The sequence below is a fragment of the Camellia sinensis genome, chromosome 1 (genome assembly GCF_055761805.1).
Source record: "Camellia sinensis isolate YWXY chromosome 1, ASM5576180v1, whole genome shotgun sequence".
Classification (NCBI taxonomy): Eukaryota; Viridiplantae; Streptophyta; class Magnoliopsida; order Ericales; family Theaceae; genus Camellia; species Camellia sinensis.
Genome location: NC_138961.1, coordinates 226,907,045 through 226,967,992, shown reverse-complemented (window position 1 = coordinate 226,967,992; position 60,948 = coordinate 226,907,045). Strand labels below are relative to the sequence as shown.

Genomic DNA, 60,948 nt, shown 5'->3' with positions numbered 1-60,948 from the left:
AAAACCATGAGGAACAGTGGCTTACCAGAAAGAGGGAAGCCGGAATGAGAATTGCCAAAATCCGACGACGGATGCGAAAATGACAGAATGACGTAAGCTTCACCGGAGGAGAGGAACGAAAACAGTTGTAGAGTTTGAAAGCTTGGAACAATGACGGATTTAAGCAAAAGATCTAGAAAGAGAAAAAACCAGAGGATTGAATAAAAAAAAAGAGAAAAATCAGAGTCAAGAAGACGACAAAGTTCAAGAATAAAGCCAAGTGCACAGGCACTAAGTAAGTATGTGAAGAACAAGAAAGTAATGACCCAGACACGATGCTAGCAACAGAAAGTGGATATGGCAAGAACAGTGCCAGGCGTTCAAACAATTCAAAACTTGAAAACAGACGAAAATAGAAGACAACATAGGGCAAGTAAACGGATTCAGAAGATTTATGAAAGATTGAGCTTAATAAAAGAGTTTATGAACCTACCAAGAGAAATGAACGCCGATATGAAGATCGCCAGAGTCAAATAGATGACTGGAAGTCGGGAACCCACCGAAGAATGTGAGTGGAGCAGTTACAAAGCTCTTGGAGTTTACGAATTAATGGAACAAGAACCTCGGCTAGGAGGTGTGATCTCGAGTAGCTTGGAAAGCATAAAGCTTGATACTTGACAGAAGTGGACAGTAAAATCCAGGGAACTTTGAGGTCGGCGAGTTTGATCTCGGACAGAGGGGCACAAATGAACGAACAGTGTAGGTTCCATCACCTCAGAATGCCGAGGTAATAGAACCTCAGGGGCAGTTGTAGGGATATATTTTCTGAGTACCAACACGTGGCCAAGGTGATGCCGACGTGTCAGCCGAGGTGCCACGTGTCCTGGTTGTTATGCCGAGGTCATCTCGGATAGGCTGAGGTTACCTCCGAAGATATCGGAATCTGAGATAAGCGGATGAGGGACAAGAGTCCTAGAATGAGAGAAGACTTCAGTTTGTATTAAGATAAGACTTTTAGAGAGTTTATCCTAATCTTACTTGGAGTCTAAGATTAACAGTAATCCTAAGTCCATAGAAGTTAGGCTTCTATTGGGACTAGGTTTATGTTGTCTATAAAAGAGAGGCACCCCCATGGGTCTAAGGTATGCTTTTGATACTCAAACTTGTGAGTATAACACTTGATTTATCTTTGAGAGATATACTGACTTGATCGTCAGAGTGCCCCTGAGTAGACGAACCACCGCCGGAATCTTCTCTTTCTGTTGCAGGTCAGCCAGGTGCCATCTATTATGCCGGTGCTCTCCAACTGGTTACTAAGCGGACAGTGTGGTCAGAAAATCACTCACACAATCATCAAAATTAAAAATTAAGCCTAATTTTTTATGTTAAATAGAAATGTTCGACAGTTAATTAATGCATTGCGATACATGCATAATACAGTGAGTTTAACGCCCGAGAGAGAGTTCGATAAACAATATAGTTCGTTACTCACAGCTCGCGGGAGAAAGGAAAGACAGAGAGAGAGAGAGAGAGATGGGGACGAGAGAGAAGGATAGAGATCTAGAACGTCTGATACCTGTTGGAGGACTTGGGATCCTTGAGAATGGAGGCTCTAAATCATCATCATCTTCCTCCGCATCCCCTTTGCCCTCCTCTTCTCATCACTCCGGCAAAGAGGTCTCTTCACGCTTTTTCTCTCTCTCTCTCTCTCTCTCTCTCTCTCTCTCTCTTGCATACACACACATTATCGCATGTATCTTCACTCAATTTTATATCAATTCCTTTTCTTTATTTTTTATTTTATTAATCCGTTTCGTAATGTATGCATTTCTCATAATGTGGATGTCATTGTTCGTGATTCTAGTTGATGGATCAGTTATCAAGCTTTCGTCAGTTTTGATTCATCGATATTTATTGAAAGAGGTTATTGAATAGTTGATTTTATCAGGGCTTTAATTTATTTCCTACAGAGAGAAATATTGGGCATTTTCACTAAAAATATATTTTTTGATTAAGAAAAAGAAATGCTCCATGTAGTTGAACTCATTAGAATTCTTTACTGTTACATTAGTGTTAGTTCTCATTGCTTGTATAAGCAATGTCAAGTCTTTCGCGGGTTGAAAAACCAGCAGGTATTGAGAACTTTGCCATGTTCTCTGATTTCGCTATGCTGTCATAATTTGATGAAATTTTATGCAGTGATCAAAATATCCAAGTTATGCACATAGAATAAATTTGAATAGCTGAAATAAGTGATTCACAATAGCTGAAATCTTATTGAGAGTTGAGACTAGGTTTTGTCAGAAGAATGGTTCACAGGGATTCTTTTGTACATGGGCATATCCTCACAAGTGCTTAAAAATCTGAGTACTATGATTGAAAGGACTTTTTCTCTTATTTTCTTGTGCAGGCATTTTACAAAGTATTTCGTAGCTGGGCTTCAAAAAAGTTTATGTCAGGATGGTTAGTTCTCTGTTGCCTAAAATTCCATTTGATCTAATCATTTCATTCAAGTTATCTTATAATTTTCAATTTTATGACCGAAATGATACTTTATTCTGCTTACAACTCTCCTCTTTTAAACTCCTCATTGGCTTGTTCTGCTATTGTTAGTGCTCTTTGTGATCATAATTTTGACAGGGAAATTTTATACTGGATTTTTTACTATTCTGTATGTTGAGACCAATATGAGTGATTTATGTGCGCCTACTCTCTTAAAAAGCAATAATTATATTGATATATTAGCTTGTCAAATCATATTGTTGTATTAGAGTGTCAATTTTTCTTAATCAGTGCAGAGCCCGGAACTGCTTCATTAGTTCAAGTAGTTAGGACTTGAGTTGCAAATGCTTCCGACAATTTTGAAAGCCTATCCAACTAAATTCTTTCCATACACGTCTTTCCTTGCAAAGGACAATGTTGCCCAAGCCATGTATATAGGATAGGTCCATTCTTTTGTACTGCTTGATAAATATCCTGATCTAAGAGATATGCTCGCATGGGCTTCGATTACATAAATAGCGTAACTGAGCTCAACTCAAGAAGCCTCAATACCAATCTTGGGGAGGTATTAAAAAGGTATATTCCTTGAGAAAAATATGGTTACCATCTTGACCCTGTTTATCCAATGTAATCTCCTCCATCCTTTCAATTTGCATTATCAAATTGAAATGCGTTTGTTAACTGGAAAAGTGTTGAATATTGTGCAAGTAATATTCTGTCGGGAAAGGAACCATTACATTTCCCTACAAGAAGGAATAGAAAATGAATGTAGCATGAACCACAAGTTCAGAACAATGGAGAAGCTAATTAGACTTCAATGAAAAAGATAGAAAAAGAAAAAGGAAAGCAGCCAAGCAGATGGTATCGAGTAATTTGTTAAACTTATCCCATTTTTGGAATCTAAGGCCTTGAATATCTATAACATCCTTAGGCCCTATTACTATTATTTCTTGAAGAAAGTATAAGCAACTTTCAAGAAGGAATACAGGGGAGAAGTCACAGCGCATTGATGTGAAAATATAAGTAATTGTATAACTGTTGCAGGTTCAAAATGATCTTCCATGTTTTGCAAGTTGTAACTTGGCCAATATTTGTGATAGGTGTTATGATAATTCCTAACCATATTGAAAAAATCACAATTGTGCATTTGTAACTTGGTATATGAGCTCTGCATGGTATACAAATTCAGGAGTCATTTTGAGCGATGCTGAGGGAACTAGAAGCCATCGTGTCTTTACTGCATTAATTGTAGACGTAATCTAAAGACCAGTCATATTTGCTTTGTATTTTTGTTTCCAATTTATTGTCATACATTCATCATAATCTTTCATATGAGTGTATTCTATCTAATATATTGCACCTAAACATCCTCTAAACATGATAAATTGAAATTTTTGGTGCATGATGAGTTTGACATTGTTTTGCAGTGTCATTTTACTTCCTATAGCAATCACGTTCTACACCACTTGGTGGTTCTTTCATTTTGTGGATGGGTTCTTCTCCCCAGTGTATGCTCATCTGGGTATCAATGTATTTGGTTAGTATAATGAACTTTTGAATTTTACAGTATCATACATTTGAACACTTGTAGTACTTATTGGTATTGAGGTTTGATTCAGTGACAAAGGCATTATCTAAATATGAAAATAAAGGTAACCAGAAAAAAAAGCCAATTAAAATGCAAAAAGTCAAGGATGATAATTTGTTGGCCATTAAATTAATGGCCAATATATAGTTGTTGATGTTTGCCAAGTCAAAATGGAGAAATGGCCATGCAACCTTCCTTAAAAACTATTGGTTTTGCTGTGTTAGTTTTTGTGAAAAGGAGTTATAAATTTTTTAATGGAAAAATGAACTTATTTTCTACAATTAGTCAATGATGGTAATTAATGGTTCTTTCTTGTTGCTCCGAGGTTTGAGCTACTTAATGAATGTCATACTCTAATTTCTATACTAATTAGCAGGTCTTGGGTTTGTTACCTCTATCACTTTTATCTTCTTGGTTGGTGTCTTCATGTCTTCATGGTTGGGAGCTTCTGTTCTTGGTTTGGGAGAATGGTTTATCAAGAAAATGCCCCTCATGAGCTATATATATACTGCATCAAAACAAATTAGTGCAGCAATATCACCAGGTGAACATTTTTCAATCCAAATTCTAGTGTCAGCATATCTGATCCTAAATCGACAATGTAAATCCCTCTTTCAGATCAGGGTTCCCATGCTTTCAAGGAAGTGGCCATCATAAGGCATCCACGTATTGGGGAATATGCATTCGGATTTATCACATCTACCGTTATTCTGCGTAAGAGCTCAGGAGCAGAAGAGCTCTGCTGCGTTTACGTCCCGTCCAATCACCTTTATCTTGGAGACATTTTTCTAATCAATTCAAAGGATATTATGAGACCTAATCTCTCTGTTCGAGAAGGGATCGGTAAGAATTCAATACCTAAATATAAACATGTGCAGATCTGCTGGAAATTTAAAATTCAAGTAGTGTAGTTTTTTATATTTTGTATGGTGCAGAGATTGTCATCTCTGGAGGCTTGTCCATACCACAGATATTGACTACAACAGATGCGCAGACCATTCTTTCGCCAAGAGTTGGGAAATTTGCCATCCCACAAGTTTAATGGTGGTTTCTAAATGGTGAAAACTTTGTTTTATATTCTTGAGAAAACATAAAATGTATACGGATATGAGGCAGTTTAACAATCACTAACATGAACTAGTCCAGAATCCTAGATTATTAAAGAGAGTTTTGAGAAAGTTCAGACTTCTATATATGCTAGGAATCCTCAGACTGTTGATTTTGATGTTCAGAAAGAGTTCATGTCTTAGGGTTTTTCTTGACTTTCTTTTTATGGTGATTGTAAACAAAGGTTGATATGCTTTACATGTTGTTTGCGACTGTAAATTGGCTGGCCAAGACATCTCCAGTGAAGGGTAGTAATTATATTTAGTGTTTCTTCTCTTTGCTGTGGTTTACTGGAACATGAAGGCATTGTCATCTGAATAAATTAACCATGTGTTTTACATTTCTGCTACTGTGTTCTCATTCTGACTCACATTCAGCTACAAAACTGAATTTTTTTCCCCCGGTTTTTCATGGTTCATTTTGGTTGCTCCATGTTGTGTTGATGACGCACTGACTTGGCCCAAAATTGATAGGAAAATAGACTGAGATTATAGAATGCACTCTTTCTACCATTTTTCCTTTTCCTCTTTTTTTTTTTTTTTTTTTTTTTTTTTTTTTTTGTTTTTTGTTTTTTTTGTTTTTGTGTGTGCGTGCGTGTATGTGTAGGATCATACCGTATCATGTCATCCTGCCCAAATAACTGTTATGCTTGAGAGATGTTGAATGGGAAAGAAACCCTACTCTGCATGATTTTTTAATGTGTATTATTTTTCAATCGGTAGAATGATAATGAGAGAGGAAGCCGCATCACACTAGGCTAACCCCTTAGTTTGCATGATTTTACTTGTATGTTATTCTCTGAATTTTTGTTATCAACATGAAAAATGAAGTTGTTGCACCAAACAAGGTAGCCCAAGCACGCACAAATGTAAGGTTACATTTGGATATGGATTTCAAATGGATGGATCTAACACGACTCGTTCAAGGAGTACAATCTTTTAATTCAATGAATAATTTTAAATGTAAAATCTAGATATCAATAATGGTTCGAGAGCTTTATATTTATATATAAGAAACAAATTCGTTAATATAATTATTTTACTTATACAAGAATCTCAACAAAATAAAATTTTCTTGTATCTATTGAATTTCATACTCTAAAACTATCAAATTTCCTCCAATACTTTTCTTAAAATTTTATGAAATTTATGCTGTGTTTGGTTGGGATATTTCGGAAGGGATTTGGAAAAGGAAAGGGAAAAGGTGTATGAAACTATGTGAAATTTAGATATATTTTATTCACATTTCACCTATCATTTCTATTTTCTTTTCCAAATTCCTCATCAAATCCTCTAACCAAACATAGCATTAATGTCTCATTTAATTTCGGATTCACACATTGAAATAAATTCTTAGATGAATTTACCAAAAAGTAAATATTAATAAATGTTCTTATAACATTGTTTAATATTAAAAATTATGTTAAATTTTTTTTGAAAATTGAAATATGTGAGTCCCCCTTCCCCATTATTTTAAAAGAGGATGAATCATAAAGTATGAAACAGGAGAGAGTGACATGATTTGTTGGTGTTTAAGATTTAACTTTATAATTCACACCAAAGAATCAACATCCGTTGTCGTCCAGCGGTTAGGATATCTGGCTTTCACCCAGGAGACCCGGGTTCGATTCCCGGCAACGGAATTCGTTTTTGACTTTTTATTTATTTATTTATTGTTTTTTACTTTGATAAATCACACTTTACCCTAAGCATTTTTGTATTTATATTTGGCTAAGAATTTTTTAATTTATGCTAAAAGTTAACTTATATATAAAATTAAATAAAAAATGGCATAATAATAATCATGTTGTATAAAAATATTTTATTATATATAATTTATATTTTTAATATAAATTCATATTTTAATATAATAATATATTTTTTATGTCATGTTATTATAGATAATGTGACAATTTTTATTTAATTTCAAACAGAAACTAATCATAAGAATAAATTGAGAAAATTTTAAAGCAAAAATGGATAAAATTAAATTTAAAAGAAAAAAAAAATGATCATAGATAGAGGGCAAAGTGTAATTTACCAAATTTGTTCCATAGAAAGGATCTCCTAACCGTGCCTACTCTTCTGTATCACGTCCACCGATTACCAACACAAACCGAAGCTCCACTATTTAGACTGTATTTATCGTAACTCTTTCATGATCGTTTTCATGAAAAAATTTTTATGATCCCTAACTTTTCATATATATATATATAAAGCTTAACTGAAAATTTGTTTGATTGGTTAACTTCAAAGAACTTTTTTTTTTTTGGTTATGGAAAATTGAAAAAACAGAAATTGACACAGAAAACTTGTTTGATCTATTGATTTTGGGACTTGCATTTTGGAAACACCATAATTCTTAGCCAACACTTTTAAATTGTTTTTCAGAATTTTCTGAAGGAAATCCACAGTAGATTTCCTTCATTTTAATAGAATTTGTAAGTTGTTAGCGAGTATCGTAGGTGGCGGCTAAGCCCATCCTTATGATTAGCAATGCCATTTTGAATGCTTGTTGTCTCAAGTTCATCATCTAAAATGATCCAATGCCACGAGGGTTTAAGACAAGTTTGCAATTCTCTCTTTACAATTGTGTATTTATTTATTTATATTATGGCCAAGTTTGGGTACTTCCAAAAAAGCTAAAAAGTCAAAAAATTACTTAAAAAGTTAAAAAGTTAACACTATTCACCAAAAGTCAACAATTACGGCTGAACAACTCCCAATTCAAATTTTTCCCTACAAATCAATTTTTATAATTTTTTATTACACATTTTTCAATAAAAAGTCAAAAAGTTAACCCAAACATCCATATTTTCAACCTCAATTTTTTAGTCCAAAAAGACAAAAAGTGCACTTTTTTTAGTCTTCCCAAACTTGGCCTATATGACTAACTTATCAGCTAATGTATTGGGAATAGGATTCTCTACCATACTTGAATGGCTGTGTTTTGAGCTTAAACCATCTACTTAAACCATAGTTGATTGTGTTTTAGGTTTAAACGACCTACTTAAACCAGTATTGCCGAGAATCTGATTTAAGCACGATGACATGCTTTGTGATGATTAGGCATAACCTAAGTATTAAAAGAAGAACCACAAAAGAAATGTAAAACCTTGGTATTTTCTACTTATATTGCACCAAATGATTGTTTTACAGAACTCTTAGAACAAAACTGATTGCCAATTTTCTCACATAACTAATGAGACTCACCAAAACACGATAGACCCTGCTATTGAGGTTTTAGCAGACACTGGTAAAATGAATTTTGCATCTATAAACATAAATAAGTTACAATCTTTGCTTGAAAACCAATGGACAAATACTTGACTGACTATGTAAAGAGAAATGTAGTGTGCATGAAGTTACTCTGAATGAGAAATTCCACAACCATAGAAATGCAAATCATATTTAAGACTGGTTACATAGATTGTCAAACCCCATGTACTCTTGATTCTCCAGCTTCTCCACCATATTTGCTATTCCCACACCGCCTGTAATTAAGAATTAAAAAGTGATCATCAGCACCTTACTTGTTTGCAAAAATATTGAGCACCTTCGTTTAATTAACATAACCTGCATACCTAAACTTATCGCGCTCACAAAGATTGTCAGAGCCAGTATGAAGATGATTATGGATGCCCTTCCAAGTAGTCCTATGACTCTTCTCACTACATGCTGACCAGTAAAAGCAGCAATTGTAGCTACTAAAACAAAATAAGCAGCTGCCACAGATAGTAATATAGAAAGTATGAGGTTACCTTCAGGAAGTAACACAATATCATTTAATCTTATCTGTTGATGCCACCTACCATATGGGACTGGGAAACGTTTCAGAAGGTAATATTGTACAACTGACATGGAAGACGAGAAGACCATTGCAAAGGTTGATGTTGCACTTGCCACCTGCTAAACGAAACAACTTTGTCAAAAAATTTACTGTATTTGTTAACTGTGATGAGAACATATCATTTGGGATTGTCAGATTGGATGCCTGAGTATCATTAATACTAATGGCAGTCAAATTTTCAATTACTTGACTAGGCAATTTAATTCTGTTTGGCTGCTGATTTGAGTTGCAGTTAGGATATCCATTAGTATCAGTGATTAATGAATTACTAGGTTGAGAAGGTGCCGATAATCTCATTTGCCTTTTCTGCATAGCATTAATTTTGGTTGGACACTTGCTCTGCAAATTGGGAATTCAATTTCTTCCCTTAAACTCAACCTATTTACTCCTCCATTGATGACATATGAGTCTAACAATGTTTACAACAATTCTGATGAAAATGGTAGACTGATTACTGGTTGTATCTGTACAATTTCATTTACAATCTGTATTGTTCAGTATTTGGGCCACGCTCTAACAGTTTCTCTTGTGTCCCCATGCTTTTTGGAAATGCTTTGCAGTAGCAGATGCAAGAGTGAGTATTAATTAAACATACCTGAGGAGGAATTCCCAATTCTAGGAAAAGGGGTCCCAAGATGAAGCCTCCTCCTAGCCCAAGCAATCCGCCCACCATGCCAGCTACTATTCCGCAACAACAGTAAAGAAAAAGCATGTGTGCCTTCCAGTTTGTGATTTCTTTACCCTTGGAAGCAATCACCCTGGTGCCTTTGTATAAGCATACGGCTTCATAAAGCGTAACAGAGACAGCAATTGGTACCTATATAGTATGAAACTATTAGTTTGAACTGATTTAACACATTGCTTGTATATTTATATCAAAAACTGATTTAGCAAAAATGTGCAACATGTTATCTGTTGCACATTTAAAACATTTTCTTCACATAGGCTTGTATAGAACTGTCATTTATACAAGATTCGAAGATTTTAGAGAGGAGCAGCCAATAGAGCTAATTCCTTGCCAATAAAGGTAAGATGTCATTCTGGTCCTAGCTTGTCACTACCAAATTACTCTAATCTACAAAATCCATTTCTTCCTTGAGAGCATCTACTTGGGAATTGTACGGGAAAGAAATAAACCTTCTTGTATAATCCTGTTGATCAAGTCTGCGCTCCTCCGTACGTCGTCGCTTTATCACCTGAAAACACAAACGTGAGCTAGCCGGCGGGTGTGTGCTGGAAACCTCTCCGATGCCTAAGTCAGTAAGCTTGACAAATAGACAAAGCTCTGTGTATTCAGAAAGCAAAATTGTGTGTTACCTCTCCAAAGGTGATGTTTGTGAGCTTTTATAGGTTTCATGTGGCATAATCCTAGTAGGACTTCTACTCCTCCATGCAGAGTCCTCCTAGGATTCATACCCCTGAAAGATAATGCTTATCCTCCAACACCCCCATCACTGCTTAAACCAAGTGAGATGGTTATTACCATGGCCGAACTCCCACATGACCGAAGTAATCATGGCTATGCTGAGCCACAGAGTAAGCCGTACTATCCTTAGTTCGGTTCTTCCTTCTCCTCTTTATCTCGGTTCTCTTATGTACAAACCATGGTATGTTTAGACCGAGCTACCGAGTAGCAAGGTTCTGATCGTTCTAACCACAATACGCCATGACCGGACTAACTTTGAGACCGGCCTAACTCCTAGTTGCTTCCGGACCGGAGTAACTTTACATTCCTCGGCCGGAGTAATTTTGTACCTCTCTCAGGCCGGAGTAACTTTTACGGCCTTTTTACTCAGCCCTTCGTATTGTGGGCCATAATGACATCTCCCAGCTCGGCCCAATTTTTACAAAAATTACCCTCTCAATTGCCCCTTAATTCCATCTGCGCAGCATGATAGGGATTACCTGTCTATCAACCGGGCTGAAGTTTTTTAAGCCTTTCCAGCCGAGCTAAAACTTCTTAAGCCTTCCAGCCGAGCTAATTTTACACCGGGCTCTGCTTGTCCGGTCAAAACGTCTCCTCAATCACAGTAACTGAATCGTCTCTCATTCCTGGGACACGTGGCACGCACTGATTGATTGAGGACGGCTGTCACGCCGTCTTCGTACTTCGTGAAATTTGAACAGTCCCGCCTTTTTTTCCTTTACCTAAAACGAGTCTCATTATTTCAACACACTTTATAACTTCTCTCTCTCTGAGCCTCCATTGCTTTTTCATTTTTTGAGCTCGTGTTTTGCTGCCTTTCGCTTCCATCTTTAGTTTCTTGCTTCTTCTTCTGGTTAGTATTGCACCTTTACTTTGTTTTTATATGTTGCTTTCTGTGTTCTGTTTTCTGTGTTTTTCCAAAACATTTTCTTCCATTTTGCTTTGCTCTGTACTCTTATGAAAAAAAACTTAACCATAGAACATATGACTATATGAAATATCCTGTAGAAAACTGGTTTTTGATCCAAAATCATGATGCAACCGAACTAGGATACTGTTTTAAGCTAGGTAAAAGTCTAGTCAGCGTACAACCGGACTAACACTTCACGTTTACACCAGTAGCTTTGAATAAGTCAAAACTTCTTGATAGTCCTTAGCCGAGGTAACCAACCGAACTAGGTTTGCACTTAGCCTACCGAGATACCTGAACTCCAACCGATCTAGGCCTTTGGGGCTAAACCAGTTTTCTTAATTTTTTAGATGGAACTCAGAAAGCTGCCCCTAGGCGATCAACCGGTCAAACAGAACCGTTTCCTCAACCGAGATATCTAGACGTTTGCCGAGCCCGAACTAGCAAAGCCTTGCTCAAACCGAGCTACAAATCACCTTGCAGAAACCGAGATAGATCCTGTAGAATCCACATAGCCGAAGTAGGGCTCCTATATTTTACCTTGCTTTTAATTTGTAGCACCACCCAATGATCTGTGCTTAACACCTTTGTTCTTTACTTTGCAGACTTAGGTTGCCCAGGCACTCCTCTGCGTGCTCAACCGAGCTACTGAGCGCAATTTTTGTACCGAACTAATTTATTCATAAATTATACAATAAATGGGAAAGTATAGGTATCTAGTAGACACTCCGGGCGGCCTAGCCGAATTCAGAAAAGACTACAATATACCCGATGACGTCCACCTGATTTTAGCCAAAAAAAATGTCATTCCTTGGGGCAATGAAAGCTTTGTCCCCTTCATCCTCTTATCCATAATTGAAACCGGACTACGATTTCCAGTCCAACCTTTAATTTGCGAGTTTCTTAGGCAAACTAGACTGTGCCCTACCCAACTATCCACCAATTCATACCGCATAATAATGGGAATAGCCGAACTAAACCGGCAAGCCGGTCTCAACCTTGGTCTGGCCGAAATCTTTCACCAATACTCCATTGGTTCGAAGGAAGACGGCTGGGTATACTATCTCAGAATACGCCGCCGTCGTGAGAAAATAATAAAAAACACACCGGATAAGGACTTGAATGACGACGATTTTTTCTGGGTGTCTGGGAACTTTGAGGATCACCGAGCCCAGATTCCTGGCCGAAGGATCAATTGGAAAAAAGGAGAACCCGGTATAATTACTTCGGTTTTCTTGCGTTCTTTTTTATATTTCGGTTTTTTAATCTTTCAACCGAACTAACAGTAGTCTTTTTTCGCAGATTCTGCGCACCTCCATTCTTTATACAGCTACCCAAATCTAGCGACTTTGCACGCCGCACTACGGTATCCAGAACGTAGTTGGGCTAAGCTATTAAAGTTCGAGCCGACCTACAGATACAGCGGCCGCTGAAAAGTGAGAGTGACCGACTTTCTGCTTGAGGAGGCCCCAGAACCGGACCCAACCTTGCCAGAAATCAGACTAATCCCACTAACTGCTGAAAAGGAAATGGCTAAAAGGAACAGAGTAAGGCGCTTCTAACCGAAACTAACAGACCCGAAGTACTGCCACCAAGCCAAACGCAGCCTGCCATTGTGGCCCTCCCTTCTCAACAGCCTTCTTCATCACGCCCCTCTAAGCGCGCCTGATCTACCCCGATCGAACAACAACTTGTGGATGAGGACGAATCCATCCCTCCACTAAGTCCTCAACCCATCCTTCAACCGGAGCAATCTGACCGAGCTGACTCCTCCAAATGGGCTCCAATTCTCACCTTTCAAGACCGAAATATCCAAGAGACTGATTCGGTCGTTGCTGAGAAGGATCACTTGATGGCTTTCAATCTAGCCAAGAGTGTTTGCCTTTCGAAAGATATGGAGCACCACAACAAGCAACTAAACACCGAGCTGAAGGCCATCCGGTCTTCAACAAAATCAATGATCCTGGTAAGTGGCTCTCCCTTTTCTTTGTCTAACTTCTCCCAACTGTCAGTCCGGCTAAAGAGAGTTACTACCCTTGCAGGCCATTCAGAAGAACAACATTGCACATAGGAAAGTGCTGGAGCTCCGGAAAACAACGAGACAAGCAATGGCGGAAGCCAAGGCAAAGACAGCCGAGCTTGAGAAAGCCAAGAAGCAGATAGCCGAGCTACAGTTCGAGAACGGTCGCTTGACCGGACTTGTTAGCTTGGCTGAAGCTGAAAAGCAAAAAATTGCAGCAATGGTGAAAGATAAATATTTGCGCGAGTTGGCCAAACTCGAAGGCAAAAAAGACGTCGAGGTAGCTGATCTGAAGAAGAAGGCCGGTGATGCCAACGCTCAAGGTTTCAAGGAGGCGGAGGGCCTCTACATTCCGCAGTGCGTGGGGGCGAAGGACTTATTCTTTAAGTGTGGCTGGAGGAGTGCTGTGGAACAGCTCGGCTGTGGGCCTGAAACCGAGGTCTACAATGCTCCACAGTACTTCATTCCAGCCTCACTAGCGGAATATGCTGCTTCGGTCCAAGAACAATTTTTGCAGGATTCAGATGATGAAGACGATGAACACGAACAAACTGTTACTCCGGTAGTCAACGAGCAAGTCAACGATCAATCAGCTCGGTTGGAGGCAACGGTTGAAGACCTGACTGTTGAGCCATCGACTGATATCGTTTTGCCAGTTGCTACTGAGACTGATCTTCCATCTGCAACCGGTGTTCAAGTTGACATTGACGCCGAAATTGAAGACCTTTTCACTTGATTTTGTACTTTTCTTTTTTGTTACTTCTTTACTCTTGTAACCGGGCTTATGGCCCCTCCTTTGTATTTGCTTTTTGATGAATGACAATTATCTTGAACTCTTACTTCGGTTGATCTGTATGTTTGTACTTGTAATGATTTTTCCATGATCTTTTTACCTGTTATCTCGGTTTTAGCTGGCCAATCTAACTAAGCTTACTAGCCAACCACTCTTCAGCCGACATAATTACTTCGGCTGAAGAGTACAAAGAGTTGGTTTAATCCAGCCAACCACTCTTCAGCCATATCCTTACTCCGGCTGAAGAGTACAAAGTGTTGGTTTAATCCAGCCAACCACTCTTCAGCCATACCCTTACTTCGGCTGAAGAGTACAAGAGTTGGTTTAATCCAGCCAACCACTCTTCAGCCATACCCTTACTTCGGCTGAAGAGTACAAAGGGTTGGTTTAATCCAGCCAACCACTCTTCAGCCATACCCTTATTTCGGCTGAAGAGTATAAAGAGTTGGTTTAATCCATCCAACCTATAAGTTAGTTTTTCCAACCAACTTAGAATAATGTTTGGTTATTCCGACCAAACGTCCTGCAGCCTGGATCCTTATCCTGGGCTTAGGAAGGGTGTTGGTTTAATCCAGCCAACCTCTAAGTTAGTTTTTCCAGCCAACTTAGAATAATGTTTGGTTATTCCGACCAAACATCCTGCAGCTTGGATCCTTATCCTGGGCTTAGGAAGGGTGTTGGTTTAATCCAGCCAACCTCTAAGTTAGTTTTTTCAGCCAACTTAGAATAATGTTTGCAATATTCCTAACTTCACTAAAGCTATCTTTTACAGAGAACAACTTATGCTGAAAAGAACCGATTTGTTTTATTGAGGAAAAAAAAAACTACACGTGTTTGAAAGCTAAAAATAAAATAACTTGAGATTGGCGGTGTTCCATGGTCTAAGGATTGCTTTGCCGTCCTTGTCTTCTAGGTGGTATGCCCCTTTGCCTGCTAACCCAACCACTTTGTAAGGACCTTCCCAATTAGGCCCTAGCTTGCCATCTCCTGGTATTAAGGTGTTTCCTATCACTTTGCGTAGTACCCAATCTCCGATCTTGAATTGTCTTGGATGTACCGTTTTGTTGTATTTCCTGGATAACTCTTGTTGGTATGAGGCAATGTGAACCAGTGCTCTTTCTCTTCTTTCTTCCGCAAGGTCAAGCTCCAATATTATGGCTTCTCCATTCAAGTCGGGATCAAAATTTTCGCTTCGAATTGTGGAGAGGCCAACTTCCAGTGGGATCACTGCTTCCATTCCGTAGGCTAAGGAGAATGGTGTTTCTCCTGTTGATCGTCGAGGTGTGGTGCGGTAAGCCCATAAAACATGAGGAAGTTCTTCCGCCCACTTGCCTTTTGCCTTCTCTAACCTTTTCTTCAGTCCATCCAAGACTACTTTGTTTGAGGCTTCTGCCTGTCTATTTGCTTGGGGATATGCCGGTGTAAAATTATAGAACTCTATTTTGTATTCTTCACAAAAGCCTCTGAAGATTCTGCCGTCGAACTGAGTGCCATTGTCTGAGATAAGGGTTTTTGGTATGCCAAACCGAGTGATGATATTTTGCTAGACGAATTTCTTCACGTCTCTTTCCTTGATCGATGCCAATGCTTCTGCTTCCACCCACTTTGTGAAGTAGTCTGTTGCTGCGAGAAAGAACTTTCTGTTGCCGGGTGCTGTTAGAAGTGGTCCTACTATGTCCAAGCCCCACATTGCGAAAGGCCATGGGCTAGTTAATGGTAGGAGTTATCTTGCTGGTTGATGTATTTGGTGTGCGAATTTTTGGCATTTCTCACACTTTTTCACATATTTCTCTGAGTCTGCCTGCATGTATGGCCACCAGTATCCTTGTGAAATGGCCCTGTAAGCTAGCGATCTTCCTCCTTGATGGCTTCCACACACCCCTTCGTGTATCTCGTACAAGAATGCTTCCACTTTGCTGGGGTGGACACACTTTAGATAGGGTCCTGAGAATGACTTTTTGTATAATGCCAAAGATGGGAAGAGCCAAAATCGCTGTGACTTTGCTCTAATTTTGTTGGCTTCTTTCTTTTCTTCTGGTAGGATGCCATCTTTCAAGAATAGTATGATAGGATCCATCCACGAGGGGCCTAGTTCTGTGCAACATACCTCTTCTGCTTCGGGGTCCTCAATGCTTGGTCTAGGTAGGTAGTCGATCAGTAGTGGATGAGGGATGGAGGTGTCTGCCATTGAGGCGAAGCCTGCTAGTTCGTCTGCTCTGCTGTTCTCCTCCCTGCCTACCTGTTCTATCCTAACTACTTCGAATTTCTTGATCTCTATTCTGACCAATTCTTGGTACTTGGCCATCCTATCATCCTTTGCTTCATAGTCACCAGAAATTTGGTTTACCACCAACTGTGAGTCGCTGTAGACCATTAATTCGGTGGCCTTCATGTGGTATGCTGATCTGAGTCCTGCTAGAAGTGCTTCATATTCCGCTTCGTTGTTTGATGCTGGGAAGCCAAGGTTGATTGCTTGCTCCACAACCAGGCCGTCTGGTGAGATGAGGACTATGCCAAGTCCTGCACCATGCCGGTTGGATGCTCCATCCACAAAGAGCTTCCACATCTCACCAACGAACAACTTCCAGCAAGTGGAGGGGTCGGATGATGTCGTGGGGTCAAGAATGTTGCTGGTGTTTTCTTCAAGGTCTATGCTTGCTGTTTGCCCCTCGCTATCTGATTGAACCAAGTCTTTATTTGTTGGTGAGTCTTGGTTTGTTGAAGCTTGGTTTGTTTTTTCCTTGCTGTCTTTAGTCCGGTCTGCCTTGGAGTCTAACTGAGTACCTTCTACTAGGGATTTCACTATTCCGGCGTCATCTTTCATCCCTAGTTCGGTTGTGTCAGTTAGGTCGACTGGGCAGATATGATGACTTTTAGGAGTAAACTCTGCGACGAAGTCTGCCAAAGATTGGGCCTTTACTGTGGTCCTGGGTTGGAACTTGATGTCGAATTGTCCCAACTCTACTGCCCACTTTAAGATTCGCCCAGAAAAGTTCGCCCTCTCAAACAAAGCTTTTAGTGGGAAAGCTGTGAGGACAACTATGGTGTGGGCGTGAAAGTAGTGTGCCAATTTCCTGGAGGCCATCATTAAGGCCAATGCGAGTTTTTCCAATGGCAAGTACCTTGTTTCGGCTCCCAGCAATGTCTTGCTGACATAATAGATGGGCAGATGTTGAATTCCTTCCGCACGGACCAACACTGCGCTAATTGCGTGCTGAGAGACTGCAAGGTATAGGAAGAGTTCTTCTCCTGGTATTGGAGTGACCAGCAATGGTGGAGAGGACATGTATTGTTTCAGGCTTTCCAGTGCTTGGTCGTATTCTTCGTCCCATTCGAACTTGGCTTTTAAAGCTTGAAAGAATGGTCGTAGTCTGTCTGACGATCGGCTTATGAACCGATTGAGTGCAGCCGCCATGCCGATGAGATGCTGTACTTCTTTTACTGAGTTTGGTCTCTCCAAATCCTGAATTGCTTTGATCTGGGAGGGGTTCGCTTCTATACCCCGGTTGGTCACAAGGAAGCCCAAGAATTTGCCAGATCCTACACTGAATGCACACTTAGATGCGTTGAGGCGCAACTTGTGCTTCTTCAAGATTTCAAACATCTCTCCTAGGTCCTTGAGATGGTCATTTTCATCCTTGCTTTTGACCACCATGTCGTTGATGTAAGCCTCCATCGTTCTTCCTAACAATGGTTCAAACATCTTGGTGACCATTCGTTGGAATGTTGCCCCTGCGTTTTTCAGGCCAAAGGGCATGACCTTGTAACAGTATTGTCCTCTTGGAGTTGTAAAGGATGTGACCTCCTGGTCTGGTTCATGCATGGCGATTTGGTGGTAGCCTCTGTATGCATCCAGAAAGCTAAGTCGGTTGTGTCCCGCCGTTAGGTCTACCAGTTGATCTATCCATGGTAGAGGAAAGCTATCTTTTGGGCATGCCTTGTTGACTGTTTTGTAGTTGACGCAGACACGCCATTTGCCATTCTTTTTTGGCACTACGACCGTGTTGGAGATCCATTTTGGGTAGTGCACCTCTCTAATTGCTCCTGCCTCCAGCAGGTTACCTACTTCTTCTGCCACTATTTCGGCATGGTGAAGTGCCGATCTGCGAGTGCACTGAATGACTGGTCTGGCGGATGGGTGGACATTGAGTTGGTGACAGATGAAGTTTGGATCAATGCCTGGCATGTCGTAAGGTGTCCAGGCGAACACTTCGATGTTAGAGGTTAAGAATTCCAAGACCTCTAATCTCTTAGTGCTGGACAACGACGAACCGAGCAAAAAGAACTTATCCGGGTTTTTTTCATCTATTTTTACCTCTACCAAGTCCTCCACTGCTTTCTGATCCGCCGCTTTGCCGACATCTGCGAGTAGCTCATTACTCTCAAGTTCTTCTACCGAATGAATGTATCCTTTGGCAGCGCGGCTGCCATTCACCGTGACGAAGCATTGTTTCGACATGATCTGATCTCCATAGACTTCTTCAATTACTCCGGTGTCGTTGGGAAACCGCATTACTTGATGGTAGGATGACGCCACCGATCGCATGGCATGTAGCCATGTTCTGCCCAAGATGGTGTTGTAAGTGGAAGGGACCTTCAATACCCAGAACTCCACTTGTTTCGTCACGCTTCCTGCTCTAACTGGAAGAATTATTTTGCCGACGGGCCATTCTAGCATAGAGTTGAATCCAATTAGGGGTGATACAGCAGGCGCCAAGTCTTTGTCCTGTAGCTTCAGTTGTTTAAATGTTTCGTAGTACATGATTTCACATGAACTACCCTGGTCAATCAGAATCCGCTTGACGTCAAAATCCTTGACTCGGAGGGTGACGACCAAGGCATCATTGCGAGGGTAATATATCCGTTCTAAGTCTTTATCCGAAAAAGACATGACGTTTGTTGCCTCTGTCTTCCCCTTCTTGGGGGCAGGTTGGGCACTTAGTACCTCTCTTAAGTGTTCAGCCTTTTTGATTGATCCTCTGAGCTCGTATACACGCTCAGGTTCAAAGACCCCATGTATCACATTGATAACGCCTTGAGGCGGGGCGTCGACTGGCATCCCGTTGGGGTTATTGTGATCCTGGGGGGCTGGTTGCGTCCCTCCTTCAATATACTTATCTAGGTGTCCTGCTGCCACCAACTCCTCCAGGTGTTGTCTTAATGGTGTGCAATTCTCAGTGCGGTGTCCCTTTTCTTTATGGAAGGTGCACCGTGATCTTTCGTCATAGTCCTTCTACGCTTCCCCTAGTTTGGCTGGCCACTTGACGAAAGGCTCATCTCTTATTTCGCTCAGAATCCGATATATCGGTTTCTTGAACACCGTGGTTATGGCAGTGCGGATTCTTAACCATATTTTATCCAGGTCTTCTCCGTTATCTCGTCTGCCACGTCCGTTTCTGTTACTTCGATCTACCGTGTTGACCTTTGCTGAGATCTTCTTTTCTGGTACTGTGGTTGCCCCAGATTTTGCTTTGGCACGTGCGCCATCCTCTTCTACCTTGATGTGCTGGTGCACTCTTTCCATCAAGGCTTCCATGGTGAGGGGCGGCGTCATGGTGATTGAGTCCCTTAGTCTGTTCCCGACTGGAAGGCCTTGTTTATACTGTGCAATAGCGAGATTGGTGGGGCAGTCCCCAATCTGATTGAATGTCTCCCAGTAGCGACTATTGTAGGATCTAAGGGTCTCTTTATCACCTATGTCGATGGAGAGTAGCTGGTCGATTTCCACCGGGGTTTTAGTGTTTGTTCGGAACCTTGTTACGAACGCCTCTGCCAATTGCGCCCAAGAGGCTATGCTGCCTTCTGGAAGTTTCTCGAACCAAGTTAAGCCTAGGTCGCCAAGGCTAGATGGGAAGAGTATGCACATTAAGGCCTCGTTTCGCCTGTATATAGCCATGACCTGGCGAAAGTGGCTTAAGTGTGAGTAGGGGTCCGTCTTCCCTTCATATGTAGTGAATTTGGGCTGAAGGAAGCCTGATGGTAGGGGCGCGTTTTCAATTGCCAGAACAAACGGCGAAGTCTGCAGCCTTGCTAATGCTTTGTCCGTTGGTTCGTAGGCAGGGCGCGGTATTGGCATTCCAACCTCGACGCTTCCATGCGTCCGAGGAGCCAACCGCTGTAAGGCAGAAAGCCTGTGTGGATCCCGTGCCCTGGCGTCCTCCTTGCATCGTGCTTTTTCTTCGAGCACGGTTCGTAAGTCGGATGATCTTGGTAACTCCGTCTGTCTAGATCTGGTTTGGTGCGTATGTGAGGGCCAATACGTGCTTCTTTCAGTGTAAGATCTTTCAGATCTCGTCCTCTCAGACCTGGAGTGACGAGTTCTGGAAGACCTGGATCGAGTATCGCCTGTCCTGAGGCTTCTACTCTCTCCTTGCGAGGGTGTGGTATTCCTACTACGATTTTCTGAGTGGCGAGGGGGCGTCTTGTTTTTGCGCCCCTCTCCTGTCGCCACTTCTTTTTTCTTCATCTGGTGCTTCAAGGCTTCCATGTCGGCCGCCATCTTCCTTATTAATTCATCTTGCTTCTTCACGCGGTCCTCCAGAACTTGAGGATCAATCCTCCGTCTTTGCCTGTCGGGAATTTGTGAACGAGAGTGACGGGGGCTGCGAGTCCGTCTTCCCCTAGTATCTCTCCTGGGGTTATGTCGCTGGGACTCCAAGTCCGCCATGGGAGGGACAAAAGGTAATCCTTCACGCCTTGTGCCCCCATCTGGAGTTTGCCCGTCGATGGTGGAATGTGGCAATTCTTCAATGTGCGCCATTGTAAAGAGGAGAGGCTTAATCAAGAGGTTTTGTCCTGTCTGGCTTTCCTACAGACGGCGCCAATTGTACGGGAAAGAAATAAACCTTCTCGTATAATCCTGTTGATCAAGTCTGCTTTCCTCCGTACGTCGTCGCTTTATCACCTGAAAACACAAATGTGAGCTAGCCGGCGGGTGTGTGCTGGAAACCTCTCCGATGCCTAAGTCAGTAAGCTTGACAAATAGACAAAGCTCTGTGTATTCAAAAAGCAAAATTGTGTGTTACCTCTCCAAAGGTGATGTTTGTGAGCTTTTATAGGTTTTGTGTGGCATAATCCTAGTAGGATTTCTACTCCTCCATGCAGAGTCCTCCTAGGATTCATACCCCTGAAAGATAATGCTTATCCTCCAACACCCCCTCACTGCTTAAACCAAGTGAGATGGTTATTACCATGGCCGAACTCCCACATGACCGAAGTAATCATGGCTATGCTGAGCCACAGAGTAAGCCGTACTATCTTTAGTTCGGTTCTTCCTTCTCCTCTTTATCTCGGTTCTCTTATGTACAAACCATGGTATGTTTAGACCGAGCTACCGAGTAGCAAGGTTCTGACCGTTCTAACCACAATACGCCATGACTGGACTAACTTTGAGACCGGCCTAACTCTTAGTTGCTTCCGGACCGGAGTAACTTTACATTCCTCGGCCGGAGTAATTTTGTACCTCTCTCGGGCCGGAGTAACTTTTACGCCCTTTTTACTCAGCCCTTCGTATTGTGGGCCATAATGACATCTCCCAGCTCGGTCCAATTTTTACAAAAATTACCCTCTCAAGAATGTTGTGTCAATCCCTTTCCTTGTGCAGGGTATCATACACATAAATCTAAGAAAGGAATGTGGTTGGTAATTATTGCAATTCACGCACACCTGGTTTGGAGTATGACTTCGATTCTTTAATTATAGGTAGTCTATTTATTAGTCATAGGTTCCTTAAGTGCCAATTTATTTGAGGTATAAAATATAACAACTTCAAAGTCTTAAATCTGTTTATATATGTTGGTACAAACATGTGTGCACACATAACTCATAAGTGTGTGCATGTTGCTGATTCCTTGAAAGAAGTGCAACTTATTCACATAGGAGAGTTTACCTGCAAGAAGTTCAAAATCCAGTATTTGACAGAGCAGGTTACTGTATATGTCTGCACAGATTCAAATAAATATTGTGTTTAGTTAAGAGATCAAGTTACTCAAGATAACTAAGCCTGCCAAAAGAAATGAAGGAAAAAAAAAAAAAAAAAAATAGAACTCATGATATGAAAAAGAACAGATGAAAACCTAAAAAGCTTTGGAAAGCTAATGGCACAAGTTACGTTTTTGAGTGGCACTAACTATGGGGTAAAAGTGGCTTACCATCATGACCTGAACTGCGAGGAAAGCCACCCAAACAAACACTAGTAGTCCTAACTCTTTCCAGTAAATGTTGTATTGCAGGGGAACCTGAGGGGACCGGGAGGTGAAAAAATTGAAATAAAGATTCTTGGAAGAGGTTTACTGCAAAGACTGTTGAGACATCCATGGACTCACCTCCTCATTAGCTGAAGCACCTGGACCACTGGGAAGTGGTTTGTATTCCTCTCCTGAGCCATCTGCAGTTCAGAAGATTAGCATAATCCTTTTCAATTGTCAAATTTCATGTAGGAAAGGGGAGTGTTTCTTTTGCTATTTTGCCTAGCTGTGATATCTTTTCTATCATGAGGATTTTGGTCTTGTTAGCGAAGCCATGTTACGTAGCTATACTTTTGACGATTTTGCGGCATCAACTAATTTACATCTTATGTGATTTTCTCAACATGAAGCAATTATAATTTAACGAACAGAGCAGAAGATTAGGGAAGTAGCTGACCCAAAATTTCATATGTTGAACTTGAAAATTTTAACATTTATTTATTTATTTTTGGATTGAATTTCTCCATTGGGGGGAGTTTGCAAGCAGGTTTCTCTGTGCTGTGTTTCTCAAACTGAGAGTGCACATATTTCTGATCACAGTTCGCAGCAATTTTGTTTGTGGTAATGAAAAGACATAGGGGTTTCTAGTAGCTTGAGTATGCTTTTACTGGGATAATATGAGATCTAGAGGATTTAAAACCTGAAATGACAAGTGCTATCCAAAAACTAAAATAGAATTTAATTTTTTTTTTCTCTATTTTCCCTTTCTTCCCACCCCAAAAATCTAATATCCAAACAGTCTTAAAATTGTTTGAAAGGCCAGAAAATATTTGTCATTAAGAATTTATATAGGGTAGCATAAATACAAAATCTTTGGAAATTCTGTTATTTTTATTAGTTCTGCCAGTCTAATCACTGGTAAATGTCTATTTAGTTAGTTTCAATTATTTACAAGTTTTGACAGGAGGGGACCATCAAACACTCACCAAGTGCTTTGGATTCCGATTCCAACTGCTTGGCTGCTTCCTGAAAGTGAAGTTCAATCTCAAAATAATCCAGTCATGAAGGAAATAAATCCATTGAGAGCTCACATACATGCAACTAAAAAATCTTACCTTTTTCATCATTGTCTCTTTCTTCCATGTTTCTATGGCTTTGAATAATGCTTTACTTGATGTACCTACCATGATTAAATACACAATTAAAATAAAATAGTTTTAACCAGCCCCAACTTGGGGAATCGAACATGACCTTTGACTTTGAAGGAGAAGAATGACACATTTAGAGCTGCAAAAATACATAAATATTATGATTTTACTTTCATCTAGTTTAATTAGTCATTGGACAGTGTACAGAGATTGGCGGTTTCATATATTCTAACTTCTGTATCTAAGAAAAGGACGATGAGTAGAACAGTAAGTGAGTATGCCCTCTGGCTCCAGTGAGCAAATATTATTACCTAAGAAAAGGATGATGAGAAGAACGGTGACCATCCAATCAGCAAACATAACGTTGAAGGTGACTCCAATGCTGATACCAAGCATGAGCATAGGCTGAAATAGCAATGCTAGGTCATAATCTATCAAGGGCATGTCTAGTGTTGGGTGTCTTAGTCTTAGATTGTAGTACACTGTCGAGCCTGCTGCACCCATTATCATGCCTGTAGTGTTCCAAAAGCATTCACGGTGGTTCACAATCAAGTAAACTATAGAAATGGAATGAGGTTCTTTTAAAAAGCATAAATATATATATATATATATATATATATATTAGATGCCTCAAGAGAAATAAATATGTGCATTATATGTTGGAGGCAATGACAGTTGTATATACCCCCGAAAATTTTAAAAATTTAGAAAAGTAATTACAATTTGAATAGCTTTTTAGATATTTTTTTCTATGTACCTAATATTACTGATGTTCTCATGCATAATGATTGCTTGCTATAGCCTTTTCCAAGAAAATATGAATAATATCTACATGCATGCATGAGTAACTATATGAATGGATATGTAATGTATTCATGATATATCAGAGTTATGAGGTTGTTGAAACCCGCAAAAGAGTTACACATATACAAAGGCCATTCAAGTTGTAAAATTATAATTGTTATATCTGGAAAGAAAGCAAATTTCAAAAAAAATTAGACTAGGTATAGCAGTACAGACATTTGGAAATGGCAGTAGAAGACTTAGGATCAAAACCAATGATCAAAGTAAGCATTGGAACAAAAATTCCACCGCCACCAACCCCTCCAACACTCCCTAAAGCTGCACCAAAGAATCCGATCACTGATCCCAGCACGATTCTCCACCCCAACTCCATCTCCTGCTCAACCAAAGAATTCATATGTCAATATATTAGATACAAACAATTCCAAGGGAAAATAGAGAGAAAGAACAAAAGATTGATCAATACATATTAGAAAAAACGTAAAATAAGATGTATTAGCAAAACAGAAATTTTATATTCGTAGAAAAAAATTATATAAAAGACTCACTGGCCAAACAGGTTGATAAGAAGATTTTCCAGTCTGCCAGAAGAAATGAAGCAGTCTGACAACAAACCCATGTCTCATTTCTTTCTCAACGAAATAACCTGGCTCGGTCGCTCTCAGAAGTCTTTCTGCGCTGCCGACATCAATGACGGTGAAGAGTCCCCAACAAACCACCCACGCAGCCGTAGTTGCAACAGCCTTGGCTCTCTGGTTCAGCTCCTTTGTTAGAGCCATTTAGATCATGGACTAGAGATTGTTGGGAGGAGAGACGGATGGGTGTTCTCTGAGTTTCTGTGAATTTAGCGACCGAGCTCTAACCATATGTCTATATGTATTGTAGTTGTCCTTTCTCTTTTATAGTATCCTTATTTTCTTTCACAAGCATGCATGCAATAAGTAGAGGAAAGAGAGGATTTTTGAGGATGGAAAGGAAAATGAGGATTCCACTCAATACACCATGTTGCTGTCAACATTTATAAATCTCTCTCTCTCTCTCTCTCTCTCTCTCTCTCTCTCTCTCTCTCTCTTTATTTGTATTTTGTAAAATGCTATATTTGTTAATAATTTTTTTTTCTTATTCAAAGGGACCTACTAACATAATATGATAAAAACAAGTGGGTAAATTTTTTTGGGTCAAGTTTATTAACTTCGTATAACATTACTCTGAAATTTTTTATGGATCATCTCAACTTGAATGGTGACAAAAAAATAATATACAAATAAAATATTTCATGAAAATTATGTTGCAACTTAATCTTTGTTTGATAGTGAAAGTGAGTTTTTTTATTCATTATGTTAATGTACACTAAACCTAACCCACTAACCTAACCCACTACATCCACCCCACTAAACCTAACACACTTACCATCTCCACTACCACCCACCACCTCCACTACCATCCACTACCACCACTCACTTACCTCACACCTCTCCTATATAATAGCTTGTAACATACAAATCAATACACATCAATCTTGTAATATATACACATCAATCTTGTAATATATACACATCAATCAATAATACATACATTTAACATGGTATCAGAGCAAGGTTAAGAACCTATTCATTCTGCTTCACCGGCGGGCGGCAGCCTCAACTTAGCCGCCCGCCGGACCTCTACACATACCCAGACTGTAACTTCATCTTCCTCTCTCTAGCCATCTCTCTCTCTCTCTCTAGAGACCAAAGAACACACACCACTCAACAGAGGGACATCACACACATATTCAGACATGCAACGCCACCTTTGCCACGTCGATGGTGCCGCCGCTGCACCCGAGTTCGTCCCTCGCAGCAACTCATCTTCTTCCTCCTCTTCTTCTTCGCCTTGGGCCACCGAGGTGACTTGGTCCCAACCCTGCTTTCCATGTCCCGATTGCGGTGCCGGTTCAGTACCCTCATCATGTTCCGGTTCAGTATCGTCCTCATCATCACCGCCGTTTGCTCTCCACCGGGAGCTCCATCAGAGACTGCGTCGCCGCTTTCATCTCCGCCATCAACTCCGGTGGGACGCCGTGGTTGATGATCCTGCAACATCCCCACTCCCTGCATGCTTCTACTATTTTCTCTGATTTTCCTACAGAATCTTCTTTCATATCAAATACCGGGATACAAATACTACCCATATTTGAGAGCCATGTTTGTTCTTTCTCTCTCTCTATGAGAGCCATGTTTGTTTAAAAGCAAAAACACAAAAACAAGTGTGAGTGGATCTGACACTCCACTTCCTTTTCCTTTCCTCACCAAACCAGCTTTCTCACTCTCGGCACCAACCCACACACCATACATTCACACCCCCAAAACAAAGACATAATCATCATGCTGCCATACCCCATCCTCTAAAATAATAATTCTCCACACACTCCCACTTTGTCCCATTCTTTTTATTATTATTATTATATATATATATATATATTTTTTTTTTCTTTTTCATCCCACTGTTTCAGAACCATTAACCGTCTGTTCCCACTCCGACCTTTATTCTTTTTCTTCATCATTATATATTCATCATCCCCACACTCATCATTTTATCACCATCCCCTTATTTATTTATTTCTTTTTATTTTTTCGAATCCCTTCTTTTCACAACCAAAAAAAAAAAAAAAAAAAAAAAAAACAAACAAACATTTACAAATTTGCACAACAACCCCTATTTTATTCATCTCAGGGATCCACCCCGATCACAATTTTACACCGAAAAAAAAAAAAAAAAAAAAAACAACACAAGCTTTGTTTTCTTTTCTGCAGCGGCCATACATCGACCTCACTTCTTCTCTACTCTGCCGCCGGTCTTTTCTTTTTGCCTCCGTCTTGGGCGGCCCTTGACGGTGTTGCCTCCGTGTTTCCCACTCCACTGGGCACGATCACTACTCCCTGCTCCTCCACTGCAACATATGGCGGCCCTCCAAATCGGAACATCACGGTGGCCTTCCGCTTCAGCTCCTTGTTTTCTGCCCTTAGCACGCTTATCTCTGCTCGCGCATCCTTATACATGCGTTGGAGCAGAGCCAGCTGGGAGTTTAATTGCTGCACCTCATTTGTCCTACTCTGCAGCCGGTGCGACAAGTTTGTGACCGCCGTCATGGACTCCACACATGCCTTCAAAGTATACTGATTAGCCTCCACATCCGTTTGCACTGCCATTTTTTGCTCCACCGACTGCATCGGAAAGTTCAACGGAGCAAACCCAGTGGTGTTTGGTTGAGGTTCACGGGACACCGCACCAGTTCTCTCTCCTGTGGACTCGTTGAGATCGGGAAAGAGAGTGAGCAGCCCACGGGACGACGAAGCCATTTTCTCTCGCAACAGAGTGTTACAGACTCTCTCTCTCAGCACAACAGTGTTACAGCCTCTCTCTCTCAGCACAACGCAGAATTCTTCAGAGGTTTCTCTCAGTTTCTTGTCTCAGCCTCTGCCTCGGCCTCAGCTCCGTCTTGGTTAAATAGCCGAGGCAGCCACGCGCATCGCGCGCCTCTTCTCGCCGACAAACTGGCACGCCTTTTCATGGCACGCCTTTTGATGCATTCGGGCACGCCTTTTGATGGCACGCCTTTTGAGGGTACGGGCACACCTTTTGAGGGCACGACTTTTGAGGGCTCGATATCTACATCCATGTATATTTTTTGGGCAGCCTATATACACACTCATACAGTGTCTTTTCCACCGGTCAGCTTTCTCAATCCCTTTGTTTCAACCTCAAATAGGTTTCTATCTTCACACCTATTTGAGTTTGAGGGGGGGTTATACCAGTATCATGTATAAGTCGCTCATGGCGCACTCCCTAAGTCGCCTCCTCGGTGCACCACCACAGCTTCTACAACGGTCCGGCATGACCTCGTAAACTGTCCTGCTACATCGGTCCGACATGACCTCGTAAACTGTCTTCTACAACGGTCCGACATGACCCCATAAACTGTCTTCTACAACGGTCCGCCATGACCCCGTAAACTGTCTTCTACATCGGTCTGACACGACCACACAGTGTCTGCTACAACGGTCCGACATGACCCCGTAAACTGTCCTGCTACATCGGTCCGATATGACCCCGTAAACTGTCTTCTACATCGGTCTGACACGACCACACACTGTCTGCTACAACGGTCCGACATGACCCCGTAAACTGTCTGCTACAACGGTCCGACACGACCATACCGTGTCTCCTATCCTGTTTTGTTTTTTATTTATCAGTTTACTTTTCTGTTTTGTTACTCTCTTCAAACTCAAGTTGGTTAGTTCCTATCATCCTTGAGTTTGAGGGGGGCTGTTAATGTACACTAAACCTAACCCACTAACCTAACCCACTACATCCACCCCACTAAACCTAACACACTTACCATCTCCACTACCACCCACCACCTCCACTACCATCCACTACCACCACTCACTTACCTCACACCTCTCCTATATAATAGCTTGTAACATACAAATCAATACACATCAATCTTGTAATATATACACATCAATCAATAATACATACATTTAACACATTAAAAATAAGCGTAGACATGATTAATGTTTTTTCTAAATAAAAATGAATAAACTTTAAATGTTACCCAAATGGCACTGTAGCATTTTGTTTTGTATGTATATTTTGAACTCAATTTTCAAATTCAGTCCATAAGCACACATGTTCACTACTTGATGTAGACCAACTAGTTTGAAGATTTCATTTTACAGATTCTGTTTTAGGTGTAACACTGATTATCATCCTCAATTCGTATTCGCTTGGTTGTAATATAGATTCCTTCATTGAGTTGTTTTCAGCTTCTTTGATCTTTGATGCAACCAAATGTATCTTGTACAGATATGAGCTACATTTTGCTATCGAACACTGGAAGTTGAAAATTTCAGAAACAGTGGGAAAGGGAAACAAATACAAGGACGGTTTGTTTGCAAGCTCACTCTTCACTGCCATTTCAGAAACTTCCTGGAAACTGGTAAATGCTTTGAACTGTGTAAAAGGTCCCAAAATTGACACAGTCATCACTCACAATTGTCCACCTCTTAGTAAGATTATCTCCAATTGAAATTATAATGTGTGTTAAATAGTAAAAAGAGATAAATATGGAGTTTATTTTTGTTTCAAGTGTATGTTAATTTAATAAGTATGTGGGTACTTCAATGGATTAAGTAATTATCCAGAAGTCCCCATAGCAAAAAATTTTACGCGCGAGACTAGTTAACTCATATCTTTTAGGCAAGTTAGGAGACTAATGATGACTCACTTATAGTGCACATTATAATTTCTCATTTGAAGTTATGTCTAGTTGATAAATATTTATTTGATTAAATCGTAATTTTCCATGATTGATAAAATAATTGTTGAATTAACTAATAAATTTGCAAAATCTGACCTTGGCAATGTAACAAAATTACTCGGAACCCTTAACTTTAAGGTTGAAAAACTAATAAAATTTTACTTTACCTACAAAACATTAAAATGTATTTCGAAGTGAAAAATGACTGAGTTACATTTGTTTTGTATTATACTTGGTACTTGATTCCATATAACATTTTTTTTTTTAAATATGAGATTCTAATAAAAAAAAACATAGGATAATCAAATTCTTATTTAATTTTGAAATGTAATTTTAATTTTGATTGTAACTTTTGTATTTCAAATACTAATAGTAACAATTCAGAATCACATTTTTATTTTTCTTACACTATGTTGATTGGAATAAGTTTGAATGTAATGGTCATTCTATCAAAACATTCATTCTCATATTTAGTTTACTAAAAAGTTACAAAAAAAAAAAAAAAAAATGCGTATATCATTCATTGTTCGTTTGAGAATTGTCTCTTTTAGTTTAAAAGTCAAAAAGTTATTAAAAAAATCAAAAAAACCAACAACCTATACCAAAAAGTCAAATATTTCATTTTCTCTCTATTTTTTGCACATCTTTTCGTAAAAAGTCAAAAATTTATCCCTAATATATTAGTTTTTTTAGCTCATATTTTAGTCAAATAATTAAAAAATTACTAAATTAGCCTGTTTCCAAACGAGACTAAGAGATTAGTCAGCCCTTAAGAAGAATAAGGAATCAATCAAACATTGGCCCTGTTTGATAGGGCTTATTTCAGCTTTTAGCTTAATTTAAACTATTTTAATTTGTTTGGTTCAGCTTCATAATACAGCTTATAGCTTTTTGTAAGTCAAAAATCAACTTAATCTTTGAGTGAGGGAGGAGAAGCTTAATTTATAAGTCAAAAATTAGCTTATGTTTACAGTTATAAATTATAAGTTATTAGTGTATAAGTTATAATCACTTTTCTATAGTTTTACCAAACGGAGCCATTATCTCAAGATTCACGCCATTCATACATAATAAGAGAAATTAGATGTCTATGTACACTTAAAAAAATATATTTTAATTAATAATAAACTTTTTCATCAATTAGTAATTAATTTCTAAAAAACCCACCGAGCTCTATTTTTCCCAACATAATATAGAATGTGTGTTTTGAAAGTAACGTAACATCAAAATCAAATCTATCTAAAAGCAAAACAAGCAAAGCAATTTTGAGGTGTGTTTGGTTTGTGTTTGTAGAATAGTTTTTGAGATAAAAAATATAAAAATTTGTTTGGTTTGTCTTTTTTCAGAAATAATTTTGGAAATTTATTTTGGAAAGAGAGTTTTAAAAAAAGTGATTGATTTGATGTGTATGAGAGAGAGAGTGATTTTGGAAAGTAGGTAACCAAACAAAATTTTAAAATTTTTTTTGAAAAAATTTCTTTGTAGAAAATTTTTCTCAAAAATTTTTCTGAAAAACAAACCAAACAAGAATTTTCCAGGAAATTTCGGAGCCGCACCGTGCAAGTTTGGAGCGAATCTCTTTACGCGCTATGGTCAGATTTCCGGTTACAGTATATGAAGCTTCTTCATGGTTGCTTCAATTTACTCTTTTGGCTTCTTCTTTACTACTCTCATCATCATCATATCAGCAATGCTACAGACCCCCAGTGACCCCAGTGCCACGTGTCGGCCTGGGGTTGGTTGAAAACTCAAAAAAAAAAAAAAAAAAAAAAAATTGTTTTTTTGGACCAATGGGAGAGGACCCCCAGTACCCCCACTGGGGTCCAAAGCTTTATTCATCATCATATATATGAATCTCCCACTCACAAGCATGCACTTTCAAACAAAAAAATCATTAATTGCATGACCATCACCCACCCTTTGACAATCAGTAATGCTACATATAATAATAATAATAATAATAATAATAATAATAAAAAGTACTTTAAGTTAGTTTATTTTGACATAAAATATTTTATTAATTTTTTGCTGTTTGATTCAGCAAGAAGTAAAGTGAACCTTCTTTTAAGATTTTTTTTGGCATTATTTTCTTAAAAATGATTACTTCCAAAAATTTCGTAAGTCAATTTTTAAAAAGTTAACTCTCACTCACAATCTTTTCAACACATTTAATCTTTTGAAATAAATATCTTGACTCATTAAAAAGTCATAAATGACACTACATTGAATCAAAATTTATCTTTTAGGTAATAAAACATTTTTATTTGAAGTGTCAGTCAAACACCAAAAAACAAAAATATTTTTTCTATATAGAATCAATTTACAAGAAAAATATTTTTTATATAAAATATTTTATATCGAAACAAACGGAACCACAATATAAAATATTTTGGATTTGAGTCACTGATACCACATTAAATTTGATACCACATTAAATTTGAATTCATATGGTGATTTTAAATTTTAGTCCCTTTTCTATGTATTTTATGTAAATACGTTGTATTATTAGGGCATGCATGAATCATCATCTAAGGGCCCGTTTGTTTGGAGTTATAGGGAGAGAATTGAGATTGATACTGAAGTGAGACTACTATATGGAGTGTTTGTTTTGAGAGATGATGAGAAGATTACTAATCTATTGGTATTAGTAAAGGCCTTGGAATGAGGATTGGTAAGGAAGAAGTAGAGATGGTATTAGAAAAATAGTGAGGAGATTAGAAATTTTTTTATTTTTTATATATTGGGAATTTTTTTTTAAATATTAATGTTTAATTTTTTATATTTATTTATTTATTTTATTATTTTATATAAAAATAATTTAACAATTCCTCACTATCAAGCCCCTCATTATTAATCCCTTCTATTTTATCTCTGAAAACAAACGAATCCTAAGTACTTTCATGTCAATATGTTAAGTTACTTGGCATAACTGTAACTATAATATCTGTATGATATTCTGTGTCTTTTACCTCACTCATTAAATTTGTTCGTAAACAATATATCAATATATTAAGTTGATGCCATACGACTACTTAATAATTATCCATAATCTAGTGCCCGATTAAAGTGTAAATACAGTAAATTAAAATGATTGGATTGTTTTTACATAAGGTTTGCATTGGTGATAAGGTAACATCATCTTACATGAGATTGAGAAATTGTTCAGAATGTTCTAAATAAGTACACTTTTTGTCTTTTTAAACTAAAAAGTTGAGAAAAAAAAAAATGAATATTTAGGTTAACTTTTTGTCTTTTCACAAAAAAATGTATAATAAAAAATTGTATAAATAAAGTGTACACAATTTATTGCCTCTTACCAACTCAACCAAGTAATTCCCACGCCACAATGAAAAATCTTTCATTAGCAGTATTATAATATCATCTTGTGATATTACTATTATATTCAAAATTTATTCAATTGAAAGATACAACCATGTCATATACAACATAGTAAACGTACAAATGTAGCCCTACTTGCTGTACATTGACGAGGTTCTCTTGGAGTTTGCACTATACATCAACATGCCATGTTTTCATTTAAGAGCTAAAGATGCTGCAAATAATGCACTAACGAACACTTGGGTTTTACACATTTTGATCATATTACATGTTAGTTTGTGCCTTGGATTCCTCTTGCTTTGTACTCGTCCAATAGCCAGTACAAACTGTACAACAAGAGCATTCTGATCTTAAACTACAGAACAAATCTTGTTACTCTAATCAATGGTATAAATTTATCTTGTTCGTTGTCGTTAAGAAGATACTATTGAAAAAAATAGGACAATAGAAAGTTTGGAAACATAAGTCATTTTTTAGTTGTCTTCGAATTATATGCAAGCACCATTCTTAGTTTTCAAAAATGATGACATATATATATATATATATATATATATAGGCCAATAGGACAGAAATAATTTACAGACACCATAAGACTTACATTACACCTTCAATAAGATAATGAAGTCCAAAACAACACAACACCACAAACAGACAACAAATATAATAATCACATAAAAAAGACGACTACAAGAAGAAAAGACTGCACATGGATGAAAAGAGTTGAACTCCTGAGATTCATGGGAACTTTTACCAATGACACCATAGATTCATAGTGCAAGCTCGCAGCCCTGACTACACAAATTTTTTTTGGCTCAGCTGTAATACTTAAAGACTTGAACGGAATACTTAAAGACAAGACCAAATTAGCTCGCAAAGTTTAAATATGTATCATTATAAAAGAACAATCTTGTAAAATAGTAGCTATTTAAAAATTTGGACTCCTGATCTTGAATTCATAAAAAGAAACATAAACCTAAAGCAACTATATTTCTAAGTTCTAACTACTATAAAAATGTCTTTATAAACAGAGGTGGGATTTCTATTATTTGGCAGGCTTTGAAATTCAAGTTTATGCTCAATATAAGGCCACTAGCCCGACCAATGTCCACTCTTGTTCACATAGGGGTATTATTGGTAAATTGAAAGGGGTACCAAAGTAATTAGTGTACAGTTTAACCCAACAAGAAGGATGTAACATATTCTTATTGATGTGGAGTACAAGTATCCCGAGGTTGTGCAAAGCAAAGATCGTTTGGTCGTTCTCTCTACCACAAGTGCCCCTTCCACCTTCGTTGCACCTGAGAACTCAAAAGAAGGTCCAGTTGATGCCCGGTTAGTTGGGCTTCGTGGTTTAAAGTAACCATAATGCACTAGGAGTGAGCAATAATTTTTCCCCACACAAGTCTCCAGTACTCCTAGTCCCCCACATTCAAAACTCCAAGAAATGGCTAAGCAAGGATCCTGTGTCTTATTATTCACAATCACAAGATTAAATTTTCTGTTCAAATTAAAAATCAGCCAGGAACCACCTAAACAACAGCTCCAAAATCAAGGAATCCTCACCCATAATCTAAAAACCCCACCACAATAACAATATCCAAATTTATTCAATGATCCAGAATCACCAATGACAACTTTGATCTTGCTACTCATGACCGCTCATAAAAGAAAAACAAGACTTGTGATCCTACCTTACCATCTCATTAAAAAGGTGGATAGGTGAAAACGGGAGGAATCAAGTCATTTTACTCCAAAACAGAAACCACAGTGGATTCTTCTCTCTTCAGAATGCTCTCAGAGAATGGTAGTCTCCGATTATTGTAATGCTCGCCAGATATTTTCTAAACTAGACCTCGTTACAATTCAAACAAACTAGCAAATTGCTAATGAATCCATAATGGCCACTTTCATCCAAATGTAGTGGTGTCTGAACACTAGCAGTGTGGCCCTCTGTTTTCCAGTGTAAAACATTTTATATACAAATGAGGTTGACCATAGATTTTACTGGTATGTTTCTGCAATTGCCAATTCCACTTCCCTATATAATACTTGCTATGTAATCAATATTAAATAAAAAACTAGTTAAACAATTCCTTGTGTGCTTACAATAATAATCAACCATAGATTCTATTTTTTGGTCATAATATCACAAGAACACAAATTCACCAAGCTATCTCTAATCTCCAAAACATATGTAATACATCAATTGAAATACCTCACAACTCTTTCCTATGGCTACAGCTACAATCATTCAATACAGTAAGATCATACACACAATTCTTCAGAAACCATCTAAAAGGGATTAATAATCAATTCAATGCTAACAATGAAGACTAAGAAAAAACAATTTCCACAAAGTCGAGCTAAAGGCAGCGAGAATTCAACTAGCAGCACATATATTTATTTGCTTCATTTCAACCATCAGCAGTAACAGACACTAAAACACAGGCAAAAGTTCTTACATAGAACAGCGAGAATACAAATAGCAGCACAAATATTTATTTCCATCATTTCAACCATCAGCAGACACTTAACACGACCAAAAATTCTTACATAGACTGTCATAGTATCCTAACCACATAATGAAGGTTTTAGAGGACAAGAAAGACTAAAGAAAAGGCACGAACAAATGAATCAAATGACCAAGCCTAATGTAGGATCTTCAGCTCACTTTCCCGAGCTTGATCAAACCACACCCCTGGAGGATTCATTGGAGTTTCAAATAAATCAGGAAGAAAAAAAAATGCAATTGTTGAACCAGAAACAAGAACAAGCATAAGCAGTAGTTTGTGACTTACCAGTGAAGCAATAGGTGTTGAGACATCAAAATAGCCTAGTATTCATATTCACGAGAAAGTGACCTCTCTGAACGCCTATATTCACGGTCCGAATCTCGAGTTCTCTCCCTTTCATGCTGTTCAGAGGTTGCTCGATCATAATTGTAGTTGCCCTCCTCCATTTGATCATATCGATCACGATCACGATCACGATCAGGATGACCATAGTGGTCTTGATCACCCTGGACATCCAAATTATCCAATTCCCCCCGACTATGATGGTGTTCAAGATACTCGTAGTGTCCATGGTCATGCTCAGTTTCTGAATGCCTATGCCCGTGATCACGCTGTTCATACCATTCAGGATCATCCTCCGGCTCAACATGATCATGGTTCCTCTCCCTCTCACCATGCCGATCTCGCTCATGTTTTGATTCCACAAGGTCATAGTCGTACTCTCTACCACGGGAACGTCCTCGCTCATGGTCAGGGTCCCCAAGTTCATAATCTCTTTCCCTATCCCTCTCCCTCTCTCGAGGACGGTCACGATCACGCTCATATTCCCTACCACGGTCCCGGCCACGATCTCTGTCACGTCCGCGATCACGATCACGGCCCCTGTCTCTCTCCCTATCTCTGTCTCTGTTCCTGTCGCGGTCTCTGTGGTGCCTATCCTCCCTATGATCATGATCCCTTGATCTGTCATGAGAGCGCTCATGAGACTTTTCCCGCTCTCCCTCTCTATCCCTTCCCCTTTCACGGGATTTTTCTCTATCCCTGTAAGTTGTAACATTTCTATTCATCAGTAATCATCTCATACAATATCCAGTCAGAAATATGACATGCTAAGGATTTTGTTGAAAATCCATCTCATAACTAAATTCCCTTGATTAAAAGTAACTGTGTTCTTTGTTTTACCCTGTTAAAGCTTTCACATTAAACTGCTACAAATATGCATGTCACAAAACGAGTAATGAAATATGATGCTTCACTGTGGTTAAAGCTTTCACATTAAACTAATACAAATATGCACGTCACAAAACGAGTAATGAAATAAGATGTTTCACTTTGGACTGTGTCCAAGCATTTCTTCAATTAAGGTAACCAATCCTTGCATGCCCCAATCTGGCTGTCTTAACTGTTTCTTTGCTTGAACAAGTCTAAAAGTTAAAAAGGTACATAACAAAAATATGCAATTGCAAAATATATCAACAGATATGTTACCTGTCCCCATGCCGATCGTCGCGTATTCTTGGCTCCTCTGACCTTGATGGTCCTCCAGATTGCTGTGCGTCTCTGTGCATTTAAAAGAATGGAAGCAAAGAATTACATTTCCGTTAAAAACAATGGGATGTTAACATATCAGAAAGACCTAGATTGGCCAACAAAACTAACTGGAAACAAGTCCAAAGGCATAGCTTTTGAAATCCAACAGTCGATCTGATAATTATAAATAAGTAATCCGTAGATATTTCACTCCACACAACACGCAGAACCAAGCTATTCTAGAATCTCAGGGATGGAACCTTGACACACAGTAATTGAACTGTTTCACTACCTAATTGCAAGGGAATGCCCATGACCTATGTATGAGCAATATGTTAATTAGACAACCATAGGAACATAATAGTCAAGAGAATGGTTCATACACATTCAGCCAACTAGTCAAATAATTCCCCATACACAATTGAATTATATACGGCAAAGAAAGCAAAAAGAATTGAACTTATAAAAGCCTTCAACACAAACTACTTGGGGAACAGGAACGAAAGTTTGGGCTTGGTTATGCTTTTTGTTCCTATGCTTTGAACAATTACAAGAACGGTTGAACATAACTATTTGTATGCTGCAAATAAGAAAATTTTAAGTTTTTTTGTCATGTATAGAGGTATGTGCAAATGTTGCCATCAAACCAATTACCTCCCAGAATACTTTTGATTAACATCTTCCCCTCCAACCCTAGTTGTTCCAAGTCCACCACCAAGTCTACGAGGACGCCAGTTTGGAACAGTTCTACCACGTTCCACATCCACAAGCACCCTTCTGTTATCGAGCTTTTTCCCATCAGCTTGTTTATATGCAGCTGCATGACATACATGAAGCAGTCAGAATCAACATGTGACATAACCGCAAAAAATAAAAACACAAATTAAACTACAGCAAACCTTTCATATCCCGTGTATGCATGTACTCAATGAAAGCATAGCCTCTAGGTTTATTTGACTCTTTATCCGTAACCAGACGAATCTGCAACTCAAAGGATAAAATAATGAGCTACAATTAAGTAGATGCGTCAGATTTGCAGCAAAGAAACAGGATCAGATCAAAATGCTCTTTTAATTTTATCAACGGACAGTTCTACTAAACAAAGCTGGAAATGGTAAAATCCTAAATGGCACGGCAGACAGGCACTATGCCTCCTCATTAGCCGTGCTCACCTTAATTCTTACAGCTCCCCCAGGCAAGATGCATCACCACCACTGCTAGAGTTGTAGAAAAACCGATGTATGTGGCCAATTTACCAGTTGATAACCTCCCCTTACCAGGGATTATATATACATATACATATATATAATAACTGAATGATTATAGAATAATATAGGAAATACCAGGATATCTCACCAACTGCTGATATGTTTTTGATAGCCTTTAAATCCAAAGTAAATTTTTAGTAGCAGGAAATGCATGAAAAACTTAAATAAAGAGAAAGAGAAGCTAATACTCCCTAGCGTTTACCCACTTCATGAAAAAAGTTGTCAATCTCCTTTTGTTGCTCCAAAATAAAGGCCAAAAGACACAATGCATCAGTGCTCTGCTCAACTTAAAATTTTCAGCTTCGCTGTGCAGGGTGTGGCACCAACTTTGGACTTGAAATGGTTACATTGGTAAAAAATTAAGGAAATGAAGTATACCATTCGCGGAACAACACAATTGTTCCCTTACCAAAGACATTGCTTGTAACACGAACCTTACAACTAGAACAGTACCTAGAAACTTACAAAGAACCAACTCCCAAGGACATTCAAAAGGATAGCCGAAATAAACTGACATGCTGATGTGGACAAAAAAGCAACGATACCTGTGAAACTGTTCCAAAGTAGATTGACCATCACCCATTATAATTGAGATCAAAGTGATGCTCATTCATTCTCATTTCAAACACGACATTATCATGGGATAGATCATGCACTGTACATCTCTAGTTGTGCATACCATTTAAATACAGAACTTGATATTATAGTCCATTATAACAATCAAGTTAGGCAAAAATATATGCTGTAAATGAATTTTCCTAGAAACTAGTAACACCAAATTGTGGGGTTCCACAGAACCTTTTCAAATGCAAATAGGGAATAAAATTCAGTTATACAACTAAAAGTTTCAGTTATATATGCTGTAAATTTTACTTGATAAAACAAATGAATTGAACTTGATGGGTGAAACACTACATCTGAAAAATACAATGTAATTTATAACCCAACAATGACTGACGAAGAAATTAATTCACCAGCTAAAATAATAAGGTTTGAAATCAAAAAAATAAAAATAAAAATTTTGAAACTTGAGAAAAACAACAAAAATATTTTTTCTTAAAAAGGTGAAAAACAATGCGTTGAAAAAAAACTGAACCTCTTACCAAACCAAAAGGAAATAACCTGAGCACCACTATGTGATGCTCTTTAATACCTACCCGCTTGATAGGCCCGTAAGCCTCGAACTCCCTTTTGATTTTGCTCTCTGTTGTCTCGTAATTCTGAAATGAGAAATATGTCACAAGTTATTAAGTTAAAAATATGGAAATAATAGAAAAACTGATAAACAAGAGGACAATGCTACGCACCAGCCTAGCAACAAAGAGTGTCTTATATGGATCTCCAGAAATATTTGTGTCGTTATTCGGATCATCTGCAAGGAGATTTTTTTTTCTTGCTAAGAATAGTTAACTGAGCCACAAACTATGGATATGAATTTTACCCAGGTCATAATCTGTGAAAATAGAGAGTGCCCTTATTACATTTCTCAAGTTCCTCTGCAGCCTTTTTTGCACCCTCTTCCAGCCGTAACTTATGGATCCTAGCCCTTCTTTGTGCCTGAATCCAAAAAGTGAATCAATAAAGACATATAATGCCTGTAACAAGTTATATAACATCACAAATAAACAAACAAAGAAGATGCTTATCAGAAACTTCGCATAGAAATGCATTACAAATGATGAACCAGTAGAATTTATCTTCTGTTTTGGGATATGTAATCACATGAATCCAAAATACCAAAGCCACAACTTCTTAACCATTCATAATTTCATACAGTTAATTATGTAACCAGGTTGCATCCACTTCCCCATAACTTGCAAGTTCAATCAGCATAGCAGATAGCTCATTCACAAGAACCATCAAACTCATTATTTGATATAAGACTCCATCAATACAATTTTTGGTGCCATGAGTGTCATTTTGGGGCACTGGGTTGTCAGCTCTCCCACGATGTATCGTGCTGGTTGTTTCTAAATTCATATGCAATCAAAATGTTTTCAGTAAAACTACGCGAGTTACAAATACTTTCACCTGAGTCAATTGGCTACTGAGTTGTTTGGGATCAAGCTAAAAAAGCCACGTTTTTTTTTTTTTTAAACTTAAAATTGTCTGTAGTAATTTTTTTCAAATTTGTGCCATTTTTTTTTTACTTTACCAGTAGTATGTCTAGTGTAGAAGGATCCAAAAAATAAAAATAAAAATAAAAATCACCAAAGACAAAAAAAAAAAAAAAAAGGAAGAAGAGAGAGAGAGAGATAATTGTTTTCGCCTTTTTTTTTGTCTTTACTTTAGTGGACTTTGTTAAAAAAAAAACTTTTCTAGAACCTAAAAAGGGTAAAGTTTATGATTTTTTTATTTTTTGTGAAAAGTTCACGAAACACAAGAAAAAAAAAAATCAACAAAACACCCACTAAAGACCCAATCCCAAACCACGAAAGAATCATGGACTAGGGGTTAAGCTTTGATATTGTCATAAAGTGTTGGGAAGTGAAAAAGTGAGAGGAAGGGAAACAGTGCCCATCTACTACGACAACGGAATTTGGACTGGATGGGTCCATAATACTCATCTAAAGCATTTTCAAGGTATAAAAAACTGGTGAACATCACAGGATTATGCAAAAGCATATGGTTGTCGTTAAACTCCATACATCCCAAGCTGCCTTTCTCTAACCCAACCTTTCACAGGTAGAACCTTCCATGAAAGTAACCCTTTGTATAACCAAGTCCACCCAGATTGTAAGCAAATCAAGAAAAACTTCCAATTATATCAGATGTGTGATGAATTTGTGAAGTAGGAATCAGGAGACATACTTGTATCACTTTGGAGTGCCCAAAAAGAACCAACATAAAATATACAAATAATTTGTTAGTAACTAACCATGCTAAAAACAACACATGTATGGCCTCCTCTAGCCCTAATTTCAGATCATCCAAGTTTTAATATATATACAGCAATTTTTGAAAATAAAATAGAAAAGTCATTCCACTAGCATTTAGCAGATGTTACATCAATGATTCATGAGATGAGGGCATCTTACAGGAGTTTCAGCCTCTTGGACTGGTGGCTGATATTCAGGATCACCTTTCTCAGCAAAGTTATTCACAAATTGTGCCATTCCTTTGACATGAAAAATGTAAATTAAAATAAAGTTACAGCTAGGATAATCAAAACATTGTAAACAAAAATCAATAAATTCAATCCTGAAGGTTTCCAAGTACCTGTATATGGCGGGCATTTTCTCTTCTCCGGAGGTGGTTTGTACTCCAGGGGCGGCCGGGGCTCAAAAAGCTTTAAAAGGTTGGCTGTTAAACCAGTGGGATGACTTTGCCCAATCTGCATTCAAAAGAAACAACTCAATAAAAATAATCCCAAACCCAAAAATAACTATGATTGAATGAACATAATTACTCTAGCTATATAATCAATCATTGTACATGACTTCTCTATGTATTTTGTGAGCGTGTAAAGAAAAAAAAAGGATTTTTCAATCAGCAAAATTACAAGCAAATCAAATGCAATTCTTGGAAGCTTAAAAACCATATTAACAAATTATATCATTTAACCGATTTGATAATGCTCAACCATCAAATTCCAATCATCAACCATCTAAACCAAATCCAAAATCAACTAAAATAAAAATCAACACAGTGAAGAAAATTAGATCAAATCGAAATTAGGGTTTAAGGAGATTATCATAAAACCGCCTAGAAACCTTGAAAAAAGGAGACATACCAGCTTCAATTGCATGACATTGACACGATTCTGCGCTTTCGTGCGGGCCTGGACGGCGGCATTATTGTTGCGCATGAAGGCATCGTTGTAATCTCCCATCTTCGCAGCTTAGGGTTTCTGGAGTTCTAGATATGGCGATCAGATCGTGGAGATCGCGCGCATCGGACGGTCGATGTTAGATCTCGGAGGTTGTGATGGTGGAGTGGAGTGGAGAGAAAGGAAGAAAAAACTGATAGCGGCAGCAAATGGTAGAGGGTTTCGCTCGCTAATTTTATAGACCAGCGAATCAGCGATTATAGACCAGCTGATAGACAAGCGAATCAGCGATGGAGGAGGCGGTGCTATTTTTTTTATCAATTTTTTGGGTGAATTACATGAATCCCTCGCTAAATTACAAATATTCTTGACATTTGAGAAATTATAAATTTTTTTCTGAATGTTATATTTGCATAATAAATTAGGGAGTAATTTGTTATAAAATTTAAACATCAGGAGACAAATTATTATGAAAATACAAACCTTAAGGGGCGAAATATAATTTTCAAAACTTCAGAGATATCTGTAATTTAACCAAATCTCAAGGGAAGTATATGTAATGTGCCCTAATTTTTTTTTATATATTTATGGTAGTGATGTTGCTAAAAAAATTAAGAGAAAATTTAAAAATAAAAATATAAAAAATTCAAGATTTGATTTTACTAACAAATTAAATCTTAATTTTTTAATTATTTTGATTTAAACATTTAATTTTTTAAATTATATCAATTCCAATTATTTAATTAATATAATAGGAATAATTAGACTATTTAATCACTTTCTATTATAATTATTAGATGGTGAGTGTGATTATGGTGGGAAGAAGGACGAGGGGTGAGTGAATTGGATAAAAGACAAATAGTCATGTATGGAGAAAATATGAGGTATTTGATAAAAAATTTAATAGAAATTTTGAGGTTTTTAACTGTACTCATCTATTTAATCAGATGACATTCGAGTTTTTTTTTTATCATATTTTTTAATTTGATTTTTTTAATGTTGATTTGGAAAAACATATTTTGAATAACATTATAATTTTGTAAAAATCGGTCACTTGGTATGTTTTTTGAGAGCTGTGGTCAAAACACCGTTGTAATAAAAGTTTAATACATTAAGAACACTTACAAAAAAAAAAAAAAATTAAAAAGTCTAACACATACTATTATTATTAAAATATATTTAGTGAGTAATTTAATATTTTAAACTTTAAAATAATATAACTTTTAATTTAAATGTCTATTTTTAATAAAATTAATATTTTTATAATCCTCTCATTAAGATCTATCAAATAAAATTTATGTTGATTATGAAATTTTTATAAAAAAATAAACAAAAATATAAATTATCATCGAAATTAAAGTAAACAGTAATATGTTACTCTGTTTCATAATAAAATGTTATTCTAATTGACAGTAACATTTTACTGTCTGTTTTGAACAAAACATCAGGAACAAAAACAAAGTACAATGCTCTATACATATGAACTCACACTATTTCTAGAAATTAAAACCCATATCCGTAGAATACTAAATTGCAATTTTAAAAATCCTCTTTGTACTAATAAAAAATGGCACATCAATGACAGAAGAAGCCTCCGAATCAACTAAATTTTGACCATTACTTTCATTATTATGCCAAATACTTCAAATACAACCACGAGCAATGTCAATGGTGATGTCGGAGCCAAGAAACCCATTAGGACCACAGCTTTCAACGATTAACCCTAGCAGAAGATGCTACATAAACACCATGTTCTTACCGAGAGCTCTGGCTTCTATTTGGGAGAACACGACGGCCTTGATTGATCTCTCTATAAATCGCTTGAACGCGGAGGCATAATTGTCCAAAAAAAGTTAAAAAAATATGAATTTGTCTTTCATAAAGAACATGCTTTCGCTTTTTGTTTAGAAGATTTAAGAAGTAAAATATTTCAGATTATCCTTTACAAAACTAACATATTGGGCCAAAGAGATTTTTGCCAAACTTTCCATTTTTGACAATTGATTTTTATTCAAGAAAGAAGGCAAGACACAAAGAGAAATAGTAGTTAATTAATAGTATGATTGCCCATCGTTAATATAAATTTAAAATGAAATACATTCAGTTTTACAAACAATAGAAGCTTCTCTACCCCATAAATATGATTCATCTTATATGTATGTATCCATACAAATGAAATACACAGAATAAAAGTTGTTAAATTTCACAATCCAAGTCATCTCCATGACACCATCTAGACTTTCATCCGGCCGAACGCTTTTGAATTTTCATTTTTTTTTTTTGTGAGTTTTTTTCAAATAAACAAAGTCAAGAGTTATAAACATAATATATCAAATTAATTTGTAAGGTATCGTCACCCACCCGAACGATTGTGTCTAGTCTTGTCGAGTCAAGACAGTTCATCTGTTCCTTTTTCTCCTGTTTATTCACACTAGGATAGGGTATAATATTAATGGGTATACAGAATCTCGTGTGCTTGCTCTATAGATTTTGGCGCTTTTGGTTCCCGGAGTTGCCCAACTCCCGCGAATCGCCACTAGAAGAGGACGGATTGAGGCCGTATTCGCTGGTTGCGCCGTATTCACTGCTTGGGAAATCTTGGCCTGACATTACCATCTGTTTGAATTTCACCATGTCAGCATTGTATGCACCAGTATCATATGTTTGTGTGTCGGAGCCTGTACTTGGGCTATAGGCAGAGCTTTGGCCTGCTGGTTTTCCAAGATCATTCAAGTCATCCAGGGATGAATCTCCTTCTAATGCACGTACAATCTGTTTCCAGTAACATATAACATTACTTAACCAATGTATAGATATATGCTAGTGAAATTATGCTTCAAATTAGAGGCTTTTGTACTGTGTGACTTAAAATGAATCTGAATCACACTATTTTTTTTTAATAAAATTCTAAGAATTTTTTTTTTCTTTTGATACTTAGAATTACTCCTATTTTAACAAATTGGGAAGAATGAATTTTCTTAGTGCAGCTAACAGTATTCCCCCTGTATTTGTTTAGGATTTATCTTCTACTTTGAAAGTTTCTTTGTAGTAATTATTTGTTGTATTTAGTCTTGATTATCATTGTAATTCATTAGATTATAATATAAAGTCATATATATTAATAAATAAATAAAAAGTAGAGCAGGTTTTCTTTCATTGTAATTCAAATACCCTTTGATTATTTAATGCATTTGGAAACCCCTCACCCAAGGCACAAGATATCTGTCCTCAAAATTCATGTTTCCATGGTATTATCAATATATACGACTTCCTTCTGATATAACGTAGGCCTCCATACATACCTGGCTCATCTTCGAGCGCCTCCTAGCAGAATGACGGATGCTGGCAGCAGCACAAGCGACCATGCGTGCCATCTCTTGGGGTTCATAGTTATTTTCTAGGCGTGGATCCACCAGTTCGTCATAGTTGCCATCTTCCAATGCATGGGTTAGGAGTGGCCTCGCCTGTTTGTGACATGCCAATAGAAAATGAAATCAGTGAAGATCAGGAAAAAAATTGCAAAAATAAAACAAAATTCTTCATGACAACATTAATTTGAAAGATGCTAGTCAAGATTCTTAATTAGAATTTGCAAATAAAGAACTGTAGTATGTACAAACCCAGTCTACTAAGCTGTCTTCCATGAATTTATTGGTAGGATCCACTGGTCTCCGACCAGTTATGAGTTCCAAGAGCATCACTCCAAAGGAGAAAACATCAGATTTATCAGTTAGTTTGCCACTTGATGCATATTCTGGAGCCAAGTACCTGTATTTACAATAGAAAATTTTCAAATCATTAGCTTAATTTCCGTCAATCTTGTCTCTTTTGATATGTAGTCCGTGTAGGTAAAGCAATTATCGACATGTAATGATGATGTGTAAGGTACTACTATGATCATATTGGTTCATGGTTTAGATGTTTATTTAAGAAGAGAAAAATTATAGGAACATGTTGAATATTTCAAAAATGGAGTTCATGATGTAAGTGCATTTTCGAACTTATTTTTTGTGTGAAATTTAGTCATGAATTTAAAACATGGTATAGAGAATTACATCAAGTAATGTGACTTCGATGTCATCTCATGCATACTCTAGGACTCCAAAATGTACCCGTTTAGCCTCTCGATTATAAGTACTTAACCTTTAGTTATTCCTTAAAAACTAAGCTCACTTGAATAACAATCATAGTGAAGAGATTTGAATGACTTACCCAAAAGTCCCCATGACACGTGTAGAAACATGAGTGAAATTGTCAGAAGAGAGTTTAGCCAATCCAAAATCTGCCACCTGAATAGAAAAGTATTGCAACATGATTAATTATCTTCCACAAGTGGCAACACAAGATGTGTGGTATGAATTTTGACAACAAAATGTTAATGGATCCAAAAGAATGTGACATATAAATTACCATGGCTTCAAACTTATCATCAAGTAGAATGTTAGCGGCTTTGATGTCACGATGGATAATTCGAGGGTGGCCTGCATGTATTTAATAAATCAGAGAGAGAGAGAACACTACAATATATAAGAGTTTTAGAGACCAAATATTTAGATCTCTAAAAGTGAAAATTTTGTTGCAGAAGACATTTAGGGACTAATTTCTATTGTCATGATGATAGTCACTAAAAGATCGTCTCGAAAAATAAAAAACAAGGCTTTTAGCGACAAAATTTTAAGAATGTCACTAATAAATAGATTTTTAAAGACAAAATAATTTGATCTCAAAATGATTTATTTTTTGAGACAAAAAATTTGACCTCAAAAGAATAATAATTCATCACTAATGTCCAATTTTTGTTGCTAAAAATATAATAACAACATTTTTCGCAACAAAATTATTTGATCCTTAAAAAATAATTATGTCCCTAAATTTTGGTCTTTAAAACTTTTATTTTTTGTAGTGGAGAGAGAGAGGGGTATGAAAATCATACAGTCTTCATGAAGGTAAGCAAGCCCCTTGGCTGATCCCAATGCAATCCGCAACCTAGTTGCCCAGTCCATGGTTGGCTGACCTTTCCCTGCAACAAAAAAGATTGTAAGTTTTCATGTGATGTTGAATATACTGATATAATTTCTCTCCACAGCGATTGGTACCACGTGTTGGTATCACTAACCATTATATTGTAACAAGAAGTTGATGATTAATTAAGATTTATTTATTTATTTATTTATTGACTAACCATGAAGATGATGTTCCAAGGTCTTGTTGGAAACAAATTCATATACTAACATCCTCTGCCCATCAGCAATACAATACCCAACAAGCGACACAAGGTGGCGATGATGAACGCGGCTAATGATTTCAACCTCCGCCTGAAACTCCCTCTCTCCTTGCCCGCTACCCGTCTTGAGACTCTTCACCGCCACCTCCTTCCCATTTGCCAACACGCCTTTATGCACATACCCGAACCCACCCTGACCCAACACATTGGCCTCAGAAAAGCTGCCAGTGGCGGCAGCAAGCTCGTCATAAGTGAAGGTGCTCTGGTTGAGGCCTAGAGGGGATTGGGGTGGGATGGGAGTGTGGTGACTGGGGTCTAAGTATCCAGAACTGTATTCACTGCTTGTGAGGACTGGGGCTGGAGGAGGAGGTCCGGCCCAGCCACCAACACCGCCTGGAGGAGTCCCCATTAGGCCTGGTGGCGGTGGAAGCTTCACGATGTGTTCTCCCGGTTGAGGACTGTTCCAGTTTGTCAAACCGTTGTAATATTCACCTACCAAACATAAAATCACAAAACACAATAGTAAGCAGAATCAACAAGAAACTAGATTGTGTTTTCAAAAACAATTTTGGCATTTCAATGGGGAGGTTCTTATGGTAAAGTGAATTAGAAAACATTGAACTTTAGTTTGAGCATTGGTAGAGACCTCTAAAAATTATTTTTAAATTTATTGTTGGGTCACAGTTAATTGATTCCTAAATAAATAAATAACAAATGCAATGCAACAATGACAAATTTAGGGAGAGATATTTTAGGGGTCATTTTTTTTTTCCCAAAGCAACTATGTTTACAATTTTCACCTTAATCATGTTAAAGCTCATTAATTAATTCCAGCATACATACATCATGAATTTATTTTCATCCTAAATTGCAACAATTTTGGAATATAATAGATAAATTATTATCTCTCTTAACTCATGCTTTTAGGATAAGTTTATAAAACCTTATTTTGAAACTTTTGTGATAATTAAGAAGCTTTATTTGATCTCCGATGAATGACAAATGAGCTATGAAACAATGCATTATTGATAAATTCGCCAACAGATTATGAAGAATTGCATTTGATAAAGTATTGGGTGATATCATTCTTAATTGAAACATGTAGGCAATTAAATGCAATCATAAAAAGAGGTCAAGGGTTGTGGATTAGCACCTTGAGGTCCACGGGGAGGAATAGGATCCATATAGTACTGCTTCTTATTCTTTTTCTTCAAGAAACATACCAAACAAATGATGATCATAGCAAGAACCACAATGCCACCACCCACGGCTGCTCCTACAATAATTCCTGTATATGATGACGATGATGATGATGATGGTGGTGGCGATGATGATGTTGGTGAGTGGTGGTGACTAGAGGATGAAGGCGGTGACTTGCTCGACGTGTGCGGAGGTGGAGGCACTGAGATAGAAGATGGCGGTATTGGTACAAGTGACGGAGGAGGTGGCAAAGTCAAGCTGGGTGAGCCTGGATTGGTGAAATTTGTTGTAGAAGGCGGTGGTGGGGAAGCAACAGTAGTAGGAGGAGGCGGTGATAGTACTAATGACGGTGGTCGTGGTGGTGAGTGTGGCGGTGAGCCATTTGGTGCAGGTGGTGATGGCGATGTAGTTGGCGGCGGGGATTCGGTTTTTTCAGGTGGTGGTGGGGAAGGAGAAGGTTTAGGGGGAGGGGATTTTGCAGTTGGTGGAGGAGGAGAAGCGGGTGGCGGTGATGACGGTGGTGGTGACGATGGTGGTGGTGATTTTGTTGGTGGAGGTGATGTTGAATTTTTAGAAGGCGATGACGATGGAGATGAAGATTGTTTAGAGTCGGATAGAGGAGGCGGTGATTGAGATTCCGGGGACGGAGCAGTCACGGAGGCCATATTGAAATTCCGGTCAATATTTATGAGTCAGAATACACGCCGGAAATTCCCCTCCTCCTCTACCGTAACTGCTCGCCGCCAATACTTCAGGACCCTAAACACAACAACAACAGCCACCCACAAAATGGCTGAGATTCAATTCAAAAACAAGAAGCTCATTTGTAGCCACAAACCAATTACGAAACAAACGCTCAAGCTAAAGTTACATTAATTTAGTTCAGGCAATGTCTAGAACACCTTTGTCATAATAAAAAGAAAAAATTACATTGCCACTCAAAAAAAAAAAAAAAAAAAAAATCTAATCCCACATTTTGTTCCTGGATCTAATAAATATTTTGTTTAATGCGTTTGTAATTGCAAACCCATCATTTTCATGTTATTGAATTTGCAAAATGGGAAAAGAAAAAAAAAATGTTGAGAGAAATACCTGGATGTAGAAATTCAGGGTTCTGATCAATGAAAAGAGAGAGAAAACTTGTTGCATTCTGTTTTTTCCATTTAGAAAGCTCAGCCCTTCCTTCCTGCAATTGCCTCCTACAAAGCAGGGCCTCTCTCTCTCTCTCTAAATCTTTTTGTCTAGGCTGCCTCAACTTTAGCTGAGTTCGTTATTTCTCTTACAACTTCCGGATTTTTTGCCGTTTTAATTGCACCTCTCATGCTATGAATTCTTATGATAATTTGATGTTTTTTATATTAAAAATTAACAAATTTGTCACATAACATGTCATTCAAATTACAAATTAACTAATTTGTTACATACATAAATTTTTTTAAGAACAGTGAATTTTTTTTCGTCTCGGACCAACCTGTAATTATTTGATGACTGTCAATTTCCCTTTTTAGTACCATGAATTTTATGAAATTATTATTATTTTTTTTTTTTGAAAATATGTATATGATTTGTATCATGGAAATCTTTGCAAGCTCCACCTCAACTATCAGCTGTGTAGTTGGAAAGTTTACTTGTTGAATTAGGGTTCACCAAGTTTTTATTAGACTTCAAAGAATGATGACCCGTCATCAATAGAATATGATTTATCTATTAAATCTAACATTTAAAGATTAACTTCACAAATCAAAAAATCACACATACTTTAAAATCATATGAACATTCATGAAATCTTAATTAAAGAAACCTCATTCCTACTTATGTAATTTGTTTAAAGTGATGTGTTTGAAGTGATGAAGTCAATTGGAACCATTCAAAACTTTCATGATATGAATTATGTTTTTTTTAATCATTATCTAATGATGATATTATATATTGCTAATTACTTATAAATATATAATAATAAAAAAAAAACCTGCATAATAATAATTATAATTGGCAGTATCCACAATTTGAAAGAAAAAAAAAAAAAATCATTATAGGTTCTCATATTTTTGTACTGTTTGCAATTGTATATATATTTATTTCATCGCTAAGAAGAAATAGTTTGTACAATGGTAATACAGACATGTTGATATATTCTGATTTGATTTAAAATCCCCTTATAGTGACATTAATTATGCCCATTGGCCACATTTAGGAAACAAGATTAGTTGCATTTCTAATTAAATAAGTCTCAAAAACTATTACTTGTTTAGCATTAAGGGGTTGTTTGGGATGACCTAAATAAGTGCACTTTTTGTCTTTTTACGAAAAGATGTGCAGAAAAGTAGAGAGGTGATGTGATGGAAAAAAGATAAAAAAATAAAAAGATGGATTATTTTCAACTTCCCAAACTTGACCTAAAGTTAATAAATATTGACGGAGCTCAAAATGTTCATGTTTTGTTGAAAAAATATTTTAAAAAGTAATTCTCCGCTTTACAAAGTTCAGCACAGAAAAAAAAACCACGATCAAGCAAACAACAATCTCAGTAACATTACTTGTATTTAGTATTTACAATTTTTTAGTGTAATTTGTCCTCAAAGGACATCCTAACTAAGCTCAGTGACCTCAAATGAATTAGTAGTATCAGTATTTGGAAACAATTTTGTTAGGTTTTTATTTTTGGTAATTTTGTTTGACAAAACTCCTTTCAGTTGTACTTTTATTTACTCATTTATTTCAGTGAGGTTATGAGTATTTTGACGCGAATCCAACCCGAATTATGCCTTGCAGAGAAGTTTCAGAAGATAATTCTTTCATGTTTGCCACTTTGCTGACTATGTCGGGGATCCAGGGAATCGAGCTGCCCGTCAGCTCGAGAGGGTCCAGAGGGCAGCGCCCCTTGGAGGGTCCGGGGCAATGCCTAGCCGGGGTTGAGAGGCTATGCCGCTAAAGCAAAAAGAAAAAATACAGTCGAAGTTGATTGTTCACTCGAGCGGCCATTTGTGCACTCGAGCAGAGAATCTTTAGTTCCAGAATTTTGATCACCTGCAAAAGTACTGGGAGTTATTTTTTTTTCCGCTCAAGTGACCTTTCCTGTGCTGGTGCGTAGATCCTCTCGAGCGACCATTCTTGCGCTTGAGCGGAGATCACGAATCAGTTTTCTATAAATATCTGTTTCAGTTTGTTTTTAGGTTTACGGCTTCCAAATCTTCTTCTTGGGTGTTAGGGTTTTCATCTGGGGTTTCTTTGCTTGTTTCCTTTGATATCTGTGAGAGTTTAATCATGAATTGGGTAGATTATATCAAAGGATGTCACGACCCAAACTCGCCCCTAAGGATTTAGCATCGTAACTAGCCAGTAATTTGGGATTACCAAAGGCCCAGTAATAACAATTGTGCAATAGAAGGGGCAACAGAAGCCTGTAAATATTAAAATAGAATGTCTAAAGAGCTGTGAGGACTTAAATGAGTAACACAAGTTTCACATACTAATATATGCAAAATACTTAAGTCCATAAGACGTTTATATACAAAAACAAAACAGATGCTAGGGAATTAAATCCCAAAGCCAAAATGATTTATACAATATTCACTTGACTTCATAAGAGAGCACCTAAAAACAAGCCTTAACCCATCACAATCCATTCAATCCCAGAAAAAAACCTATTCGGCAAAGGTCCAGTCCATCTGACCCCCAAAAGGCCAATTCAAAAAAGATCTATCCATTACCAAAAGATCCATTCTAAAAATGCCCAATTTAGTCGAGCCCGTCTAGACTAATCCAATTTAGATACATCAAGTATAACCGGGTCAAAAATTAGTCAGCTCTCAGCTTACACCCATCCATTTCTTTAATTGCCAACTTAGCAGACCTATGATGGCTCAGAGTCTGGAAGAAGTTATGGCCATGATAGCGGCCTAAACTAAGGAATTGCCATGCAGGATGAGACCAATGCTGAAATGCAACGCCCATCTGGGGCATCTACTACACATCCAATCCTGGGCCCCTAGCTGAACTTTGACCCACCTTCGCCAGCTGAAGATTTGCAGAGACCAGATCCTCGAGAAAGGCTAGCTCAAGCTTGAGTTTTCAGACTCTTGGGACATCCTAATAAGGGGCTTTATCCCCTTGGTATTGATGATCTCGAACCGATCTCATTAAATATTGCTAACCTTGAGAAACATTTTAAAAAGGCACAGGGAATTAACTCCATTCCAGACATCGAGAATGAGCACACCGAGGCTGCCGTAAGACTCCTAGACAGATTCAAAATGCTACACATTGACCATTTCGATGGGTCTGGAGATCTTATGGTACATATCCGGCTTTTCTTGGACGTCTTGAAACCGATGGGTCTAACTAAACCGCAAAAACTCTCTCTGTATGGAAGAACCCTGTCAGGTATAGTAGCCACTTGGTACGCCAAGTTGGAGGATAAAATGAAGCAGAACTGGGAAGAGTTGGCTGAGGCATTTGCCAATTAGTATTCTTACAATACCCAAGTTGAAATGACTACCCAAGAGCTTGAAGCAACCCACTAGAATCCTACAGAACCTTTTGTGAAGTTTGTTGCAAGGTGGAGAGCAAAGGCAGCACATATGACAGATCGACCTTCTGAGAGGGACCAAGTGCGGATAGTGGTACAGAACCTTGAACCTAATATGTTACATAAGTTAATAGTCGCTCCACTATTCACTTTCAAAACTTTGCATGAATTAGGGGTTCAGGTTAAGGGTGCATTCAACAAAGGGATTATTCCCAGAACAAGCGAACCAACAAAGATGGTGTTTTTCGGGAGCACTATTCCCAAACCCACTGAAATCAATACCATTGCTACTGCTGACCCATTTGCTAATCCAAGCCCACAAACGGTCAGCCCAACCTAAGCTCAAGGTAGAACTTTCATCCCCTCTATATGAGCTTAACCAACGCACTAAAAGTCCTAATGGAGAAAGGGTATCTCAGAGCCCTTGATCTCCAACCACTTCCTGACCCACTCCCAACTAGACATAACCCCATCAAATACTGCGTGTATCATCAGTAACGCGGTCATGGCACCCATTGTTGCTACCACCTTCGTCATGAGGTTTAGAATCTCATCGACAACTAGATAGTAGCTCCACCTCAAGACCCTAACGTTACCACCAACCCACTTCCCATCCATGACCAAGTATTTCCCCTCCACTTTAATCTCATCCATACACTGCTTCCTACTTTCAATCCTAGTATATACATCACCTTGGCCCATTTACCCAAGCCTGAGGTGTTCATTCTCAAAAGTACTGATTTGTGCATGATGGATGCACCCAATCTAGTTCGGGTACACCAAGAGCGCCAAATGGCCGAACCCACTACTACTGAAATGTTAGGAATAATTGAAGATCTTCAAGGAACAGTGGCAGATTTAACATTTGGGGTTTCGATCCCATCACCAAGTTCCTCAATCTTGGGGTAAGCTGTAATTGAAAAAGGCCAACCGAAGCTATCTCAAGTCTGGTTGATGACAGATCAACAACAAATGGGTCTCGCTTTGATATAGCCACCCAAACCCTTGGCCAAGCAGAAGTAAGTGACAAGAACAAAGCCAGGACAAGTATTGATCCCTATGCACAACTTCGGTGGACTATTAAGACTTTGAAGGTCAAAGGGTTAAACAAACAGCAAGTGCTTGCAGTTGTTGCAAAAATCGTGGATTACACTTTTATCGCTTAGGATGAGAGCATTTTGAATTAGGGCAAGCAATGAAAATGGATGCTTTACCAGAAACACCCATCCTAATTTCAGTCCCAAGCCTATGAATACCCGACCAACACCCGCCACTCCATTTGCCAATGTTTCTAAACCTAGTGTTTCCTCTTCCCTGAAACGAACCTTCACCCAACTCCATATAAGCCTAACCTATGCGTTAAAGGTACTGATGGAGAATGGATATCTCAAACCGCTCAATCCTCGACCTCTCTCTAATCCTCTCCCACCTAAACATGACTCTACCCAATATTGCACATTCCACCAGTAGTACGGTCACCATACTGACTGTCGCTTTCGCCTTCGCCTTCGCCTTTGCCATGAAGTTCAAGACTTGATTAACAATAAGGTCATCACCCTACCTGAAAATCCCAAAGCTGTCAACAACCCTGTTGCCATTCCATAACATATAACCCATACACTGCTTGCCACCAACCAACCATTACCCTAGCCGACACAACATACCCGCCAATGAGCCCAAACCCACTGTGTGCATTCTTGAATCTTTTGATTCCGATTTGAGCAAAAAGAAGAAAATCTTTGAAGAGATGGAAAGTTTACTCGATCTTGGCGAGTTCAAGCTTGATGAAATAGTGGGCTCTCTACAGATGTCAGCACTGGTGGTTGGAATGATGAATCTCAGTCTCAGCTAGGGTAATTGTCGAAAGCACGTGGGAAGGATCTTCTGAACTGGGGGCATGGTGTGAAGAAGCAATTGTTTCGGTCAAGAAGACGTGTGGGATTTAATCTGTGAGACCTTATTTGAAAGTCAGAACTCAATCCTTCTGGGTGTAGATGTGTCTTGAAGGCAGGTCTGGACCTTCCCGTGGGCTACTTAAAGTTGTTTTCGAACTCTGCAGGTAGAATTGGAGAGTGAAAACCCCTTTTCGTTTCAAGGGTACTCATTTTGTTTTGAGTTGTGTCTTGTAAATATTTGTTGTGAGTTTTATTTTCTGTCTTTTCTTACGTTGTTGCATTAGTTGAGTCGTTTCATTTGAATCGCTCTTGTGTACCCTCAGGTCTTCATCTTTATAAGCAAGTAGGAGTCAAGTTTCTAATCATTTTATTGTGCCTATGGTGACGCATGTGTGACCTTTTACAAATAGAAAAAGGCTTTGAATTTTTTTTTTTGAATGAGATTCTGTTAATAAACTCGAGTATTAAGAAGGATCCCCTTAATGGTTTGAGTGAATTCTGACTTATCGGCGCAAAGTTATTCATGCTTTCAAAAATTTTAAGTTATTTCTTTTGCAAAACTTGCGAAGATAGGTTCAGAATTGTGCGTGGTATTTTTACATTGTCCTGGGGATTGTCTTCGCCGTTAGGTGATAATTTTGGCAAGCACAAGATCGCTTTCAGACCTGCAAGTTGTCACGTCCCAAAATTCGGACAATTAAATATTAAATTAGGACTAAACCCTAATAATATTTCATCATCCAAATCCTAGGGGTAAAACAAAAAAACTAAACGCCAACCAAACCATTTATCATAATTTCATAACTAACCAATACCTCCAACATTAAAATTACAATAAATAGTCAAAATAACTTAAATAATGTAAGGTTACAAACCATGCCAAATTATCCCAATACTAAAGTCATAAAAAAAAAAAATACATAAATTAATATCAACCCTAAGCTCAAGAAAGCAAAAAAAGTCCAAACAACATGTCCTACGATCATAGTTATTTCTTGTCACCACTATAGCCTCAACTAATCCTGTAAAAGAAGCTCGACTGCGCTCAAACAGAACACATCCAAGTTGCCAAGAGACAAAACGGGTCAGTATATAGGTATACTGGTATGAGTACAAAATTTTACACCCACGTGTCCACCAAACACAAACAAAAATACATTTAATTCTTGTTACGGGACAAGACAAGTAGTTTTAACCGCACCGAGATGAATGAGTAGTTTCTCGAGATACGGTGACATTTAGTTTTTTATCCGTACACAACGAAATATAAATTGATTATAAAATAAAAAAATAGAAATAAAAATATTGTGGATCAGCCCTGTATAAAAAAATTAGTAAGACCCACCAGCTTGCAAAAAAAATAAAGTCAGTATAATTTAATCATAAGTAACTTGTTTAAGAAGTATAAAAATGCACCGTTTCATACTTAAATAATTCAAATTAACCAAAACTCAAAGAATAAAAATTGTACAGAATCAAATTTCTTAAAAGACAGCATGAACGAATTTAACAGAAACTGAACAGGTTGAGAGAAAAACTTGATAGAAAAATCTAGACGGAATTCAATCCAAAAATCTGAAACTGAAAACGAACAAAAAAATCCCTAAGATGACTTTTTTCGGAAAAGTTCCAAACACAAAAAGTTTGCAGAATAATGTTTTACTTTAGTTTACGCGAAACCAATAAAAGTGAGCTCGTTTCGTAGGTTAAAATAGCCTCTAAAATTTGCATTGCTAAAACGAATCAAACCGACAATAACTAATATCATCCGATTATAAGTTCTAATCGATCATTTTAATAAAAAGCTAAAACACAAAAGTTGTCTAGAATCACGTGTACATGCCTCTGCTCAAATTTCATAATTTATCGAGGTCGTTTACTAGTTTTCAAGATGTACAAATCGATACAATTCACACTATACTAATAAACTCATAATTAAATTCTTTGTGCCTTAGCTCCACCACTTCGGCCCTCCACTTCCGGTCTACACGTATATCCCATGTGTCTCCCATATACCTAACACCGCTCCGAAGCCAAACTTGTACGAGGATATCGTCCCGAGTTTGACTCACACTCCCCGGATGGTTAGTATATACATACGCGCGTAAATCAAAGCACTCATCTATTCATGAGAACAGGGCAACATTATACATATACAACACATCTCACTCTTGAGAACAAACATAACAATCCCAAACTTAAAGCATTCAAATAAATCTCATAATCCTCACCCTTTTTTTTTATACACTCTTTCTCTGCAACACTCAAATAAAATAACAATCTATGGAGTCATGGTGAAGTATAAGAAATTTATCTATGGGTTTCTAATTAATTTTAATTTCATATAACCATGAGTGGGATTACAACCATAAAATAAATCCATATAAAAACCTTAAACCTGACATACATAACTAATCAAAATAATTAAAATCAATCATCAACTAAAAACCTTAAACTTTACATACACAACTAAACAAAATAATTAAAATCAATCAATCATCTAAAAATCATAAACCTTACATACACAACTAATCAAAATAATTAAAATCAATCTATTATCTTTATATAAATACCAAATCAAACTAACATCAAATAATTAAAAATAAATAAATAAAAACAACAAATTAAATATAAATCAAGGGAAGTGGGTTTTGTACTCACAATATTTTTTTTAAAAATTAAAAAATTATTTAAAAAATCAATAAAGCCACCAAAACAGAACCCTAATCTTTTTCTTCATTTTCCCTCCTTTTTCTCTTTCTCTCTCGGCTTGCACTCACACAGCCGCACACATATCCTTCTCTTCTTTCTTTGATTTCTCTCTCTCTCTCTCTCTCTCTCTCTCTTTCTCTCTCACGCCACACACAGAGCACTCTCTTTTTTTTTGTTTTCTTTCTCCTTGACTTGTAAACCTAATAGACTACTATATTATATTATGTATACAATGACCTAATGACTATTATATTATATAATACAAATACAATATAAATGCAACCTAAATAAATATGATATATATATTTTATGTTATTAAATAACTACAACATATATAAATATATTTTATAAAAACAATACATGTAACACCCTCTTTTTTTTTATGTATAAATGAATATATAAATACAAAGATTCTGATTAATTATATATAATTAAATATCACATTAAACTAATTAAATATCACATTAAATTAACTAAACAACACATTAAATTCTTATGGATCCACATAATTAATAAAGTCAAAAATAAAATAAGATAATAATAATCATAACAATAGTAAATAATGACTTAAAAAAATTATGGTCGCTACAATATACACATCTCAAAAGAATCTCGTCCCGAGATTCGATAGGAGAGAGTACTAGGCAAAAAGTTCCGGGTGCATACGCCGAACGTTCTTTTCTAACTCCCAGGTAATATCGTTATCATCCTCGCTCCATTGCACTTTCACCAAGTTTACTTTCTTGCGCTGCAACTGCTTTACATCTCAGCCTAGAATAGTAACTGGTCGCACCAAATACGTTAGATCGTCACTAATCTCTAACGCTTCTGGTGATAATACTTGGGAAGGATCTTGCACACACTTTCGCAATAAAGATACATGGAACACATCGTGAATCATAGCTAAAGCAGGTGGTAGGGCTAATTTCTAAGCCACATTACCAATCTTTTCAGTGATCTCATATGGTCTCACAAATCTAGGTGTTAACTTTCCCTTCTTTTCGAACTGCATGATACCCTTCATCGGCGAAACCTTCAAAAACACAAGATCTCAAACATTCAACTCAACCCCCTTACGTTTTCTATCAGCGTAACTCTTCTGACGACTCTGTGCAGTCTTAATACGTTCCCAAATAATGTTTACCTTCTCTGTGATCTCTCTCACCAACTCTGGTCCTAACAACGGCGCATCTTCTACCTCCATCCAACAAGCAGGTGATCGACATGGCCTCCCATATAAAGCCTCAAAAGGGTGCCATCCTGATACTGTAGTGATAGCTATTATTATAAGCAAACTCCACCAATGGCAAGTGTTCTTCCCAACTACCACCAAGATCAAGGACACAAGCTCTCAACATATCCTCCAAGATTTGATTTACCCGCTCAGTTTGTCCATCTGTCTGAGGATGATAAGCCGTACTCAGGTCTAACCTAGCACCCAAAGCATGTTGAAAGCTCTTCTAAAACTCTGCCATAAACAACAGATCACGATTCGAAACTATTGAAACTGGTGCGCCATGAAGTCGCACCACCTCCCGAATATACAACCTAGCTAGTTTATTCGCAGTTCAGTGAACACTGATAGGAATAAAATGAGCAGACTTGGTGAGTCGATCCACTATCACCCAAATAGATTCATTGCCTCGCTTAGACCGCGACAATCCATCCACAAAATTCATAGAGATGCACTCCCATTTCCAAGTAAGGATCTCGAGAGGCTGCAAAAGTCCAAACAGTCGTTGGTGTTCTGCCTTAACCTATTGGCACACATAACATCGAGAAACATACTCTCCTACGTCTTTCTTCATGCCTTCCCACCAAAACGTCCTCTTTAGGTCATGATACATCTTAATCCCACTAGGGTGAATGGTATCCATAATCTCTTTCCTCAATTCAATAATGTTAGGTACACACAACCTGCCTTTGAATTGCAATCCCCCATCTGAGTCCACAGACCAATTAGTAGGACAATCATCGATAAATCCACTACAAGGTTATCAAGCTTGCTGACGAGAAACCCTTCAAAATTCTGCATCTGACGAACTTTGCCCAATAATGTCGGCTGCACGGTCAAACTACCAATGTATGCCCTCTTCGCACTCTCTTTTGGTTGAACATCATGCATCGAAATTAACTCTAAGGACTTCCATTCTTGAATCATCAAAGAAGCTGTAATCCCATGTTGTCGACTAAGTGCATCCGCGACCACATTTCCTTTCCCTGGGTGGTAAAGGATCTCAAAATCATAACTACTGACGAATTCAACCCACCTCTGTTGCCTCATGTTCAACTCTTTTTGAGAAAAGAGATATTTGAGGCTCTTGTGATCCGTGTACAACTCAAAGTGCTCCCCAAACAAGTAATGTCGCCACACTTTCAACGCAAAAATAACTACTGCCAACTCTAAGTCATGAGTAGGGTATCGTCTCTCATGAGGTTTTAATTGTCGAGAAGCAGAAGATACAACCTTCTGATGCTACATCAACACACATCCCAACCCAGTTCCACTCGTATCAGTAAACACTACTAACTTTTTCCCTTGTACCGGTATAGTTAACACCGGAGCTGTAGTTAACCGCTGCTTTAACTCCTGGAAAGCTCTCTCACAATCATCTGTCCATACGAACTTCACATTCTTGCGGGTCAACTTGGTCATGGGTGCTGCAATAGTGGAAAACTTCTCTATAAATCTCCTGTAATAACCGGCTAGTCCTAAAAAACTTCTCACCTCTGTAGGGTTTGTGGGCTGCTTCCATTCTTTGACTGCAACAACTTTCTCAGGATCTACCGCTATCCCTTGATTGGATACAACATGCCCCAAAAATCGAACTTCTTTCTTCCAAAAGTGACACTTACTGAACTTAGCGTATAACTGTTGCTCCCTCAAAGTCTGCAATACAACTTTCAAGTGTTCTTTATGTTCCTCCTTATTCTTAGAATACACTAGGATATCATCTATGAAGATAATCACAAACTTATCTAGATACGGTTGAAAAATTCTGTTCATCAAGTCCATGAAATAGGCAGGAGCATTTGTCAAACCAAAAGGCATTATAGGAAATTTGTACAACCCATATCGGGTCCGAAGAGCAGTAAGCGATATACTTTCCTCTGACACAGCCATCTGATGGTAACCCGTCCTGAGATCAAACTGAGAGAACATGGCTGCCCCCTTCAACTAATCAAACAAGTCATCAATTCTAGGGAGCGGATACTTGTTCTTGATTACCTTGTTCAGCTCTCTGTAATCTATGCATATGCGGAGAGTGCCATCTTTTTTGGAGACAAAGATCGCAGGTGCTCCCCACTGGGAGTTACTTATACATATGAACCATTTTTAAAGTATCTCCTCT

At 37.8% G+C, this 60,948-nt stretch overlaps 4 protein-coding genes and 1 non-coding gene across 7 annotated transcripts; 2 read left to right on the top strand and 3 right to left on the bottom strand.

The window, feature by feature from the left end:
• Positions 1-1,460: 1,460 nt before the first annotated feature.
• On the top strand, positions 1,461-5,476 carry LOC114300503 (protein LIKE COV 3). Its single transcript, XM_028245369.2, has 6 exons — positions 1,461-1,656; positions 2,390-2,442; positions 3,909-4,018; positions 4,446-4,613; positions 4,688-4,912; positions 5,005-5,476. The coding sequence occupies exons 1-6, from the start codon at positions 1,513-1,515 to the stop codon at positions 5,109-5,111; spliced, it is 807 nt and encodes a 268-aa protein (XP_028101170.1). The 5' UTR covers positions 1,461-1,512; the 3' UTR covers positions 5,112-5,476.
• Positions 5,477-6,746: 1,270 nt separating this feature from the next.
• Positions 6,747-6,818, top strand: TRNAE-UUC (transfer RNA glutamic acid (anticodon UUC)). The gene has a single exon. It is a non-coding gene; the product is annotated as a tRNA-Glu (tRNA).
• Positions 6,819-8,282: 1,464 nt separating this feature from the next.
• LOC114300500 (sulfite exporter TauE/SafE family protein 3) lies at positions 8,283-25,348 on the bottom strand. 2 transcript variants are annotated; one of them, XM_082897100.1, is made up of 12 exons: positions 24,861-25,348; positions 24,529-24,688; positions 23,820-24,020; positions 23,476-23,540; positions 23,347-23,386; positions 22,499-22,560; positions 22,325-22,411; positions 22,063-22,113; positions 9,621-9,842; positions 8,988-9,081; positions 8,760-8,900; positions 8,283-8,669 (listed from the first exon to the last, which is right to left on the bottom strand). In XM_082897100.1, exons 1-12 carry the CDS (start codon positions 25,089-25,091, stop codon positions 8,587-8,589), a joined length of 1,437 nt encoding a protein of 478 aa, XP_082753226.1. In that variant the 5' UTR covers positions 25,092-25,348; the 3' UTR covers positions 8,283-8,586. The 2 variants fall into 2 exon arrangements, with proteins under 2 accessions (XP_082753226.1, XP_028101167.1); XM_028245366.2 differs by having other exon boundaries at positions 8,988-9,084; positions 24,861-25,321.
• Positions 25,349-32,966: 7,618 nt separating this feature from the next.
• U1-70K (U1 small nuclear ribonucleoprotein-70K) lies at positions 32,967-42,408 on the bottom strand. Of its 2 annotated transcripts, none has more exons than XM_082897092.1 (11): positions 42,001-42,408; positions 41,487-41,601; positions 41,306-41,385; positions 39,749-39,824; positions 39,575-39,639; positions 39,425-39,487; positions 37,899-37,980; positions 37,654-37,816; positions 36,958-37,029; positions 35,755-36,510; positions 32,967-33,282 (listed from the first exon to the last, which is right to left on the bottom strand). In XM_082897092.1, exons 1-10 carry the CDS (start codon positions 42,097-42,099, stop codon positions 35,790-35,792), a joined length of 1,536 nt encoding a protein of 511 aa, XP_082753218.1. In that variant the 5' UTR covers positions 42,100-42,408; the 3' UTR covers positions 32,967-33,282; positions 35,755-35,789. The 2 variants fall into 2 exon arrangements, with proteins under 2 accessions (XP_082753218.1, XP_028101173.2); XM_028245372.2 differs by lacking the exon at positions 32,967-33,282 and adding an exon at positions 35,336-35,654.
• Positions 42,409-44,306: 1,898 nt separating this feature from the next.
• On the bottom strand, positions 44,307-49,219 carry LOC114300505 (proline-rich receptor-like protein kinase PERK15). The gene is made up of 8 exons (XM_028245370.2): positions 48,414-49,219; positions 47,219-47,752; positions 46,970-47,056; positions 46,447-46,517; positions 46,249-46,325; positions 45,657-45,804; positions 45,339-45,500; positions 44,307-44,808 (listed from the first exon to the last, which is right to left on the bottom strand). The coding sequence occupies exons 1-8, from the start codon at positions 49,123-49,125 to the stop codon at positions 44,518-44,520; spliced, it is 2,082 nt and encodes a 693-aa protein (XP_028101171.2). The 5' UTR covers positions 49,126-49,219; the 3' UTR covers positions 44,307-44,517.
• Between the last annotated feature and the right edge of the window lie 11,729 nt (positions 49,220-60,948).

What these genes read in the sequence shown, in the direction of transcription:
- LOC114300503 (XM_028245369.2), top strand. Translation starts at nt 1,513, where the DNA reads ATGGGGACGAGAGAGAAGGATAGAGATCTAGAACGTCTGATACCTGTT. An exon ending in AAAAAGTTTATGTCAGGATG is followed by an intron (nt 2,443 to 3,908) that starts GTTAGTTCTCTG and finishes ATTGTTTTGCAG; the next exon opens with TGTCATTTTACTTCCTATAG. An exon ending in TCTGGGTATCAATGTATTTG is followed by an intron (nt 4,019 to 4,445) that starts GTTAGTATAATG and finishes ACTAATTAGCAG; the next exon opens with GTCTTGGGTTTGTTACCTCT.
- U1-70K (XM_082897092.1), bottom strand. Translation starts at nt 42,099, where the DNA reads ATGGGAGATTACAACGATGCCTTCATGCGCAACAATAATGCCGCCGTC. An exon ending in CACTCTTTGTTGCTAGGCTG is followed by an intron (nt 39,488 to 39,574) that starts GTGCGTAGCATT and finishes TTCTCATTTCAG; the next exon opens with AATTACGAGACAACAGAGAG. An exon ending in CTTACGGGCCTATCAAGCGG is followed by an intron (nt 37,981 to 39,424) that starts GTAGGTATTAAA and finishes TTTGAGTTGCAG; the next exon opens with ATTCGTCTGGTTACGGATAA.
- LOC114300500 (XM_028245366.2), bottom strand. Translation starts at nt 25,091, where the DNA reads ATGGCTCTAACAAAGGAGCTGAACCAGAGAGCCAAGGCTGTTGCAACT. An exon ending in AAGAGACAATGATGAAAAAG is followed by an intron (nt 23,387 to 23,475) that starts GTAAGATTTTTT and finishes CTTCACTTTCAG; the next exon opens with GAAGCAGCCAAGCAGTTGGA. An exon ending in TGTGAGCGCGATAAGTTTAG is followed by an intron (nt 8,670 to 8,759) that starts GTATGCAGGTTA and finishes TCTTAATTACAG; the next exon opens with GCGGTGTGGGAATAGCAAAT.
- LOC114300505 (XM_028245370.2), bottom strand. Translation starts at nt 49,125, where the DNA reads ATGGCCTCCGTGACTGCTCCGTCCCCGGAATCTCAATCACCGCCTCCT. An exon ending in TCCTCCCCGTGGACCTCAAG is followed by an intron (nt 47,753 to 48,413) that starts GTGCTAATCCAC and finishes TATGTTTGGTAG; the next exon opens with GTGAATATTACAACGGTTTG. An exon ending in ATGATAAGTTTGAAGCCATG is followed by an intron (nt 46,326 to 46,446) that starts GTAATTTATATG and finishes TTTTCTATTCAG; the next exon opens with GTGGCAGATTTTGGATTGGC.